Genomic DNA, 72,089 nt, shown 5'->3' with positions numbered 1-72,089 from the left:
ACCACATGTGTGAGAATCATTACTGTAGGTTTATAATATTTCTAGCAGCACACCTGTCATGAGTGAATCAATCTAAATACTTCATTCATACTTGTGTTTACATTTATAAAATGTGTGTGTGTGTGTGTGTGTGTGTGTGTGTACAATACTGTGAGATGAGCATAGCTGCAAGGTTTCTTCCTCTTTGAGGCTAAACCATTGAAATAGGGGAATAATATTACACATTCAACTCTGCAGGTGCCAGTATTTGGCCAAGGACTATGTTGGCCCTTACTCTCTGAATCAGTGACAAATCAAGAATTAAGTTTACGTCTTCAGTGCAGTGATCCTACTCATCCTGGACCCTTCTTTACTCTTTGTTCACATAGTAATTTTAACTGTGGACATCTTCTACACCTAGAAGGACTTAGCTGGAATCAGGAGGTGGATGTGTGGGTAAACCGTGTGTGTTTGCTCAAGTTGAATTACATACCTAAAGAGGCATTGCCAAGTAAACCGTCACTTAGGTTGAAAAAAGTAAATCCAGGAGAATGCAACAGATGTATTAAAAGTGTCTGAGCACGTCTAAGCAATTTGCAGATGGAAGAACACTCCGTATATCACAAGTTCATAGGAAAGAAGCTTCCCTAGGTATACTCAATGTACGACAATTGGTGGCCTCCTGAAGGCAGAACAACTTGGCTTCTAGCTTCAGTTCCCCCTTTCAGGAGGTTGCATGGTTTTTGTCTCCTCTTATCATTAACTAACAAAACATCTTAATTGCCCCTGGACCTTCACAAAGTAAGGCCCAGGAGTGGCTTTAGGGGTCTGACTTGAAAATTAAATCATAATAGAGTCAGAAGAATGGGGGAGTCCATTCAGAGGGAAATCGGGCCTTCTTTTTGCTTCATTCTAACATCTCTGTCTGTGTATAAATACTTCTACTTAGAGATCCCCCGTGTTCCCTTCTCATCATGCCCAGCTTTAACATAGGACCATGCCTTCTTCCTTACTCGCTTTCTCCTATGTTGACAGCTTTAGGTCTTTTGAGATAAAACCAGCAGGAAATTCAAAAATTGGTAGGGAAATGTTCATACATATTTGCATCTAGAGCCAGGAAGTAAATACATTTTTAGCTTTGCTGGCCGTTATAGCCCCTATCAGAGCTACTCAGCTCTGCCAGTGCAGACTGAAAATAGCCATAAACAATGTCAGTGAATGAACATGGCTGTGTTCCAAGAAAACCTAACTGACAAAAACAGTCAGTGGGCCAGAGTTGGCCTATGGGCCATGGGTTGCCAACTCCTGAGCAAGTAGGTTTTGGAAACCAAGAAATTTACCTTAGTAAATTACCTTAGTAGGTAGGTAGGTAAGTAGGTAGACATATAATTATGAAAATATGTAAAATATGTATGGGAGGATTGCACCCTATAATAAACTGACATAGCCAGTATAGTAAAGGTCAGGAGCTGTGTTTGGTTACAGGAAATGAGGTTTCCTGCCCCTTGCTCACATCCCCTCTCTGAGATTATAATGAAAGTAGGTCCCTAACTGAATTCTGTGACACTTAGATTTACTAGCAAGTAGACACAAAATGTTGTGCAACCTGAATAAAGTGGTGATCTCTATGTCCTTTCTGGTACTGAGGGAAAAAAAAAAAAAAAACCACAAACCTAAAACAAATGCGATCATTTTATAGCTAGAGGATGCTGGTGATCGTATGTTAGAGTCTAGAGATCAAATTTTTCTAAATCCCTGGTGACAAACAGGATTAACTGACAATCAAGCTTGAGGTACCAACTGAATTTTTAACTTGTATTCATGCTTGCATTAGGAAAGAGAGGGGAATGTAAAGGTGTTTCTACAACATCTTGGGTTCCACTAAATTTGCCAAAGAGAGCTTATTTCAGTGATCTCTTTTTGCTAATTAACAACCCACTAACTTCACCATTGATAAGCAGTTCTTAACTTTTATTAAAACAAATTTCTAAAACTCCAGTACAAATCAGTTCTGAAGAGATCTGAGGCTCTTAGAAAAGGCACCTGTCCACAGTGAACCTTTTGGTTAAATGCCCTCTGACCACCCAGATGGAAATTAACACACATATACCAGCAATAGTCACCATAACTATCCCCCCCTCTTTTTTTTTTTAAGTGGCTTGTTCTGTATAGGGTACCACTAGTTGGGTTCTGTTGGAGTTTACCCCCTGGCAAGAAGTGAAAGTATTCCTGAAAGGGCAGGCTGGAGTATGACAGTGCTTCAGGGAGAAGCGTAGCAAAAACTGCCGGGGGTCAGGCAGGTTTGGGAAGGGGACAAAGGGGGAATTCCAATCTAGAAGACAGGATCATGGGTTCAGATACACAGAATGAAGATGGTGAGATGCCTGGTTATTCCCGGAAGTCTTTCTCAATAAGATGGATTTGAGAGGAACAAAGTGGGCCAGTGGGCCCAGCAAATCAGGTGCCTGCTGAAGAGATTCAGTGAGACAAGGCATAATGATCCTGTGTGTTAAGAAATAGAAGGAGGGGGGCGCCTGGGTGGCTCAGTGGGTTAAGGCCTCTGCCTTTGGCTCGGGTCATGATCCCGGGGTCCTGGGATCGAGCTCCGCATTGGGCTCTCTGCTCAGCGGGGAGCCTGCTTCCCCCTCTCTCTCTGCCTGCCTCTCTGCCTACTAGTGATCTCTGTCTGTCAAATAAATAAATAAAATCTTAAAAAAAAAACAACCAGAAATTATGCCAGGTGAAATAGGGGTTTCAGTAGCTTTTCCTAGTTTATGAAGACATCTTCAAATCTCCTTTCCTCCAAGATTCCTTCAAATCCGTCTGTTGGTTTACTATTCTGCACAGCTCACAGTCAAGGTGAGTCCATGTCCGTAGTATTCTAAGGCTCCTTTCAAAGCACGTTGACAGCTTCATGTCATTTTGCCACTCTCAGAAGAAGGGACTCAGTTGGTCATTCAGGGATGGGAGTCCAACAAGGTATTTTTCCTCGAGTAGGCTGTCACGGAAACAAAGGGAACCCCGGTGCTCCAAAAATATTGCAGTTATAGAAAGATCCCCGAAGCATTATACAATGCAGTAAAACTCAAGTACAATGAAAAATTGGGAAAGTTCTGTTAAAAGTATTTGTAGCTCTCTTTGAAGTGGCCGTGCCCAAACACATATGAAGTGAAGAGATCATCACACAATGCGTTCTTGAAGTGATGACTTTTTAAAATAAACCATATCATTAAAAATCTCAAAAACAGACAACAGAATTAATAGTATAATAAACTCCAATGTTCCCAGAACCCAGATCCAATCATTATTCTAGGGTTTGTCACATTTACTCTGTCCAGCTTTTTTTTTTTTCTTTTGCAGCAGCTGGTGACACATTTGTGACTCCACAAGGGAAGTCCATGTTTGTCATTATTTAGAGTTACTTTTCTGTTTTTCTGAAGGCTTCTTCTAAGAAAGTACGTCAGTATTTTGATTTGTTCACCTACCTTGAATCTCTAGCAACAAGTGTTGAATACCCTCTGGGCACCGGGCTCCATGTACTTGAACTTCTGCCTTCAGCTCTTACACATGTCAAAGCGGTTCTGGAAATGTCAGACATCTTTCTACATTTCTTTATCTCCCTGCATACAGGGCTTCCCCGCAGCAGAGATACAAAAAGTAACCTAGCCAAATTGTGTAGATAATAATATGCCAGTATATTGGTACTTAATTTCTGTTTAAGAACATTTGCCTTCTACCACTTTCTTCCAAAGCAATATTGTGTTGTTTTAATATTGTTAAATTAGAACAATAAAAGATATTGCTAATTATTTTTTATTTTGTTTGCATATCATTATAACTGTGCCCTGTGCCTATAAAAAAGGAGCTAACAAATAGTTGGAAACCGCAAATGTAACCACAGTTTGGAATAAAATAATCCCTAGCTCCTTTTAGCTGCTTAGGACCCAGTCCAAGATACGTGTCACTGTCTCTGGTAGTCTGCGGCATTTTGACAGTCATGGCTGCTGGTAGTGCTGGAGTTAAGAATCTGTCAGCATCTTCAGTCTGAACTCTTGATTCATGGGTTTATAACTCAGCTGTTTAAATTTGCCCTGAGCCAAAACTTAATATAAAGTTTTAACCTGAGGAACATACACATATCTTTGCATGTATACGAATGTCCTGTGTTTATTTTTCCTCTTTACAGTAAGTTCATAAAAAATACATGTGCGTGACAACTTAGCCATTTCAGGGTTGTGGCAAATAACTGAAGACTTTGTTTTCAAGCTGACTGACTTTTACCTTCATGAATAATAGAATTTAAGAAAACCTTTCCTTTATAAGGGAGACTCTGCAATTCCTAAGGCCAGGAAATTGGAGACTTTTAAAAATAAAAAACAAACTGGAAAAAAGAGAGAGAAAATAAAGCACTGGCTTCTTAGAACTGGAAAATGAGCTCTTACCCGTCTAGTCTTTCCCCGTGTCTGTTTACCGTAGGAACATTTTGAAATTTGGTATAATGACATTAAATAACCACAATTGAGACAAACATTCTATAAGGGACTGTTATGGGTTGCCTCTAATGTGGTAATAGATGTCATTTTAGAAATGCAACTGTACTGTCTGGATGAAAGACGGTGACTCCTAACACATTGGTTACAGACAATTGAATATTACAGCTGTCTTCCTCCTGACTTGATGCTATCATTTTATGGAATGTAACCAGTGTTGGATTGGCATGGAATTCTTATGGGATCAAAGAAAGCTACCATTCAGAAAACTCTCATGTTCACTATGAAACAGGCAATAAATCTACAAGACTAAAGATGTGCTTGCCTTCAGTACCCTAATGAAAGAACACTTATACACTCCTTTCTGTAATCTGGTGAGTGTTCCGAGTTCAAGAATGCGTTCAACTTCTCTAAGTCCCAGTGTTCTTTTCTGTGCAGTGGGGATTCTGATATCTCACAGAGTGATTATAAAAGGCACAATTGTAGAAACATACAAGATGTACCTACTTTATTGTTTATTTCCTGCCTCCCAGAAATAGAACTTATTTGCCCTGAATTAAGTTCTCCATTTGTACCCTGCACTGTTCTGGGTACTGTAGAAGTAATGTAAATTTTACCTTGCAATATCCTGAATGTAAATTATATTCAACCTGCATGTTAGTGTAAGATGAGTGAATGTATTTCCATCATTTAACAACATCACTCGTCTAGTCTTGAGCTAACATTTGGCTCCTCATCTATCCAGGTTTTTTAAAGTATTATTATTATTTCTTGGAGTAGTTTTGTTACTTTCTGTATAGACATTGCACATACTTCCAGGCAATTCCTGGAAGATCTATAGGTTTTATTTTTATGATCAATGAAATTTCTTTTTTTTTGTCACTCTCTGTGTAACTACATAATGTTTGGAATTATCTAGATATTTGTATATTCATCTTGTATTCAGGTGCTTTGCTGAATCTTACAAAGTATGAAGATTTTTCAGCAAATTATTTTGACATTTTTAGATAATAATTCTTTTTGGCCGCAATTACAGCAGTTATTTTTGTTTCATGTCTTATTGTGTAGGTCATAACTTCCACAACATAGCAAGGAACAAGGATAATGGTCAGTGTTATTATACTCCAGCTTCAAGAGATGCTTCAGGTGCTTAATATCTAAGTATTGTGTTAGCTATTGGTTACAAATAGATTCTCCCATTAAAGACAAACTCTGCTATTCTGTTACTTAAATTTGTGCCCAGACATCACCATGGTATAAAACAAGGTATTCTTGAACCTCAGAATGCAGACCCCTAAGTGAATGCACCACTGAAAGAAAAGTGCCCTACCTCCCCCCACCCCCGCAAAAAGGCCTTCCCATTTCCTGATTAAAGTAAGAATTTCAAATCTTTTTATTTTTTTTTAAAGATTTTATTTATTTATTTGACAGAGAGAGACAGTGAGAGAGGGAACACAAGCAGGGGGAGTGGGTGAGGGAGAAGCAGGTTCCCCACTGAGCAGGAGGCTTGATGCAGGGCTCGATCCCAGGCCCCTGAGATCATAACCTGAGCCAAAGGCAGTCACTTACCGACTGAGTCACTCAGGTAGCCAAGAACTTTTCATCCTTCTAGAGAAAAGTCTAATGTCTACTTCCACAGAGAGGATGAGATAGGCTTCCAAAGTCCCACGTTCTCGAGTGCTGGGGTCTTGTATGCAGAATCACAGCAGACATGGCACCCTGTCCAAGCAGGACCCTACCAAACCCATCCAGGGGTCTTCTCACCTGTCTCTCCTCCAGGTGAGGGAAGAGCTCACATTCTTCACTGGACTGCTGGATCCTCACACATATGTCCCAAAAAAGGTCTATCATTTTTAGGGCAAGTCCAATTTAAATATGTATCATAAAATAAAACAGTCCCTAAATTTGAAGATACGTATACTTTGCAATACTAAAAATAACATTTCAAGGTTCATCTCTACTTCCAGGGTGATGGGCATGTCAAAACTTCTGTTTAAGAACAGTACAGGAAACTACATACCCATATCTACACGATGCGATACACCTCCCTCAACCTCTCTCCCATTTACATATCCTTCTTCTCTTGGCAGGTATCACCTTCTAACGTACCACATCATTTCCATATTTATTCTAGCATCGTCTCTCTCCCCCATCAAGATGTGATCTCCCCTGGGACAGGAATCCTTTTCAATAATCCCAAAATCTGGAACAATGCTCACCATAAAATAGTCATTCAATATTTTAAATTGGTGAGTGGAAAAAAAAACAACAACAACAGATGCTGACACTTTTGATAAAACAAAGAAAAGCTTTTATGAAAGGGAGCGGATGTTGTCATTTTTAGCAGCAGAAAATTAATAACACTTTTAAAATTATTCCTCTCCAAATTGAAAAGGAAAAATTTTATCTCTTCAGGCACCATTTAAAAAAAATACTGTAGATGTTTGATGAGAAATACACAATAAGGAAAGTAGTGTTTAATAATAATAATTTAAGGGATGCCTCGGTGGCTCAGTGGGTTAAAGCCTCTGCCTTCGGCTCAGGTCATGATCCCAGGGCCCTGGGATTGAGCCCCGCATCGGGCTCTTTGCTCAGCAAGGAGCTGCTTCCCCCTCTCTCTCTGCCTGCCTCTCTGCCTACTTGTGATCTCTGTCAAATAAATAAAATCTTTAAAATAATAATAATAATTTTTTTTAAAAAGGAATATAAATAAAAAGACAAGTATCAACACTAACCACCACATATGGTGATGAGATGACCCGGAGGCAGAAATCATTCTCATTGGCCCAGAATGATGGCAGAAATGTAATGAGTGTTTCACAAATGTTTACTGAATACATGAGTGAGCAAATAAATGAAAAATTAAGTAGCATTCTAATGATGTAAAAAAGTCATGTGTGAGAATGTTCATGGGAATCCTAGAAAGTCAATGTCTTCCCACAAAGAAGTAAACCTTTCAAAGGTTGTTTAGGATCAGAGATCAGGGGAAGACTTGGGATAATGAAATCGTTCTAGGAAATTCAAATTACCCTCGAGACCTACTAATCACACTCTGAGCCTGAATCTTAATCATGCCTCATGGAAGAAAGAGGCAAAACAGAACCCAGAGTTTCAAACCCATTAAACATACCGGCCATTCTAACTGTGCTAACTTTTCCTTCTTCACCTCCCACCTCAGCAATCTTGAATTTGAGTGTGATTTGTGTATAAGTCAAGGAAAAAAAAAAAAAAAGTATTAACTATGTACTGAGACATACCCATTAAATGCAAGAGCCTCTATTTTTCTATACAAAGAATCCCATGTCTTCTGCTCAGTGACCATCACTGCCCCCCTCCCGTATATTAGGGTGCCAAATGAAGGCTACTTTGTGATTGTGATTTAGAATTCCTGGCGTTTACTACGCGACTAATTGTAGCTTCCAATTAGTCTTTCCCGATAAGGAGATGCAGCGTTTCCTCACTGATGTGATCTTGTGCTCTACAAATTGGTATGCGGAAACAGATTACAGCTTTGTGCTGCAGCAGTGTTTTATTAAACGAAATCTGAAATTCAGAAGGGGGTTTTCAGCCCTCGTTTTCCTAGTATTGCTTCCACCTTAATTTTGCAATTACTACAAATCGGTGCTTGTCTGGAAGGAGTATGAGTCTTCAGTGGGGTGCCCTCTGGTTAATTTTCCTGGGACTGCCCTAATGGCTTTGGTATTTCACAGGAATGCACATTTCATCAGATGTAGTCTTTGTGTCCTACACACAGATATATGGACTCCACAACAATTTTATAGCTCTTTCAAAACACAATTTCCAGGGCATTTACAGTGGGAATCTTTGGGGCACTCAGCTGACTCAGTCTGGAGAACATGTCACTCTCAATTTCAGGGTGGTGAGTTCAAGTCATACATTGGGCTTGAAGCCTACTTAAAAAAGGAGGGGCTGTGATCTTTGTTAACAGAAGAGGAGCTTCATGAGAGGTTTCCTCTTGTTATGAGACAGCAGAACTGTGGTTCTTGGAGTATGGCCCCCAGAAGAGAAGCTTCAGGATCAGTTGAGAACTTATTAATAAATGTAGATTGTCTGGCTACACACCAGGAGTCCTGAATCAGAAACTCAAAAAACGGACCTAATAATCAGTGTGTTATAAACCCTGTAAGTGATTCTGATGCAAGGTCAAGTTTAAAAACCAAATGTTCAGGGGTGCCTGGGTGGCTCCATTGAATGAGCTTCCAACTCGGTTTAGGCTCAGGTCATGATCTCAGGGTCCTAAGATGGAGCCCTACACCAGGCTCCATGACCAGGGCAGAGTCTGCTTGAGATTCTCTCTTCCTTTCCCTCTGCCCCTCTCCCACCTCTAAAATAAACAAATAAATCCTTAAAAAATAAAAAAATGTTCAAAGAGATTATTGAGGAGATGTTGTCAAAGACTAATGGTTCTCACACTTCAGTGCATGATAATTTGCACACTTTGAGAAACCCTGCAGAAAATTCAATCTTTTATTTCCATGTAATCTGTTGTAGTGTTACTTCATAGTCTACTTTCTATATAAAACAAACAAAGCCTAACAGAATCTTTGAACTCAGTAGGGTTCCATGGTCTCAGAAATTTTTAAATTATAGAACTAAATGGAAAACACCAAGAGGTCAGAGGGAGACTTGCTTCTGATGCTCTAACGTTGAAAGAAATCTTGGGTAAATTGGGTAATCTGGAAATGCACTAGACGTTTCTATAGCACAGGACATAGATACTTAACTTGGTTTTCTGTGAGGCAGTTTGGACTGAAGAGATACATCTTTCCCCTATGAAGAATAACCATAGCACTAAGGAACTACACAGAATAAAGAATCAGATTAAAAAGATGACCCTCACTGCCATCCTGTGACTAACATTCAATGGTGGACACATTTTTAACCTCCCAGAAATCTGTTTCTCCTTTGTAAAAGCAGTTTAATAAGTATGCATTGGATCGTCTGTGCAAAACACCAAAATTTATGTTGCTGAAAAGACAGAGATGAATTAGACATTTTCCTGATGAAAGACATGCACACAAATAGTTAAAGTAGATGGTAGAAAGTGACAGTGTCACTGAGGAACGCACCATAAATACTAGGAAGTGATGGTTCCTGTCACTACATCTTAATGATTCTTCCATTATCTGGACCCTGGGCTTGATCATTAGACTCATGTTCTCCTTCCTCCTCGATTTCCACTAGTGCCTCAGAGATTTATTGATCGTCCCCTTGACATTTCTCTCAGCATGGTCTCTCCTCCTCCACAGCCTCGGGTCCTTCTCAGAACTTGTCACTTCCGTCCACAATTTCTGCAGTAGCCACACATCACTCTTGTTGCCCACCTTTTTCTTTCTGTCTAGGACATTCCCCGGCCCTTTACCAGAATCATCTTCCAGACATGCTTTTATTCTCCTGTCTCAACTCTGCCTTTCTTCACCAGTTCTCGCTGAAACTACTCTAGGGCATTCAGGCAGCCTCCAGGAGTCACCTTTTTCTCCCGCTTGCCTCCATCTGCCTTTCCTCCCCAGCACTGCTCCTCAGTGCTGCTAGACCCGGTTCTCGCCTATCTCACAAACACACTGCGTGCATCAAAGCTGTGAGCCTTTATCAACGCTTCCCTAGCCTCTTGCAAGATCCTGCCCTGCCTTCCACATTTGGTCCATCCTTTTAGACCACCCCCACCCGAAGGGCTTTCTCAGTTCTCCAATCACACGGTTTTCTCCTACTCTGGATTTCTGCCACCTGTATCAACAAATTCATCACAGAGTCCTTGTTCCTCACTGTTTTTAGAGCCTACAGACATCTCTCTTTGGAGGGGGAAAATTAGGTCTTTTAGTTTTGGATTTCTTCCTTCCTGCTGTGCCCATGGCTCTGCTGTTAGTCACGCACACACTCTGTTGCTCACACACAGAGTCAGTGCGGGGAGCACAGCCGAAACTCGGGAAATATTTGGTGGATGAATTAAGTAAAGCAATAGACATCTGTTGCTTTCTTTTTGCCAGGCTGGCATGTATTCACCCTCCTGATTTCCAAGCTCTCTTTCCTTATGGTTCTAGTGTTGCCAAGAAATGTGGCCCAGGTCTAGCTAACTGGAATTCCAGATTCACTGGTCAGCCGTGCTCATGCATTGATATTGAAGTGGCTCACGTCAGGCCAAGGAGACTCAACAGACCAATGAGACTCAACTTGGAGCCTTGGTGGTAACTGTAGGATTAAAGAAATTCTAACTGCTATTCTTGAAGATAATTGGATACTTACCTGGAAACCCTAGCAGACATCTTTGTAGAGAAAGCCAGCCTCTGAAAAATGTCAACCCGGAGGAAAGAGGAATGGAGAGACGGGAAAAGACTGTTTCCTAACACCACTGCTCACCTGAACTCAACTGTGCCGAAAGCCGGTGCCCTCAACTTTTCAGAAGCCAGTTAAAAAAACTTGTTTTCCTTAAGCTAGTTTGATTTGGTTTCTATCGTTTACTGTCCAGAGAAACTGACAAATTTGAATAAAAATAATGAGAGTTGGCACACTGTGCTGAGAACTTAGAGTAAAAAATGAACTTAATCTTTTAGTACAAGACCTTTTCTAAATAATTGTGATGAGTCGATAATGTGGGTGATTTTTTTTTCTGATAAGATATTGATGGTAAACTTCGTATACCAGACAATATTACCGATCTCTCATGATAGATTTTTCTAATCCTAAAATATGTGGGAAAGTGTTGGAGAAAATGCCATAAACTACATCCGCAGCTACTGAGCTGGAACTGTTTTAGAGCCCTTGCTTCTGCCAATCACATCTTTACTCCATGTAATAAAACCATTGAATTCATTAAGGAGTTGTATGAGTATTCCTTATGGAATATGGGAGTATTTCCACAACTCAGTTTTTTCTGAATATAATTAATTCATTAAGTATGTGACAGTTAATATATATTATCTTTTTTCAAAAAAGCAATAGAAATGGGACACCTGGGTGGCTCAGTCAGCTTAGTGTCTGTCTTCAGCACAGGTCACAATACCAGAGTCCTATTATCAAGTCCCACATCAGGCTCCCCGCTCAGTGGGAGCCTGCTTCTCCCTCTGCCTGCAGCTCTGCCTGCTTGTGTTCCGCCTCACTCTCTCTCTCTGAAAAAATCTTTTAAAAAGGCGGGGGGGGGGCGCACTGGAAATATTTGACAAAAAATAGAATGACAAAAGTTGTTACAAAATTTCTTTTTGAGGATACCTGGGTGGCTCAGTGGGTTAAGCCTCTGCCTTCTGCTCAGGTCATGATCCCAGGGTCTTGGGATCAAGCCCCGCATTGGGCTCTCTGCTCGGCAGGGAGCCTGCTTCCCTCTCTCTCTCTGCCTGCCTCTCTGCCTATTTGTGATCTCTTCTGTCAAATAAACTCTTAAAAAAATTTTCTTTTTCAAAATGTAGTGGAACTAAAATAAGGTTTTAGATATAAATATGATTTAGGAACTTCTGATCTAAAAGCCAGAGGCAAGCATGTTTATAAGAGATTGACACCTAGAACCAGTACATACACACAGATACAAATTTACAAGATTTATAAGGAGTGTTTTGGCTCACTGGAAGCCTTGGGTTCCTGCTACATTTATCGTTATAATTACTTTTGGACTTGGGTTCTATGTGTAGTCTCTTTAAATGTGATTGCTTTATGCACGTGGACATGTGGTGTAAATGGGAACAAAGAAGGGCCATGGCTGGGATTTTAAGGTCATAAAGTACTTTCGCAGAAAAGAAAAATATTGGTAAAATGTCTTTACGTCATGCTCAGGGAACTCCCAGAGTTTTGTTTTTCAGCTCTTTTTGATGATGGCTTGCTAACTGAAAAAGCCCCATGTTTGTCTTATTAAAACTGTTTGGTTTGCCTACTGTCATCTTTTAGCCTACTGCAGACTTTTGTTTGCCTACTATCACCTATACCATTAACTTTGAAACTTCGGGTCAATTCACTTGTCCTTACTCAAGGAAAAAAATGTATTAGGACACAGTTTCTGATTCTTGAGGAAGTCTACACCTGGGGAGCCCCAAATCAGCATGATGAGAGAAGCCCTCTTCGGTCATCAACAGGTACCCATGCCCAGACTTGCAAAAAGAACAAGAAAATAGAAACCAAAGAAGGGAGGGAAGAAAGGGGGAAGAGAGAGATAAGGAATGGAGAGCAGTTCACTGTGATACGATAGGGAGGGGACCCTGGTTCGCACAACATTCCTTCCATGGGCTGGTGATGGGCTTGCACACCCTCGTCCCTCTGCGTTTCTCCCCTTCTTCCCTGCGACCAGTAGATGCATCATTGTGTTCAGAACAAAGACCTCTGAAAACCCAGCTGTTATACAGCTGATATTAACAAACCCGAGACCGAACATAACTTTAAATTCCTTTACCTTTATAAAAGGCAAAGAACCTTGTGATCATGATATAAAGTCATACTAGGGAAATCTGAAAAATGATTGATTCCCAAATGCTTTCAAATGCGCCAGATTTCTTAACTGTAGGCGGCAGGCCGAGAAGAAAAAATGGAATCTTTTCTGAATCAGGATCAGGCGCTGGCTGTGAATGTAATATTAGAGCAAGCTAGTTACAAAGAAATAATCAGGGACCTGGTTGTAGTAAGGAGCAGTCACTGGAAACTCTCAAAGACTCAAAATGCGAAATGCCATTACCTCGCGTGCTGTTCCAGCCATGGCAGATCACTCCATGGTGTGGAAGCCACAGAGTCTGGTGATCCACTAGCTGAGCCATGCAGAGGTCCGAAAGGATGGCTGTCTTTTGTCTCAGCCAGAGGTCAGAGAATAGCAGCTTAAGGAAGCAGACACCTGGGAGTCAGAGCCAGAGAGACATTACCTGTCCCAAAGAAGGTCCACCTCTGAAAGGTGAATGCACAGAGCCTGGCAGGTGTTTGAACCTCAAGAATACGCAGTGAGGGGTATCTTGGTATTTTGTTTGGAGGTCCCCTAGCTGAAGACGGGTGTCTTTCCTGAGATCAATCGTTAGAATGGAAATAAAGAGGTTGTGCTAGAACTCGACTCAAGAAAAAAAATGTTGTAATCTCTGAGTCCAACTAGAACTTACAAATATTTATTTGTATTGTATCATGTCTCAAATTATCATTGTGCTGGAATAGAATAAAGGGTAGAATGCTGGGCATAACCAGCCCCTGCAGTGTGCACAGGGTTGATAGCAGCAGCAAACGGCGCAAGGTCTGGCTAAGGCAAGACTAAAATTTCATTTATTTTTCACATTAAAAAAAAAATTCTGAATTAAAAATGTCAAGGGATCTGATGGCGGTAAAAAGACTTGCCAAACAGGCTCACTTAAATTTTACTGAGCATGTTTTGCATTGTGCTAGAAAACCACGAGAACAAAAGGAAATCAAAGAGCTTGATTTTTCTGGGGATACAAGATACACCAGGTAACAGTTACGCAGTCATTCAAAGCCACAATTCAAGTGATGTCACGACACTGAAATTGGTGCTAAGGGACAGCAGGTCACTTTTGGAGAGTTCCTGTCCCTTTGCTGTTACTGTACCATACTGGGTCCCCGCTTTCCTTGAATATGTGACCTTTTGTCAGCCATGAAACTCTCGTGATTCTCAAGGTTTGCATCTAAACAATGGGTGTTGGACTTGAGACTCCGCTACTTTAAAATTTCTGGGGATCTTGGGTGATTTTCAAGAACCTCTAAGGATACTTTCTTCTTTTCCAAACTTTCTTTTTTTCTTTCTTCTTTCCCAAATAGGAAACCAACTAAAGTTGAAATATTGAAGATCAAAGAGGAAACCGGGGGTGGTAAAATTAAAGGAGCAAAATGAAGCTTCCTTTAACACAGTGCCTATTTATGCCTGATCAACCAGTGTCCCTAGCCTTACGAGTGAGAATTAAATGTTTAGAATCTCGTCAGTCCACCTCTGGCCTTTTAACCTTAGAATCTCTATGTCATTAAGGGATTAATACTTGAACTGGAAGGAAGAATGAAAAAATATAATTCCTGATTAAATAAAAGAGAAAATATAGGAATTGTTTCAAATTTAAAAAGATGTAATATAAAAAATGAAAACTCTTCACTTATTTAATATAGTCTTTGCTTACACCCCTTTAATCTGAAATGGTGTGAAACATTATTGTCAATGGCAACTGATATATATTTCAAACAATACTCTGTCATTTAGGGATACAAACTAGAGCACTGTTATTCAACAGTTGTAATCCTGTTAGACTAGTTTTGGGGGTTTCATTTAGGACTGTTTCCATGACATTTAATATTGAGCTAATACCTTCAAATTATCATACTGACTCTACTAGAGTAAGATCTCTTTCCTATATTGATGGCTTCTTTTATTGTTCACTTTAACTAATAGATTTGCTAAAGTTGGGATATCTATTTCCTTTATCCCACTTGTGTTTACAAGAGTAGTAATAATTCATGTATTTTTATATTGCACTATCTCTCTTAGTTGTCACTGTGCTAGGCAAGAGCCCATGGTTGAATGGTAGGTATAACCAGCCCATGAAATCTGCACAAAGAGTTTTTTATCTTAGTACATACATGAGAAAACTAGGGTGCAAGAAAATTAAGGAGACTTAACAAAGTGACTCTGTCCATCTTGTTTTCTAGGCTGTTGCTCTAAATATAGGAACACGTGAATTTTGGAATAACATAGCATACCATCAGAATCCAATATCATACTGTAACTTTGTATACACCAGCAATTTGGCAAATAATTTACAAAACAGGCACACAATTATTTGTAAAATAATTTACAAAACAGTTCTAAGGTATAGAATTCTCTTTTTTCATACCAATCATTCACTTCTTAGTATAAACTCTCTTTTATAATTGGAGCATTTTCAGCTGTAGTACTTCCATTGATGAGGCTAATCCCTAAGTGCATTTATATCTCAGAAATTCACACTGGCATTTTGATGTGATGTTGAAGAATAGAATTCTTCTTATGTGCTTATAAAGTAATTGAGCACAACTTTCACTTTAAGAGTTTCATAGAAAAGAAGGGAGGAAGGGAGGAAGAATTTGTAGCCGAGTAAAAAAAAATTGAAATATCTTCTTCACTTTAACCATAGCTAACTATTTTCTCAATGTTAATAGATTATGTTAGAACATTTTTCAAAGTCAGCTGATTGTATCTTCTTACTCATCTTTGTGACTTTATATAATACCCATAGGCATCTCTGGGTAATTTTAGGTAGCACATGTGAAATGCTTTGAGAATTTATGGGTGCTATTTACTGGAATCACTGGGTTGTCTCCGTGAGATTTCCAACAACTATAAGCTCACAAATGATCTTCAAAAATCTCAGCTGCTAGAATTCTGAAAGTTACAGTGAAACTAAACTATTCAAAATCAGGAAGGTTAGGTGGATATTTGGTGGATATTTGGCTATAGAGAGGTAATGGTTAATTTTTTTGTCAACTTGACAGGGCCATGGGATGCCCAGATATCTCTTTAAACACGATTTCTAGGTGTATCCATATGAGATTAGTGTTTAAGTTGGTAAACTGAGTAAAGCAGATGGCTCTCTCCAGTGAGGGTGGTGTATCATCCAAGCCTGAAGAAAACAAAAAGGTAGAGCAAGGTTGACTCCATTCTGAGCCTGACTGTTTGACCTGGACTTTGAGTTTATCCTGCCCTCTGTGTTTCTGGTTCTCAGGCTTTCACACTGGAACTGGAATATATACCACTGGCTCTCTGGTTCTCAGCCCTTTGAACCTCACCAACAGCTTCCCCGCACCACAGGTTTGAAGCCAGCAGGTCATGGGACATCTCAACCTCCAAAATTATGTGAGTCAATTTTATATATATATATATATACACATATATATATCCTATTTGTTCAATTTCTTTGGAGAACCCTGGTTAATACAAGAGGAAAAAGGAATCTAGAATATTCAAAGGTATGTCATAGAGCACCCTGATTTGCCTAGGAGGTGAAACACTTGGGTCTTCTATGGCGGAAGAGTATTCTGCTTCCTAATAGATAGGAAGATCCTTATACAAATTAAATGCATTGTAGTTTGTACGTTCAGTAAGCTCAGTGTTGAAAAGGTACTGGGCATCGTGATAACAAGAAGAAGAGATTGGTGGCTGATATTTGGAACCTACTGTCAGAGTTCTAAGAGGACTCATTCTCTTCCTTAATTGCAGGTGGTAGAGGAAGTATTCATCCATTCGGTCATTTGAGAAGGATGAATTAGCTACCTAATATCTTAGAGGCTCTGTGCTATGTGATATGTATGGACTAGTGCACAAGGCAGATTTGACTTTTCTCTCCTAGTTTTTGCTCAGAGAAGATAGACAAGCAGATGTGTCATCACTATTATTACATGTGTGCAAAGGGAAAGGGGTGCTGAGAGAGGATGTGCAGAAAGCCTACACTTGGAAGATTGGGGAGCATGGGGAGGTAAATGAATGCTGAACCATCTAAATGATAAGTTTAAAGGTCACTCAGGAAAGAGGAGAGGGATTTGCAAGGGCCAGCCATGAGATAGAAACAGAAAGGTCAAGGTGATGATGAGGTATAGAGAGGAAGAGGGGAGTTCTATGAGGTGAAGACAGAGAAATGAGGCCCTCTACCACAGGACCCCACAGACCATGTGCAGGATTTCTGACTTGGTCCTAACAGTCTTAAATCTGAAGCAGGAGATCGATGGGATCCAATGTTTACATTACTAACAAATGTTCCTGCCCAGTCTGTGAAGAATGGATTAGAGGTCAGAGGTACAAAACTACTGTTAGAAGGCCAGGTAATAGTGATAAGATGGAGGAGGTGCCCAAGAAAAAAGGAAAGAAAGAAAGAAAAAAGAAAAAAAGAAAGAAAGAAAGAAAGAAAGAGAAAGAAAGAAAGAAAGAAAGAAAGAAAGAGAAAGAAAGAAAGAAAGAAAGAAAGAAAGAAAGAAAGACGAAAAGAAGCACAGATTCAGAAGCTATTTAGGAATAAAAATAGAAATGAATAAAAGATTGAACATGGGAGATAAGGAAAAGTCTGATAAACAAGGCTGACTTCCAGGCTTCTGGCTTGGGCATGGAACGGTTGGTATAACCTTGCCCTAAAATGGAAGAAAATCAAGATGGAGTCAAGGTGAGCTATGGCAGATCAGAAGGAGGATGATGTTAAGGGTGACTCAGAAGCATGCATCTGGGCAACTGTTACATGTAGTGAAATTAAAGACTCCAGGAATGTGTGTTTAAGCCTTGTGAGGGAGTGTTTGTGTTTAATCACGGTCAAGTATCACAGTACCATTTAAAAACTTGTGGCTGTTCATGACTCTCTACCACAGATCAAGGATTTAAATAACTTAATCAGTAGCTTGGCAATATTTGTCACTCGGTTATAATACAGCATTGTTTATTTAATCTCTCGTCCCTCTTCTCCCTGGTTTGTTTCCCCACAATCTGTGTCTTCTGTTGATCTAGATGATGATATTGAAAGACATTGTCAGTGGGGTCAGATTCCATAATTCAAATCCTGATGTTCCTCCTTGCTAGTTGTAGGATTCTGGCAAATTGGCCAAACTCTCTGTATATATTATACTATATTATATTATATTGCATTATATTATATAAATTACTTATATATGATATTTTCCACCTATAATACTACTGCAGGGGTTTTGTGACATTTTAATAGGTAAATCTATCTAAAAGTCTGATACACTAGTAAGTCTATGGTCAGGTACTCAAAAAGATAAAATGACTACTGCCCTATAGTATCAAAATGTCCTTGTTCTATCCGGACACTCTCTCATCTGGCAAACCAAGGTGGTAAATAGATTCTCCTACTCTACCCTTTGGTGAGAATAGAAGATGGTATCATTCTCATTTTAACTTAATACGTATGTCACCATCACAGGGAAGCCTTCTCACTTCCCTTTCTTACTTCTTGGCTTGACCCTCTCCAAAGAACAAGAGAGCCTACCCCTCCAGACCATCACTGAGGCCGAAAATTTCATCCTCAGGTCTCTGCTATTTCCACTTACTCACCTTAAAAACCAAAGATGAGGAGCTCTTTTTGTATATATAGAGGCACATTAAATTTTCCTCAGGTTCCATCTGTGTGGGTTGGAGGTAGGCTCCTGCCTACACAACTTTCCCTTTTAGAAGTATGCAGACCCAGAAATAGTGCCCTGGCCTTGGGTGCCCAACATGCTTTTGACGGAAACATTTGAGTAGTTGTTTATGTGGACATGGTGTTAGTTTCAGCTGCCAATTTTAGAATTAAATGGCTTACATTACTACAAAATGTTAGCAGAACATGTTTTCCAAAATAAATGTCATTAAATCTACACTCCCACCAACTGATTAGAGACTTGAACTCAGAAAATATGGCAAAAACAGCAGAGCAGCAAAAGCAAGAAAAACACATGCTCACTTCATATGGTAAAAATGACTCTTCTCTTCGTCTCTGGAAAGCACATGCACTTGGTGAATGAGAACAGTGAATTCTGCTTCCTCCGAACATAGGGAAATCCCACAAAGTGCCTATCTATCTTTTTCTAGCTCATAGTGCATTGGATGTTACTGAATTTACATTTTCGTGACTTAAGTTTACCCTTTTAAATTAACACCAACTCTTTTTTATTTATAATTTAAAAATAAACCTGATCAGAAACCCTGAAGAATACACTTTTGGTTAGTCAGAGGAGCAATACACCTGAGGAAAGTTTCACTAAGAGTCTCGAATATATTTAAGTATTGTCTTCTGGAGCTCAGGATCCCACCTATCTTCAGAGAGGTTATCTTTATAGTTCTGAGAGTTAATGAGCCATGAAGGGATCATTTAAGGGCTGAAGTCACAGCAGTGGGCATATGAGTTTGTCACTGTGATGACACTTTTTGAAAATCATCTCAATTTGTACCACGTACTTTGAGAAGAGGGGAAAAAAATTATACCTTATTTCTACCCATTACCTCCATCTGGGATATAAGCAATGTCAGATTAAACATATGGCATATAAACAGTAATTTAATTAAATGTGAACAAAGCCCTTTCATACACCATATTTAAATTTTGAAATGTAGCCCAGTTTTCTTTCTATTTGAAATATATGAACCAACAGTGAAAGAAAGAAAGGAAAGGGAAGGGAAGGGAAGGGAAGCAAAGGGTCACATATTTAATGACAGATGTGATGTTGACATGTAAAGTACTCTTGATATGTGATAGGGCCCGACTCTGTCAATAACGTTAAGCTATTTTAAGTATGCTCCACTTTGGCACACAATAGAGTCGAGTGTTTTTGTCCCATCTAACCTATCATTTTAAAAAAATTGCTAGCATAACTTCCTTGTGATTTCATCCAATTGTAGCACTATAAATAGTTTGATTTAAATCATGCGGTGTGTTTTAAAGAAATTCCAATCACAAGCTAACCAGGAAGCGCTTATATAAACTTAGAGGTTGTCTTAGAAGTTTCTGGGCACATCAAAAAATAAATATGTTTGAAAAAAGATGAGTTTGTGAACACTGCCAGTACAGAAGATTTGAAATTTGTTTAGCTGTCGGTGCCTAGGTGGCTCAGTTGGTTAAGTGCCTGACATAGGGTCAGGTCATGATTCCAGGGTCCTGGGATCAAGCCCCCTGTTGGGCCCCCTGCTCAGTGGGAAGCCTGCTTCTCCCTCTCCCCCTCCCCCTGCTTGTGTTCTCTCTCTTGCTATCTCCCTCTGTCTCTGTCAAATGCTCTTGCTCATGCTTTCTCTTTCTCTCTCAAATAAGTAAATTAAAAATCTTTTTAAAAAATTTATTTAGCTAATTATGGAGTGATTCTTACAACAAAACTGAAGAATTTGACTAAAGACTCCCATAATATTAGTAGAATAATTACCAAATATCCTCAATGATATTAATAGAATAATTATTAATAGACTAGTGAGTAGAATAATAGGACAGAATCCATCAACTTGGCCAAAAAGGCAAAAATGGAAACAGATTACGAGAATCCTCAACTATTTTTTTTTTCTTGATGGAAACCATCAGAATTCTGCAAAGATCCTACCCCTACTGCACAAAGTAAAATGTCTGAGGCAGATAAAATGGTATATAGGAAAGATCATCCAATAGATTGTTTTATTTTTTTGGAAAGCCTTCACATTTTAAACAAAGTCATTTATTATCTCTTGTATTCTGATTGCCCAATTACAACCTTTATTCAAGCATTATACTACTTATGATGAAATGGATTCTTCACAGCCCCGTCCCTGATTCTCGTACAATAAGTTCAGATAAAACCCTTCCTGGAAACTTGTGTTAGTAACATAATTAGGTCAACCAGTGGAAGTGTAACAAGGCTTTCAGAAAGAGGTCTCAGCCTGGTTGTTCCTGCTACTCTGTCTGACAGTGTCGCGTACTATATATACATTTAAAACTCATGATGGCTTTTGGTTCGGTTGTCTTCAGCTTCCATCTTCTAGAGAAAAAGACCAATAAAATTCAAAACGTGTTTTGCCGAGCACTTTTTTCCATTAATTTTTAAAACCAGGCATCTGGTGAGGAAATAAAATCCGTGTGTTGCTGACTCATTTATACTTAACTTACCAGAATGTTCCTTTTGAAAAGAGAAGTGACATCCAACAAGTCTTCTGAGCCTTTTTTTCTTTTAGATATTAGTCCCATCTTGTCGACTCCCACCTCCCAAGGTTCAAGGTTGGTTCACAGCTTTGAACCCATATGCTGAGAATGAGAATGGAACCTCGCAAAACAAACATGCGTTACTGGGACCCTTTGAGTTTTGGGTGTGTGGGTGTGACATTTTGTCACCGCTACTTCAACCTCGAGTTACACTGGGAATGAATGAGGCAAGTGGGGAAAAAAACGGAAACTTTAAAAAGAAGAAAGGAAACGAGAAATGACTAACTCACTTGGGATGTGGTGCAGGACAGAACGCTGGGCGGGAAGTAGAGAGAGGCCCCATGGTCGCTCTGCCCAGCTCTGACACTAGCTGGGCCATAGCCAGGGCCAACCGTCATCCATCCAGTCTGAGCAACGAAATCCACAATTATAAAAATAAGAGTGTTAGAATTTATAAAGTTGAATGAGGTGATTATTGTGTTTCCTTCTGCCCTTGATACTTGTATTATTTTATGAATTTATCCCTGAACAAGGAAGCAAGCCAAACCACTCTGGGAGCTCATGATCATGATGGTGCCCCAGACTGGCCCTTCCCCTCCTGCTGTGTCAGTCTTTCCCTTCCCCAAAGTGCCCCCAGAACATTCCCCAGTCCCTTGGCCACTTCCGTCCCTCCAGCATCAGGCTCCTGTTGATCCACTTCTGTATCATATTCCTGTTGATTCCTTTCTAGTTCATGTTCCCTTGGATCTACTTCTCTGAATCTTGAATCTTGAATCTTCTGCTTCCTTCTGAGGCCATTCTTGGACATGAGTTGGTTCCTGTCATGTTTACCTGGGATTTGCCCTCAGAACACCTTCGATGCTTTGCAGTCGGTCTCTGAACCTCTTGCTGTCTTCAGTCACAAAAGGCCAGCTTCCTGCCTCACACAGCTCTCAGAATATGCGTGTATCATGAGAATTGTTCTAGATTTGACTGTGGCTTTCATCAAGTGCAAGAGCAGACAATCAAACATTAATCTGTGATAACTTTTGCTCAAGTGCTCTGGTCTAGAAACATATTCAAGTTGGAGGGAAAGAAAAATTCTTTCCAGCCGACCTCTGAACATAGAGGAGCTGTTGGATGGATACGTGTTTAATACATTTTTCTGAAAAGGAAAGAAGGTCACTGGGTCATCAGGAGTTCCAAAAATTTCCTTTGTCTTTTTTCATAGAAAAATTAACCTATTGGCTTCTACACAGTGTTTAGTACACATGGACTATTGTGGGGCTCTTTGTGCTGACCTCAAAGTTCTTTTATTTAACGAACATTAAACAAATAAATTATGATCTATATTATTGTGATATATATTGCGAGTCCCTTAATTAAACATCTTCATATTCTAAAAACTCCCATTACACTTGTGATGATTTTGATGTTTTCTGGTCACTTCTCATGTTTTTCCTTTTAAAAAATCTTGCCACCATGTGTGTGGAAAGTACTTTGCCAAGTTTTAAACTCTGGAATCTCCTCAGTTGTCCGTTCAGAATCAGGCTTAAGCTCTTCCAGGTTCTACTTACTGCTAGCTGATGATGACTTCCTTATCCAAATGGGGGAAAGACTTTTGAACATATATTAAAATGTGTGTATGATTTCTGAGACATCAGATAGCTGGAATAACAAGTCAACATTTTGATGAGTTAAGTGTAAATTAACTAAAAACACATGTGGTAAATTCTCCTTGAAGCACAGATGGTTTGAGAAACCTAGAAGTGCTTGGAAAAAATATGGCTTTTATTTTCATGAACCACCCCCCAAGTTTGAAAAAGTAATTGAAGATTAATTTCCATATCTTTCCAGTTGTTGCTTTAGATTTTTAATAGATTATATCCTTTTCTTTTGTTTTTAACCTGGATCATCTAAGGAATGAAAGTCCTTTCTTCTTCCCTCTTCTCTTTCCTACTTGAGGATGAATGGTCATCAGAGGCAAGAAACCAATCTTCTATGGGCAGAGAGTGCTAATCTGATAAATATCAAGACACCGGTCAGCCATGTTTTCTTATGGAGGACACCCTGGAAGTAGAGATAAAGCTATCTGAGGCTCTGTTTTAACCCTATTTCCTTTGTTTTGGTAGTGGTATCTTTTTTACTATCACACTGCGAAGTGTGGATCCTCTACGGTAGACATAGACATGTAGCATGACCTATCCTCAGCCTACTTCAATTCTGGCCTCTGGGCTTCGATTGGATCAAGCATAAAGAAGGCCATGGGTTGTGAGGCGAGTTCAGGGTTTCCTCACTGGCGTTGAGGCTGATGCCCAGTAAATAATAAAGTGATATTTTCCTTAGCCTTCTTTGAACATATCTCTTTTGCATAAATCTTCTAGAAAGAAAGAATAGTGAAACCAAAGCAAGATGCCAGCTCTCTAGTCCAAAGAAAATGAAATAAAGGCAGTATGTTATGGAGCATCATCTAACACCACTACATTATTACTACTTCTGATGTTTAGAATACTGATACTGTACCAGTATTCAAAGTACCTCCTCCTAATGTCATTAAACTTTATCTGACAATAGTAAGATATTTTCTATAAAACTTGTTCATCCAATCATTAATTTTTCCATTTTAGTGTTTTTTATTCACTTTCTTGAATTATAAAAGTAATATGTACATGTTTACCATGCTGTATAAATTCTAAAGGAAAACATGATCATATCATACCAAATCATGTCACTACTAATAATCATATCCCTATTCATGGAAGCATTTCTACTAGGCTGATGTATTATTTCAAGCTCGTTCTCATGTTGGTGCATGTGTATGAGTAGTTTTTGATGTTTTTCGCAGAAAAAACATAGTTCACACTATACCACATTATTTTTCAACTCAGTATCTTCATTCAAAAGCCCATTCTGAAAGTTTGCTGGTTCAAACACATCTCTTTAAATAAGAGGTTTAAATAAGAGCTTAATCTTCAGGGCACCTGGGTGGCTTAGTCGTTAAGCATCTAGCTTTGGCTCAGGTCATGATTCCAGGGTCCTGGGATCGAGTCCTGTATCAGGCTCCCTGTCCAGTGGGGAGTCTGCTTCTCCGTCTCCCTCTGCCCCTCCCTCTGCTTGTGCTCTCTCTGACAAATGAGTAAATTTTTAAAATCTTTTTTAAAAAAGAGCTTAATCTTCTATATCATTGTTACCTGTGATATGTTCAACCATTACATAACTGATAGACTTCTGCATCATTTCCAGTTTCTCACCACACTGAAGAGTTTTGCTGTACAAATCCTTGCACATATGTCCTTGTACTCTGGGGTTTTGATCTATGCAGTATTGGTGCTCAAAAAAGGGATTGGTCAGCCAACTAGTGTGGATATATTTGATTCCTAAAAGGCATAACTACATTATTTTCCAGAAAGAAATGTAGAAATGTTTAGAACATCCACTTCTCTGTATTCTCTTTTTATTTTTGTATATTTGATGAATGAAAATAGTTTTTTGTTTTTATGAGTTATTTTCTAATCCATTAATTTCAGTTTTGTATTGCTGAATTTTTTATCAGAATTTATTTCTATTATTTAAAATAATAATGATAATAAATTCCATAAAGAGAACATTGCTAATGCAAAAATTTAACACAAATCAAAAAAGAATGAGTTAGGCCACGTGTTGACATGGGAAGAGGTCCACCACAAACTAAGTAATTAAATCAAGATGCAAAACAAAATGAGTAATACAGATTTTACTATATGAAGCGAAACAAAACAAAACATCCCTCTTAGATTAATTTTGAAAACAGTGCTCACCAAAATGATAACTGGACTGCTTCTGGGTATTTGGAGAGAAAAACTTCCAAGTTTTACTCTGAAGACTTATTTCTACTGTGTACATTTGTATGAGTGTATATTATTTTGTACCTAAAAAACAATATAAAACCTTTAATTGATAAAAAGTAGCTGATTACAGTATGGCTTATAATGATAAACTCCTTTCTCTGGACCATAATACCTCCATTTTCTCCCCAGGGTTGGTATTAATATGTTGTACTGAATTTGACCTTGTTTCCTAAAAACTGTCAAGCTTGAGCTGGTATGCTCCAGATAGGATTAATGTCAGTGTGAAATTGTTCTGGCTCTGTAGTCCCAACACAATCTCATTAAGAGCAGGGAGTTTAGGTCACATTATTCAGGTAAGAAAATCAACATCAAGGTCACACTTCCAAGTGGAAAGGTTGTACCTGTTAAAACACCATCTCAACTGCTAAGTTGCTGTTCTCTTAAACTTCACTGTAGGTGTTGATATTTGTCAGACCCCTCTGACAAATTTTGACATGAGCCATGCTCAATATTTAGCAGTGACATATATATGAAACTAATTTCCAGTTGGTTCTGTGGCATAATTTTATTCTTTCAGGATATTACTGTCATTTGTAATTTTTCATTCTGGGTGAAGTATGACCTGCTCTAGTTAATTAGGTGTTTTAATCACTTAAGTTCAAAATGCAGTAACATGAACAAAAAGCCAATTCTGTTCTTTCTTTAGTTAATCACTGAAATATTTAAAGTTGTATTGTGCTGGTAAGTGAATACACAAAATGATCAGTAAAATGAATAGAAAGTCCAGAAATAAACATTATATTATATATTGTATGTTACTTTATCATATATTTCCATGTGATATTGTATAATATCATAAAGTTCACACCTCAAATAAGTGGAAAAAATGGTTTATTCAGTAAGTGGTCACAATACAACTAGGTAACCATCTGGAAAAAAATTCAGTATCTACATTATACATTGTTCTAAAACAAATTCCAAATGGCTCAATCATTTCAACACAAAAGAATGAGACCATAGAATTACTAATAACTTGGGAGAATTATTTTTATAATCTCAGAGTAGAGTAGGCTTTGCAAATATGCCATGAAACTAAAAATTAAGAAATGATTAATTAGATAACAATAAGAAATTTCTCCATATCAAAATACACCATACACAGGCTAAAAGACAAATAACAAAATATAATATCAAAATGGCATATCCCAAATTAAGAGCTGATACTTTTAATTGATGAAAAGCTCCTGAAAACCGGTATGACCAACAAGCTGGTAGAAGAATGGGAAAAAAGGATAAAAACATTTGAAAATTTAAAAGACTCTTAGAATCTTACACAACATTCAATTTCACTTGTAAGAAGAGAAATGCAAATTAAAACTTCAAAACACTATTTTTTACTTCCCAATGTCAAAGATCAAGTTCATACACCCTGCTGGTAAAGGCAATGGGAGGCAGACATTCCTATTTATGTTGATAAGACTAAAAGAGCAATTCTCTTGCAAAGAATTTGGCTATATCTATCTTAATGAATAATTATATGTGGTACAGCAATTGCCCTTCTAGGAATTTATTCTTCAGATTAACCTGGGCATGTCCAAATATGGAAAGAAATTTCATCAAATTACATCATTGTTTGCAAGGCAAAAAAAAATACTGAAACAACCAAAAGAGGTCAGGAGGGCCTGGTTTAATGAATTGTGTTACTTTGTTATATTTGAATAGTATGCAGCCATCAGGAAAAGTAAGCCAACTGTCTGGGTAGATATGAACTGATAAAGGGATATTAAGTTAAAAAAAAAAAAAGAAAAGAAAGTAAAAAAAGAAAAGAAAGAAATAGAACAGTGTGCCTGGTATGCTACAAATGGTTTTTAAAAGAAAAAAAAAAACTATATGTACATACATGGTTAGCCATAGAAAACTTTTGGAAAGATGATAGATAGATAGATAGATAGAGATAGGATTATCTCTGTAGCTGAGTGGCCAAGGACACTTAGGGTAGAAAAGAGATTTTTCTTTTACCATTTACCTTCTTACATTTTCAACTGCATCCGTTCCCTGGTATTCCAAATGTTGAAAGTATTCCAAGAAGCATTCTTTTTCCAATTTAAGGGTACCACCTCCCCCTCCTTCTTCCTGAGTTACTGACTAGATGCAGAGGAATGAGCTTTTCAAAGTACTAAAATATTCCCTCCACTTATTCAGGGCCAAACCTGGGAAACTGAGATCATTAAGTTTTACTGACATCCACAGCATAGAGGTAATGGGAGACTGTGAAGTAGGAGGAATTCCTATAAGATAGGAAGCAAAAAGAGAAACACATTCTGGGGCTTGGGGAAGAGCCAAGGAGAAAAGAATGAAGAATGAGAGTGTGGTTGTGGGGCCAAAACCCAAGAGAATGGGTAGAAACATCCAGATGCTATCACAGAAATTCTGGATTAGATTTCCTTGGTTCTGGTGGGTTTTTGTTTTGGTTCAGTTTGGTTCATTGGGCTTGGTCTGAGAAATTTCTATGCCTCTTAAAGAGATTCCATGGTCATTATATATAGTTCCTCAACCAGAGAGACCTATCTGAGTTTAACATAGCAGCACCAGCTTCCTCTAGCACATTTGTGGCAAGTTGAGGATCCACAACTTCCTCTATTCTCCAGTGGGAGGACAGAAAAGTCAAGAGTAAACTCATAAACCTGAAGATGACTGAGGTAGTGCCAAGGAGGGTATGGGGATCTTAGGACCAAACTCAAGGAAGGGACCATGAACTCAGAAGTCAAAGCCAGTACCATGCCAGAGGGACCCAGCAGGACCAGTCATTTGCAGGGAGCACCAGCTCAGGACACCCTGAACAAGACCTGATCAACCATTCTGCCATGGGGGGCATTAGGGAGCCAGCTAACACTTCGTAGCATAGACTTTCCTCCTGCGTTCATGAGAACCCTTGCAAAGCCCAACCTTTAAGACTATTATTTTTCCGTGGACTGAAAAGTTTATCTTGATACTCTGTGCTAAACTGTGACTAATATGTTTTAGGTGGGATCTGTCCCCACCATAAAAGAAAGAATGCCTTGATACAATGGGTAAGGAGTCTCCAGGCATGTAGGGATTGTAAAATATGCTGATTTAGTGCATCATTCCTCTTACATCACTGTATTATTGGTTTATTTGTTTGTCTGCTATAAATCACCTAAAGTTCTGTTAGGCGTAAGGAAATATATGGATATATTCTGAATGTAATGTTATAAAAATCAATAATTTTTGTCAAGAGCTAATAAATATTGCGTATTTGCAAATGAGAATTTTATTTTCCCCGAAATATTTATTTGATAGGTGAAAATGGCATAGGAAATATCTATTTTTATTCTTTGTTGGGATCCCCTTCTCTGTGACCTTGAACATGCAGCCAAGACTCTAGTAAAATTTCCATTTTTAGCTTGAACTGCTCTGAAAGCATCAACAGGTCATTTATCCAAAGCAGGGAAAAAATTGTGTGTGTGTGTGTGTGTGTGTGTGTGCGCGCGCGCACACGTGCGTGTGTGTGTTAAAGTTATATATCTAATAGCCACCAAAAAAAAGTCTTCAGGAAAAGCAGCAATCAACTATTTATAACCTTTCAAATCTATTTCCAAATATACTATGAATATTCTTGGAAGCCCCCAAAGTATTTCTTGACTTGTATATTCATCAAAGTGCTGGAAAATTACACAAGAGCAATCAGATAAGGCAGTTAATATGGCTGGCACCAATGTGACTGCTTTACTCCTCCCTCTATGATTAATTACAACTAAATTGATGTTACCAGCAATGATTAATTTACATCTTAGGTGCAAAGTAAATGAACTAAGCAAATTGGAATTGGCACTAACAATTTCTTGAGCTTCAGCAAAGCACCCAAATCATGGTAAGCTATTATGCAGAGAATAATTTCTCCCTCCAAAATGGTTAAAAGGCATAGGTGCAGACTTTATTTTTGTATGTAGGTGTATTTTCATGTGTCTTTTTGAAGCAAAGTTTAAATATAAAAAATAACCTTAGATTTTAATTTGGCTTGGATATACTGCATATATATGCATGGTGAGGCAACTGTCTGAAGTCTCATTTACTCAAAATCAATGCAAAATGTTTTCTTCCATCCTGATCTTTTAGTATTCAGTTTTCAGAACTTAGACTGGGTTATGTGCAGACACAAACCAACACCTGGCCCAGTTGTGTGTATCCAGTTTTCTCTTACTAAATATGAAGAGAATTATAACTATACAAAGCTGTTAAATGGAATAATAGCTGAGATGCCCTGGTACATAGCAGACTTCTTAAAAGATGGCCCAGTAGTTTCCAGTATGTTCTCCTGAACAGAGGAAGGGGAGTCTCCTAGAGGCTTCCCACACCCTGCCAATGCACCTGCATATTTACTTACAGATCCAAGTGTGGAGGAGAAGAAAAGCCTAAGGGACGCTGTTGTTTCCTCCAAACGAACTGAGAGAACAGGAACATGTACGGAAGATGACTTTGTACCAAAATGACGTTGAGACACAACATGCAAATACCTAATCTCTTCTCAGAGGGAGGATCAAGTTCCAATCAATCGGATATTTTGAAGAAACAGAGCAACATAGTTATTAGAGTCATTAACATTCATCTGGGTATAACACATGGTTTAACTGTAAGAGCCCTGGGAGAAATTGACTGAAACATAGAGAGTCAGACTACGAGCCAGAGCTAGGCTTGGTTTGGAAAGTACTCTCTGGTTTTATAAAATCAATAACGTACATTCTCAGCCTGCAGAATTTACAAAATTCCCAGATAATACCACTTAACCCAGTTGAATACCTTTTTTGTTTCAAGCAAGATTTCTCCCAAAGACATGTAACTCAACTGAATTAAATGGGATAATCAGATAAGCTTCCCAAAGCTTTTCGCTTGTCATTCCTTAGAGCACAGACCATATTTTAGTAATTTATTCATATCAGGTACTTAGAATAGTGCCACCTGGCATGGAGGAATTGCTTGATAATTCTTTGTGAAATCAATACACGTTTTATTCTTTCAAGATTCAGAATTATTGGACAATTGATGGTTGGAAATGGTGAATTTTTAAAAAGACACTATGACAACTATCTTTATCATTTTTAATTAACCTTTGGCCAAATTTTTTTCACTACAGAGTCACATGTACATCTTAATTAAGGGACATAAAATATTGTTAATGTCTATTATCGTTCCTTTAGGCACTTAACAATTCTTACGGGTTCTTTTTAGGCGGCACCTTTTATTCGCTGGAAAAGATATATTTTGATAATTTTAAAGAAAATTACTAGGTTGGCTCTAAACCTTAAGCTTGATCCTGAAACACTAGAAATGAGCCAACGAGAGGTGAGGTTAATCAACTAAAACTTCTTTTAAAAATTTTATTGCAGTCGGCAGGGGTGGGAGGATTACTCAGAGGAAAGTTGAGCAAAGATCATAGAAAAGCAGATGAGCCACAAAATGTAAAAATATTAATACATTAAATATCTTATCACTTCACTGAAACAAATCCAGTCGTGACAAGGATGGAATGATAACAAACCTGACCTTAATGTTTGCACTATACAGAGGAGTCTCTTGTCTCTGTTTCTCACTCTGCATTTCGCCTTTCTCAGGGGTCTTCTCTTGCCTTCCGCCTCACATTCAGTGTACTAGGGACTTGGAGTACTCTTCACCAGATCTTTCTGGAAACTTTCTTTTTTTTTTAAACTCAAAGCAAATATAGGACCTTTACTTCAGTAGTTGGGCTATACCTTCATTAGAGTCTCTTGCTTCAGTTTAAGAAAAAACTCTCTGAACAAAATAGGTCTTATTGCTTTTATCTTGTACCACTGAGACTGGTCCCTTTTTTTTTTTTTTTTTGAGACTTGCTCCTAATTTAATTCCCTACGTGATTACATATATGTGGCTCTGTCCTCAAGAAATACAAAATTGAACAAGAGTTACCGAGCACCTTCAGGAAATTAAAAATCTGATAAAGAACCATACACACACACACACACACACACACACACACATATACATGTATGTATATATACACACACATATATATATATTGTAGGTGGATATATTCATATATATCATATATATTTTGGTACAAATATGGGTATATTCATATGGCTAAGATGATATAACAAGTCCCATGTTAGATGCACAAACAATGACTTGGTTCTCTGTGCCATTCAGGTGGTAAGCCAAGTAAGTCACAGATCCAAAAGTTGAAAATCTAGCTCCTAATCTAGTATTTAATTCTGAAATGGGTTGAGAGCATCCTTTATTTATCATGTTTTTGTTTTTACACAGCATGGTGGGTAACACATTTTTAAGGATATTGAGAAAGGATTAAAGAGGGAGAATAGCACAGAAATACCATAAGTCAATGGTACATCTTAGACCTTTTAAGCTATATAATTGAGGAGAGACTGGGTTTTATGTTTTAAATCTGTTTTATGGTGTGTGTGTGTGTGTGTGTGTGTGTGTGTGTGTAGCTGTACTTATGCAAAACCCCTATCTTGGGATGCTTAGTTTTTTCTAAGTTACTCATATAATTTTGGGAATCAGGTGAAGCTGAAAAGCAAATGAACCAGCTGAAAACTTCTTTCCCCTTTTGTGGATACTGGTATGATAATATTATCCTTTGACATGAAATTCATTAAGGTTTAACAATTTTTACAATTCAGTGGTAAATGCATCATGTTGGGAAAAGGTCAAAGTTCTTAGTCTTGTCAAAGCAATGAGACTGACACCATTCTTTCCTTTAAGTCTCTCATAACATATGCATCTCTTACATCACTGCCAAGCTTAGGTGGATGTTTTCGCAGGTGAACTTGAACTTTCCGACATTTTACACCCCCAGGCTAGTGTGAACTTTCAGAGTAAATTTCCATATGTTTACCAAAATATTTCCTACAATCAAAATATAAAACTGTGCACACAGGTTAATTTACTCATTGTATTTACTCACCAGTTATCTAGAAAACTTCAAACTGTTACATTATTTATAAATATGTGTTGGGTTTTTTTCTTATAGTTCTAGGATCTGTTCTTTCTTTACTTGCAGTTCATTTTTATATAATCAACCTGTTTTTTATCACAAATTTAATATTTTCTTAAATGGAATTGAGAGCCAGGATTTTAGATATAAGAAAGAAAGAAGTGGGGTGCCTGGGTGGCTCAGTGGGTTAAGCCTCTGCCTTCAGCTCAGGTCATGATCCCAGGGTCCTGGGATCGAGCCCCGCATCGGGCTCTCTGCTCTGTGGAGAGCCTGCTTCCTCCTCTCTCTCTGCCTGCCTCTCTGCCTACTTGCGATCTGTCAAATAAATAAATAAAATCTTTTAAAAAAAAGAAAGAAAGAAAGAAAGAAAGAAAGAAAGAAAGAAAGAAAGAAAGAAAGAAAGAAGTGTCTACGCTCTCCTTCCTTCTCTTAATAATCTGCAAAAGAGTCTGTAGTTAGGATCCTGGGAGAGTATCTTGGTTTGAACTATAGAAAGATTTGATGTTTAAGTTGCTGTTGTCCTTACTGCCTCATCTAGGCTTTCACCTATAACAGTAAATTGGCCCCACTTCCACCCATTCATGATTCACAAGTGGATCTGACTTATTTCTTCAAGGAGTATCGTCAGTAAATAATTATATTTTCCCTCGGCAAGGAAGAAACAATCCTGTCTTCTTATTCAGTCCAGAAGCTTTCACTCTTCCATCCAGTAAAAACACTTTCATGGATAAGTTTGTCTTGAATATCAAACTCCTTCTGTCCCAGAGACCACGAAATAGTTACACCAGCTTTCTGGGCCTGAACTTCTGAAGTAGAGTAACTTACTTGCACATTCTCTGCCTTGTTATGTTCTCTTTCAACTCCTGCTCACAGCTCTCACAGAGAAGGAACAGCAATTTCAAAACCCCTAGTGCTAGAAAAAACTTGATGGACTCTTGCCGGACTGATTCTTGGATTGGGAAGTGATATAATACCAGGTTTAAGGAAGTCATTTTTGGAGCAGACAAAGCTAGCCTTCAAAGAGGGAAAGAAGACTCAACTTCATAAAGAGAGATGGTATTGTCATTTCCTGGGTGTCTGACAGATTTTATGCTTCCCAACTCTAGTGCCTCATGTGGCTCAGTTTTATTTATTTCCTTTGGATTGAGTGAGACACCATGTTGGTATACCCCTCTTCTCTGAGGAGGAGCCCTATAAGCACCATACAGTCTTTGTGTTCCAGGAACATTCTGTTCCTTTTTGGGGGAGAGAAGACAGAAGCCATAATGATGTGTTCAGGGAACCCAAGCATAGTCTAGTCCTTAATCTTAAGAAAAAAATCTCTGCCCCCTTACCTCCTCTGTCTTCACTCTCTCCTCGTTGGCAGCAACCTGCCCTTTCCTTCCTACCCTAGGTCACCCTAGCCTAAGAATTTAGGCTCTCTAAACAAATAGAAGAAACTGGGAAGAGAACTGATGCAGACTCTCTCTGCTTTGAACTTGCCACTCAACCATCCCAAGGCACAAGACGGCACAAGCCCAACTATCTTGTTTTAGAATTGGCAAGGGACAAATGCAAAGAAGACATGATGTGAATTAATATAGGAGCAAATTGTATCACCTTGATAGTTTGAGTATATGTTTGTGACTTGCAAATAAAAAATTATTGACTAAGGAAAAGATTATTGAAAATAACAAATGGCTCTTATCACCACATCATTACCAGAGCCAAGTCTGATGAATAAGGTGGTGTTCAAGATGGGTAATTCAGTTTGAGATCCAAAATGAGCTGTAACTATAGAGTAATTAAATTGACATTATTAATGACTTGCAAGCTGCTTCTTAAATCAATTCCAAACCATGGAAGAAAACTATATAGTTACCCAAAACTACTATGATTGACAGCTTTTATTTGCATATAAAATTGCTAGTGATATATTTCTTTACTTTTCAATAATATCAATGTGTCACAATTCATTTTTCAGCAAATATTTCGTGAATCCCGATGTGCCAGGAACTGTTCTAGGCACTAGGGATACTTTGGTGAATAGAATTAAATAGAATTAAAAGCCATGCTTGCCTGCATGCAACTTTGGTTCTCATCAATGGAACACACAGTAAGTAAAATAAGTCAGTTATATATCATGTTACATGGTGATAAGCGTTGTAGAGAAAAACAATTCAGATGGAGTTGTTGGAGTTCTCAGTATGGTGGTCAGAGGATGTCTCACCGAGGGGACATGTTAGCAAAGACTTAAAAGCAGTAAGGATACATGCCATGAAAAAAGAGTGTTTTAGGAAGCGATCAGGAAGAGAGAACACAAGGCGTATTCAGGATCCAAAAAAAGGCCAAGTGGCTGGTGTGAAGAGAGCAAGACACAGAATAGCAGTGAAGGAAGGTAGAAAGCCAACAAAGTAAGGTGGTAAGGATTGGGGCTTTCGCTCTGGTGAGACAGGAAGCATTTGTAGGGTTAGGCATGATCTCATTTTTGTTTTCAGAGGACCCTTATGACTGCTGTGTTGAAAACAGACTAAAGGATGTGAGAAGCAGAAATCAGGGAGACCACCCGGAAGTGTGATGCAATAATCTGGAAAAGTGCATTATACCAACACGTTAGCAAGGATACCAATGGGAACTGGCCAAATTCAGGATGAAATTAAGAGACAGAACCCAGTAGGATTTGCTGTCACAGTGGGTGTGAAATGGAAGAGAAGGAGAGAAGCCACAGATGAACAATGGAAAGGATCATTAGGCCACTTAAAGCTGGGTACAAGTACAGCTCAAACATGTTTGGAGCAAGAAGTTGGAATTTCCATTCTGGATGTGTTGTGTTTTCTTGCTTATTAGACAGCCAAGTAGTACTAATCTACAGATAAGGGCTGAGATACAGGCTGGACATCAGATGTTGGGAGCCTTGATTCTAGGGTGTGTTAAGATTTTAACTTTGATTTAAGGCCCCAGATATTATGTGCTACTTTATAGAATTTTGTCTGGTAGCAATACACATAATTTCTGTCCAGTGGAAAACGATGGTTTTTTGGTTTTGTTTCTATCCTGTGAGACATTGGTCTACAGTCCTGAAACCTTGTATTAGCAGGGCAGTTCTGACTCTACTTGAGTTACTGCAGACTTCATAGGCTGAGGGCTCAGTCATCCACAAGACTCCCCTCACTTCAGACACCTGCTGCAAGGCCCAGGATTCCCACACTCACAACCAAGTGGCTACTAACTGGGAGGTTCCCACTATGTCCTCATGTATGGCAATTTGCCAGAGCAATTCACAAAACGTAGGGTAGCCTTCTATTTACATTTATAGTTTTATTATGAAGAATATAAACCAGACTAGCCAGATGCAGAGATGCATAGGGTGTCCTAAATGCAAAGCTCCTCCATCCTGCTGTCAGATCCATGTACATCACCAACCAGAAAAGCTTCCCCAAGTTTGGGTTTTCAGAGTTTTTATTACACAGATGTGATTAATCAAATCATTGGTCATAAACTCCGTCTTCAGCTGCCTCCCTTGCTCTGGAGGTCAGACTGTTATCATCCAGCTCAAACCCCAGCATTCAGAAATGACCAGCCTCCATCTTAGAATTACCGGGCAGCCCATCTGGAGTCACTTCATTAGCATAAACCCAGGTGTGGTTCCACGGGCTCACCATCAATAACAAAGGGCTCTCCTGTAACTCAGAAGATTCCAAGGGTTAAAAGCTTTTTCTCTGGACCCAGAACTGAAGACCAGATGAATTCTTCATTATACAGCACATTCCTTTCCTAAATTGCCAGTAGTTACTCAAATGTTCTTTGAACTAGTTTTACTATCTTACTGGCTCCCTCATTAATTAATGAGTAGAATAAAACATTAGACGTATGTCTTATATATTTGCATGGAAGTCATGATTTTCTGTTTTTGAAAATTAAACATTAGTAATGGTATTAAATGAGATAACCAACAAGTAAATCCAGAAAGAAGGTCCATGAAAGAACCCCCACTAAGTATTCCCCGTTAAGGTTTAGGAGCTAGAAAGCAACCCGTAAAGGATTCACAGAAATGCCTAGAGACCCAAGAAGCAATCCAGGAAAGTGTGTTTGGTCTCCTAGAGCCCCAGCAAAGATTTTAGTTCAAGGCCCAGAATGTCAACTATGTTGAAGTTACAGATAAATCTATTTAAATAAACAGAAACTTCCAGGTGCCGGGCTGGCTCAGTCGGAAGAATATGTGACTCTTGGCCTTGGGGTCATGAGTTTGAACCCCATGTTGGGTGTAGAGATTACTTAAATAAATAAAACCTAAAAAAAAGAAAAAAGACAAACTTCATCATTGGATTTAACAACCTAGTGGTCACTGGTGGCCTTGACAAGAGCACTTTTGAAAATGGTGAGATAAAAGTGTTTAGAATGAGTTTAAGAGAATGACGGAACAACGGAATACTATTCGACCATAAAAAGGAATGAAGTACTGATTCATGCTACAAAATAGATAAGCCTGGAAAACCTTATGCTGAGTGTGAGAAGTCAGACATATTTTTAAAAATCACATTTTATGTGATTCCATTTATGTGAAATAACCAGACTAGGTAAATGCATAGAACCAGAAATGAACACCAGGGGCTAGGAGAACGGGAGAAATGGGGACCGGCTTCTTCATGGGTTCAGGGTTTCCTTTGGGACTGATGAAAGGTTTCTGAAACTAGGTAGAGGTGGTAGCTGCACAAATTCTGAGTGTACCCAACACCACTGAATTATTCACCTTAGAGTGGTTCGTTTTGTTATGTGGAGTTTGCCTTAATGATAAAGAGAGGAAGAGAATTGGTGATGAGAAGTTTCAGAGAGTGAGTATAGATACATCTCCTACTAGGGACTTTCTGGGAAGGAAAACAAAAAAATAGAACATAGCTAGAGGAGGCTGTGTGACCAAATGAAGCTTTTGCTTACTTTATAATATGGATAGATAGATCGATCGATAGATTTTGTGTATATGTTTCTTATATTTATATTATAAATATAGCATATTTATATTTTACATATATATGTCTTTTAATGGATTTAAGTAGGAATATATTTGTAAGCTGATGGAAATGGCCCCATAGAAGGGGGAAAATGGACAGTGCCGAAGAGAGAGAGAACATAAAAAAGCTATTTACTCTTCATACATTTTTTTTGCTTTCATCAAAATGCAAAGAAAAGAGAAACAAAAAAACGCCTTTCCCAATCCACTTACATCATTCTAACCCAGAAACTCCTGGTGTCTAACGCCAGCTTGGCTGCTATCTTGTTCTGTCTTCGTGAAATCTCCTAAATCCTTGCAACTTAAGTTTTCCCATCCATACAATGAAAGAACTGAACCATATTATCCCCGAGCATCCTCTCCGTCCCAGAGTCCTCTGATTCTCTGATACTCGTGTATTTGTTTTATTAGGAGCCCTAAGAATATCTTTACGATGTCTGTACTCTCTGCACATTCATATCATTGGATCTCCTCAGACTTCCTTTAAAAAAAAAATTCAAAGCTGCACTGATTTATAGCAGATTACATGAGGGGAACACACAAGATGAGCAAAGAACGTAAGATGAGCGGATTGCAATCAGAGACATCTGGGTAGATTTAACACCACAGCTTTAAAACATCTGGGTGATGTTAGGACTCCAGTTCTGGAAATCATACTTTCCGAAGCCTGACAGTACTTTGGATGAGCGACTTGTATCCTTAAGCTGCAGATGCCTCATTTTGGCAAGAAGACCTGATAAGCGGAGGAAAGTGCACAAAGGAAATAACATCAGGACATTTCTAGCGTGCGATGATGCACTATCTAAAGGCAAAAAGGCTAAAATCTAAATATAAATAATGTGTTTTTAAGTACGGATCCTAGGTATTTGATAACACCCTAACACATCAAATTCAATGTGCCCGAACCCAAGATACAGCATTTCTCGCAGTTCTGTCCCGTGGATTGACCAGCGGGCACTGTTGCTTACGCCAGTAGCCGGGTTCACATTTGAGGGGTCAGTTTTGACTCCTTCCTCTTTGGGCCCCTTTCGTACATCTAGTCACTTGCTGAGGTCTGTAGGTGTCTATGTCGTCTTGTTCCAGGCCCACTTCTCACAGTTTTGCCACCATTCTCCTCATTTTTCTCTGAGATTATTACGGACTGCATGTAACTGGGGGCCTAGACTCCACAAAGCTTGCCTAGCATCTCTGTGTGCTCCCCCACGTTCCAGTTCATGCCACATAGGCAGTTAGTCCTTTCAGGAGGCAAGACTAACCTTTGTTAGACTGATGGAGCTCAACAAGCCCCAGTATTTGCTCCCAGCAGATGAATGGACTACCAGCACACAGGCCTAGACGACAAGTCTCTCAGCGTGGTCCTATCCTTCCTTCTAGTACTATGGAGCTCCCTAACCTCCTTCCAGGGACACTTCTCCTATCTCAGCGTATTTGATGATAGTAGTTCTGTAAGACACCTTTCTTTTTCATACGTCGATGTCTTTATTTATGGAGGCAGAAATGCCAAGAGAGTCTCTGCTCAGTTTTGAAGTCAGAAGAAGGCCACAAAGTGTGGAGACCTGGAACGGGAAGGTCTGGCAGGTCCTTGCTGTGTGTCCTTAGCACATAGGACCAACACGACATCACTCTCTCCCTCCAGAGTCCCCACCACTCGCATAGTAAATAAAACTGAAGAGCCAGATTCCATTTTGGCAAGTGATGATCTTGGAGCATTTTGGCTTTTTAAAAGGCATTTAAGAAGGTAGTAAAGGCAGTGTCCACACAGAGAAATCAGCTCTATTTTCTGGACGTTGATATGATTTATTGGGTTTCTGGAATCTGTCCTTGAAAGAAAGGAAATGGCAGACTTCTAGAAGATCACATTGGTATATACAAATTGTGTTTCATTGTTTAGTTAGCTAGAAAATAGTTTAATTAGCTAGAAAAATGGCCTATTCTGAGTGAAATGCTGTGATTTGATAAATACTAATTGTTAGAAACATTTTAAAAAACTGTAGTTCTCAAGAAAAAGAAAAAGAAAAAAAAAAACAACGGTAGGTCTCGTTAGTCAGACTGGCTGGAAAGTCCTGAATTGTCCAAATGTCAATAAAACACATTCGGGGGCGGGGGGGGTGGGGGACAGTGAGACCCATACACAAGACCAGAAAAACAAAATGTATCATTCATAAAATACCATCATGTTAAGCATTGTTACACTCTTAGTTGAGTAGGTGTTAAAATTCTCAAAATAACAAAAGAGCCTAGATCCAAAACTACAAAAGTCACTGGTATTTAGCAACTGGCTATAGTCCTATTGGCCTAGTACTAGTAATTCAAAAACAATTGAGCTAATCCAAGCTTAAAGAAAATAATTTGGGAAAAAAAAAAAAGTGAAGTCTAAGTTATGTTACAGACTCCTCCTACCAACGTAATACTTATTAAATGAGAGTTTTACAATATATTTGATCCTTAAGCTCCTCCAATATATTTGATCCTTTATAATATATTAAGATCCTTACGTTTTACAATATATTTGGTCCTTAGCTCCATGAACTAAGACATCATCGGCCTCATTTGATAAATGAAACAGAAAGCAGGAGGAGGAACTGGTGTCCCTCTGAAGGGGACCACAAACCATGAGCACGGAGCTGGGAATGTGGACACAGGCCACCTGCTCCATTCCCAGGTATGAATGATTGGATTTGCTTATCTAGGAGGATTAAATTAATCAAATAATTTCTTTCTTATCACTGCTCTCCTATTGAGAGCCAAGAAGACAAAATTTGAGAGAGATGTTTTTCAAGAGATTTTTATTTTCAGTGTAATCTGGTAAATGATAAAACATCTGCAAGAATTACTGACCATGTCAAGGCTGCTGACGGCTAACATGACAGGAAGCATCATTCAGGATCATTTGGTGGTGTTTTGTTTTTTTTTTTTTCCCTTAGCTCAAAATTGCGGTGATAAGATGGATAAGGTCATTTAAAGATGGTGACATGTGGTATCCGCTAACAAATGCTGGGTCGTATTTAAAACATGCTGAGAGCAGCACAGAGGCAGGGACAAAATGTTCTCCGTGTTTCCAGCCTAATATCTCTTCCACTGTATAGATTTCCATCAACTGGTTCTATTAGGTAAATTACATCTGACCTTTATATCCCAGTAAAGGTAAATGTAATTTAAGAGTTTATGAGCATGGGAGTAGGGAAAATGGAAAGAGTCCACTGGGCAAAGGAGAAATTTTGAAATAATAATGCAGAAGACGCCAAATAGATAACCCCTGTGTGTACTTCTGGTCCGTTTTCACTGGGGCAGCCCAAGAGAGTAATGGTTGCTGAGAGCAATAGTTGCTATGCTTGGTTTTTTTATTTTTTTGTGTTTTTTGTGTTTTTGTGGGGGGTTTTGTTGTTGTTTTTCCACCCTTCAGCCTGAATCTCAGAGCTGGTACCTAATGCCTTCCTCTGACCCGAGTTGTCCTTAGTGAATCATCCACTTTCTAATCAATATGTATTGATAACAGCATACATTGATTACGCGGCACTGTAATTGCTGGCACAGGTTTCAGGAGGGATATTTCCTGTGTTGTTGTTGTTTTTTAAAGGCCTTGGAAATACTCATCAGCTTCATCACAGTGTTTCTACTTTTAGGAATTTACCCAACAGGGATGCCTTGGTGGCTCAGTTGTTAAGCATTTGTCTTTGGCTCAGGCTTTCTGCTCAGCGGGAGGCCTGCTTCTCCCTCTCCCCCTGCTTGTGTTCCTTCTCTCACTGTATCTCTCTCTGTTAAATAAATAAATAAAATCTTTAAAAAAAAAAAAAAAGAATCTATGCAACAGAAATAAGAGATGTACACCATGATTGCTATGAAGCCCCTCTTATAATAACAATTGGAAACAGTTAATGTCCCATAACAGGAGAATAGATAAATTATGATCGACCTTTATAATGAAATAAAATAAGCCATTACAGTCACGTTTTGCAGAGGGCTCCCACTTTAAAGAAGATATATATCTGGACTGAGAGAGAGAAAAAGAGTGTAAGATACTCTCTAGAAAATTAGCAGGTCTAGCTGAATGATGGGACTATGGGTGATTTTCTAAACGTTGCAAAGTAAATATATATCATTACTGTACTGCCTATAAAAGCAGCATTTTAAAAATCATCTTTAGAGAATGAAATTTAGTGTTTGGTTTATTTATGTTTATTATATATATGCTTTAATATGAAAAAAACAAGGAATGAAAAGAAACAAAATGTGAACAATGTCGGGATTCATTATTGGTAATATTTATTATTTCATATTTTTTATTTTCAAAAATTCTTAGAAGTAATTTTAATCAAACAAATAATGTACATAGAGAAAAAAATAATCAACTAGTACAAAAACTTCTTTTAACCATTTCTATGTTTTGTACTTTTTTTTTAAAGATTTTATTTGTCAGAGAGAGAGAGAGCAAAAGCAGGGAACCCAATGTAGGACTCAATCCCAGGACCCTGGAAGGGAGTTGGAGAGGAAGAAGCAGACTCCCCACTGAGCAGGGAGCCTCATGTGGGAGTTGGTTCCACGACCCTGGGATCATGACCTGAGCCGAAGGCAGATGCTTAACCGACTGATCCACACAGGCGCCCTGTTTTATACTTATGATACTTATTCCATACCCTTTAAATAACAGGCTCATACCTCTTATGGCAGCCAGCTCCCAAGGTGGCCCCCAGTCATCCTCACTTCCTGATATTCATGCGCTGGTGAAGTCCACGTCTAGAAAGAATAAACTATGTGACCAGTGGCATATTGCAAAAGTGACAGCATGTGATTTTGGTAATACAGCCGACCCTTGAACAGTGTGGAGGTTAGAGACACTGACTCCCTGCATAGTAGAAAATCCACATATAATTGTTGACTCCCCCAAAACTTACTACTAATAGCCTACTGTGGACCAGAAGCCTTACAGATAACATAAACAGTCAATTAAATCATATTCAGTATGTTATATGTATTCTACACTGTGTTCTTACAAGGAAGTAAGTGAGAGAAAAGAAAAGGTTATTAAGAAAATCATATGGAAGAGCAAACACATTCACAGTCATGTACAGTATTTTTTTTTTTTCAAATCCGCATAGAAGTAGACTCGCACAATTCAAACCCATGTTGTTTAAGTGTCCCCTTTTATTGGTTTCTTGGATTGCTCGGTCAGGAGGAAGCAGCTGTCGTGTCATAAGGACACTGAAGCAATCCTCTGGAGAGAAGCTGAGGCCTCCTTCCTTCTTGGGAGTGAGTTTTACAGCCCAGTCAAGTCTTAGTATGACAGCAACCTCATAAGCAGAGCGGTCCAGCCAAGCCGTTCAAACTCCTGATGCACAGAGATAATAAATGTTTATTGTTTTAAGCTGCTGAGTTATGGGGTAATTCCTTAGGCAGTCATTAATAGCAAACACAATTCTATTTCCCCATGTATCAATTTGGAACATTTGCTATGAATGCTCTACCACAACACATGAGAATTTGCTCACTTTCACAACCCCATCTGCAATCCCCTCCTCTTCTTCCCAATTTTTGGTAATTGGGTCTTTTGGTGGGTGAGGGGATTCTGTCCATTATAGTGGGGAATATAAAAGATATGCCTAAAAATTGATATCGCTTCCCATGAAACTGCAATGGCACCTCTTAATCTCATATATAAGGTGCAAGTTCTGTGACTCTCCCGTCCTACCTTGCATGACCATCTGCTGTCCTTTGTCAGCTAGAACTTTGCCTTAAGGTTAAGTAATACCTGATTACGTTTAGGCTCTGTTCCACATTGCAAGTAGTTCCTTGATACTCTGTTAATAACTTGATATTGATATTGGAAAATATGGTTAGTATTATGACAGTGTAAAAGTATTTTGCTCCAGAAAAGCCATGTCCTGTGGTAGGATTTTGTTTCCACTTCTCTGGATTTAATGTGATGAATTCTAGGGGACCTCAAGGAACCTGTTTTTGTGATAAGATCAAAAGGATCCTTCTTTTAGGTTCCATTAATATCTCATAATGGTGCCGCATCTCCATTTGCATGGCATTTGGCCATGTCTTTCCTTGACACCTTTTTCCCTACATTAGTATTGCCATATATCTTCCTCAGTTTTTTTCAGTAAGATCTTTGCTATTTGCAACAATTGAGTGAATCCATTTCCTTCTTTCTGATGTCAGTCTTGGAGTCAATGTTGTTCTAGTTAGGATTTTCTGTTTTCCATGCTCCCCAGCTAACATTCTGGTATTTCTTTCCCTCTGTGCTTAGGTTAATTCCACCATGTCTTTTATTTAATGCCTTTCTATTTCTTGGTTTCTTTCTGCCACTCTTTTCTCTAGAGCATACTGTCAAGTATAGTTTTCAGGTTGGCTTTGTGACCTTGAGGAAGCTTTCTGTGACCTTGCCTAAAATGTCTTCATTTATATCTCCTACTAAATCAAAATGTTAGCTAGATATATAGTTCAGCTTTAAAACTATACTCATTCTTATTAAAGAGAAATTTGATACCAATATGTTTAGCATCAAACTTCACAAGACATTTTTCTTCTTTGGAAGCTTTTAGAGTCTTGTCACTGAGTTGGTTTACTGAAATTTCATGACATAATGTCTAGATCATTTGGCCACACTGGAATCCATTTGTAATGAAGACTCTTATCTTTTTGCAACTATAATAAACTTTCTTCAATCATGTTTTGACAATTTTCTCTTGGCCTTTTTCCCTTATCCTCCAATAAACAAATATTGAACCTAAATTTATTTTCAAAGTCTCACCTTTTGTTTCATGTTTTCTTTCTCTTTGAATTTTGCCATATGTTCTCTTCCCTCAACTCATTTTTAAATAAATCATTTATAGTGTTCTCAACTTGAATTTGCTATTGTGCATTACTGTATATAGTGAGATGTGATGATGACAAGCTAATTACCTCACAGCACAAGGAACAGCTTCAAACCGAAAATCAGAAATCAATGTTAACTGACCATTCTCTACTACAGTAAATCTCTGTCTTGGGGCCTCAGGTCACTTGACTTTCTCAAGTGCAATTAGACGGGACGGAGATGTGGTGGGTCACATACTGAGAACATGTATAGGCAAATCCTAGGCTTCCATAGGTGAAAAAAAGACTAGGGCCAAGAATACACACTAGGAACTCTTTTTCCCAATCTTCTCTTCCCTGAATCTAGTCTTCTCATTCTTCTCTTACTCTCTGGAACTGACAGAAGAAAACTAAAATTTTCCTGTTACCTAAATATTCAGAGCTGTTTAAATCTCCTTGTTCCAAACTTCTCACTCAGGAACATTCTCAAAGCTTTGCTTTTCATAACCTAAACATAAATCTCTAATTTATTAACCATTCAACAAACCTTAACACCCAAGTGCTCAATGTGCACAAATGTTCCTGTTCTGGAAGCCAGAGATTTCCAGGGGAAAAAAAAAAAAAAGAAAGGCAAAAATGTCTATCTTCACGGGGCTTGCTGTTGAGTGGGAGAAACAAAGAATATGTAAAATAAGTAAATAGGTAGAATGTTATGGAGGAAAAGAGGAAAGGAAAATGGGGTTTGTGAATTATTTTTAAATTCCAGTATAATTAATGTACAGTGATATATTAGTTTCAGGATAGTAATTCAACAATTCTATACATTAACCAGTTCTGATCACAATGTGTATATTCTTAATCCCCTCCATTTCTTTCACCAGTCCCCATACCAGCCTCCCCTCTGCAATCATTAGTTGGTTCTATAATTTAAAGTCTACTAGACAAGAAAAAATAAATGATAGTTTTTTGTCTCTTTTTTCTTTGTTCATTGTTTTTCTTTCTCATATTCCACATATAAGTGAAATCATATGGTAGTTGTCTTTCTCTGACTTGTTTCCCTTAGTATTATACCCTCTAGATCCATCCATGTTGCAGATGGCAAGATTCTATTCTCGATGGCTGAGTAATATTCTATTGTGTATATGTATATCACTTACCTTTACCCATTCATGTATCAGTGGATAGGGGTTGTTTCCATAAGTCGACTTGCAAATAATGCTGCAATAAACATAGGGCGTGCATATATGCCTTTGCATTAGTGCTTTTGTACTCTTTGGGTAAATACCCAGTAGCGAAATTACTGGGCTATACAGTAATTCTATTTGTAATGTTTTAAGGAATTTCCATACCATTTGCCACAGTGGCTGCAATAGTTTATCCTCCCACCAACAGTGAACAGGGGTTCCTTTTTCTCCACATCCTCACCCACACTTGTTTAAGTTTTCTGTTTTAGCTATTCTGACAGGTGTGTGATGATGTCTCATTGTGGTTTTGATTTGCATTTCCCTGATTATGAGTGATGTTGAGCATTTTTTCATGTGGCTGTTGGCCATCTGTCTTCTTTGAGAAATGTCTTTTCATGTCTGCTGCCCATTTTTATTTATTTTTTTTTAAAGATGTATTTTAAGATTATTTATTTATTTATTTATTTGACAGAGATCACAAGTAGGCAGACAGACAGGTGTAGAGAGAGAGAGAGAGAGAAAGAGGAGGAAGCAGGCTCTTCGCCGACCAGAGAGCCCGATGTGGGGCTCGATCCCAGGACCCCGGGATCATGACCCGAGCTGAAGGCAGAGGCTTCAACCCACTGAGCCACCCAGGCGCCCCTGCTGCCCATTTTTAATTGGATTATTTGGTTTTGGGTGTTGAGTTGTATAAGTTCTTTATATATTTTGGATGCTAACCTCTTATCAGATCTACCATTTGCAAATATCTTCTCCCATTCAGTAGGTTCTTTTAGTTTCATTGATTGTTTTCTGTGCAGAAGCTTTTTATTTTGATGTAGTTTATTTTTGCTTTTGTTTTCCTTGCCTCAGGAGACATATCTAGAAAAATGTTGCTATGGCTGATGTCGGAGAGATTAGTGCCTGTGATCTCTTCTAGGATCCTTATGGTTTCAGATCTCTCATTCTGGTCTTTAATCCATGTTGAGTTTTTTGGGGTGTATGTTTGGTGTAGGAAAGTAGTCTAGTTTCATTCTTTTACAGTTACTGACCAGTTTTCCTACTGCCATTTGTTGAAGAGACTATCTTTTTCCATTGCATATTCTTTCCTCCTTTGTCATAGATTAATTGATCATATAATCGTGGATTTATCTCTAGCTTTTCTATTCTGTTCTCTTGATCTTTGTGTCTGTTTTTGTACCAGTATCATACTTTTTTTATTACTACAGGTTTGTAGTATATCTTGAAATCCAAGATTGTGATACCTCCAGTTTTGTTCTTCTTTTTCAAGATTGCCTTGGCTATTTGCAGTCTTTTGTGGTTTCATACAATTTTTAGGATTTCTTTTTTCCCCTCATTCTGTGAAAAATGCTGTTGGTATATTGATAGACATTGCCTTAAACCTATAGATTGCTTTGGGTAGAATAGACATCTAAACAATGTATTTCTCCCCATTTATGAACATGGAATATCTTTCCAACAATTATCTTTGTTTGTGTCATTTTTAATTTCTTTTTCTAATATTTTATAGTTTTCAAAGTACAGGTCTTTCATCCCCTTGGTTAAGTTTATTTCTAGGTATTGTATTATTTTTGGTGTAATTGTAAATGGAATCGTTTTCTTAATTTTCCTTGCTGCTCCTTCTTTATTAATGTGTAGAAATACAACACATTTCTGTATATTAAATTTGTATCCTGTAACCTTGCTGAAGTCATTTATTAGTTTTAGTAGTTTTTTGGTGGAATTTTTAGGGTTTTATGTATACATATGGTGTCATCTGCAAATAGTGAAAGTTATACTTCTTCTTTACCAATCTGGATGCCTCTATTAGTTTGTTTTGTCTGACTGCTGTAGCTAGGACTTCTAGTACTATGTTGAATGGGTTTGAAATTTTTAATAAAGGGATCAAAGAAAATCTCAATGAGAAAGAGACTGTCTAGCAAAAGACCCCAAAATATCAAACCAGAAATTTAAACTTTACTTCTAATCATCCACCCAGATCACTTTGGCCCAATTTAAACAAGTCTTTGTAGCAAGGGTCAGGGGTATATAATGATCAAATGTTCTTACGGCGATAATCAGAATTAGAAGATAGCTGGGCCATCCCAGGCCCTTAGGGATATCAAGTCAAGTATAATATTTGTTAAAAGGGCAGGAACCTTTAATGTTTTGATGACCACATGTACTTTTCTGAGAATCTTCAGTCCCCTCCTTCTAGAGCTTTTATTGAATCATAGCAATTAGACTCTTTACTTTCTTACAAGGAATGCTAACATCAACTCAATTTTCACATGAGTGAAAAACAAGGACACCTATACTTTCTTCCACATATAGTCATAGAAAAGAACCATGTAGGTGAATATAAACTAAACACAAGTCAAAGTGAGAGGATTCTTTTTTTATGTACCTTTTCATTCCATATCTGTGAATAGTGAACCACAAGGTAAACTGTGGACTGTGAGTGATTATGATGTGTCAATGTTGGTTCATCATCTGTAACAAATGTATCCTTCTGCTGGAGGATGTTGATAATGGGAGAGGCTGAGCACAGCCCCGGGGAAGGCAGTATATGGAAAATAGCTGTACTCCTTTCCTCTCTCTTTTGCTGTGAACCTGATGCTGCTCTAAAACAATAAAATCTTGATTTTAAAAATAAATAAATTAATTAAATGGAGGGGGAAAGATCCAGTCAATCAGTCCTCCTCATTAGCTAAAATCTGATCTGTGGGGAACCGTCCTTTTTAAGACTGTTGAATTGAAGAAGTTCTGCATGAAAATCGTTTTCCACTATAGGAGTCAGAGAACAAGGCCATATTCACCTGCCCTGCCAGGATGCAGGATCTATCTTGATGATGGCACTCTCCGCTTTTGATAGAAATCACATGCATCCTTGCCTACTTTCCTAACAAGGCTGTGAGATCCTGTCAGTCAATGACCATATCTCAGCCTTTGCACAGTACCCAGCAGCGAATCGGTCCTTAACAAATGTTGACCACATGGTACTTTTCCCACCTGAACTGATCACAAGAAGCATACCATCAGCTAGCATTTTTTGAGCGCCGTTGTCCTGTGATCCTCATAGCAACCAGAAAAATGAGGTCCTGGGCCAGCTTTACAGATGAGAAAACTGAGCCTCAAAAGATCTAAGTAACTAGACTAACGACACAATCAGCAAACATGGAGAAGACGAGGAAACTTCCCCAGTCAGGTATGACCCCAGCTACACTTTTGGTTACATCCTCTGCATATCTTGAAGATAAATGGATGAGACATCTCAGAAGGAACAAGGAGTGGGGTGGCCATTTGTCTCAACTTACTGTTGCCAGCAAGTCCAAAAGAACACGTTGGCGACATCTCACACACAGTCACGCAGGCTTTGCCCACCGCCACAGCTCTCCCTTTGTGAACTGTGATGCATCAGAGACACAGTGGTCACTGCCCTTTCATCTCCATTCCAGCCCACATTTAGAAAGAGGTGAAATGTAGATTGAGGTTAAGTGGGTTCTCATAATAGGACCCACAAACTCTTACTATTAGAGCAATGAAAGACCCTATTCTTTCTCTATGGCCCTTTTAGAGAATTACCCCCCCCCAAAAAAAAGACCCACAAACCACATGGTCAGAGTAATGAGAATAGTGGATAAAGGAAATATTTTGTCGTGTTGCAGGCCCTGGTGCTGCTTGTACTTACAGACATCTTACCAAGAGAGCAGGTCCTGCAGAGCATGCCGGAATTGGGGACGTTGGATTTTCAGTGAGTCTTGGCTGTGGCCAGCTGTGCTTTGAGTTTGACCGGGGCAGATCTCACAGAGTGCTGACGTGTGGCTTCCCTTACTTCGTTCAAGCTCTGGCCTGTTATCTCTCAGCTAGCAGAACGATCTTATGGTTTATTTGGCTTGGGGTACGTAAGGGCCCGAGTTATGTAAGGCTCTTAAATCACAACCTGCCCGGGTGTCTCTGGAAGGCTGTTTGCCTAGTTCATTCTGGGCAAATACAATTAAGGTCCCAGCTATTATTTACAGCAAATACCAGTGAAAATAACCTCCAGTTCCTGGGTTGATTAACACTGATGCTGAGGGGAAGAGGGGGAGGAGCAGCGTGGGTTCAGTGTTGCAGCTTGCGCTGATTAAAACCCTACTTGTCATATTCTATATCGTCATACTGTAGTTATAGTAAATGTTCCTTGTAATACATTTTCAAGTACAAAAATTGCTTCAGAAAAGAGCATTTAGGAAACTAACTCTATTGAAACCAATGAAGTGTTGACACATTGCCTGATGCAGATTTGTTTAAAGAGGCTTGTTTTAAGTTATAAAAGTACAGTCCTCGAGGCAAAAATCAGTGACTCCTCAGTCCAGCCACTGAGAGAAGAGTAGAGCACTGTGTTCAGCCGGCGCCCCCTCATTAATCCTTTCCCGTAATTCTACCCTAGTCACCTTCCCCCTTGCGTGACTCTATAGAATTTCAAACCTGCTGCCAGCCCGGGAACTCACGCAGAAACCATTCATTACTCAGGCAAGGCGTTTATAATGTTTGCTGATGTGTCGGTGAATAGGAACACAGTGTAAATCAGGACTGAAGGGCGCTCTTTTTGTCATCTAAATGGCTCCTATGCAGTGTGTTCTACAAGCGTTAGAAATCACCGGGGGTTTTGACACGCTCATCTTTCTGAAAGTAGCATTTCACTGTGCCCAACCCTAGGAAATAGAAAGGATGCAGGCTGTTTGCAGCTGAAAAGAGAGATATGGCATTAAGTAAAAAGCTTATTATTTACCTCAAACTAGGCCACTGGCTCCCACAGAAACCCTTCCATGCCTGCAGCCCCTGCTAAAATCAGACATAAAGGTCGGCGTCTCTCGTATTCTGAATAGGTCCCTCATGTAACCTGATTAAGTCACTGAGTGATGAGACAATGTCAGGGAATGAAGGGAGTGGTTGGTAAAAAAAAAAAAAAGCTGGTCCAGTCTTTAGGGGAGAAACGTGCCATAGTCATTGTTCAGTGTTAACTTCAAATTTCGTAGCTGCTTTACACTGGGATGATATTTCAGGGTATCTGTAAAGAAACACGTGGACACAGGGCTTCTGGTAGGGTAGACGGGGATAGTCTTTCTTTTGTTCACCTGGGTCATGAATTCATCAATCTGTTATGGCTGCTGGTATCCATGGATGTCTGTATAGAAACCTGAGTCCCCGTTTCTTCCAAATTAGCTTTCTGGTATACCCAGGACGTTCCACAGATCTTAGATTTTTTTTTTTTTTTTAATTGAGGTGAGATCTATGGAACATAAAATTAATCTTCCAGGAGCATTTAGTGCATCCAAAGTGATTTGTGGACAACCACCTCTGTCTGGTACCAAAATTTCCATCACCCCAAAAAAGAAAATCCCATACCCGCTAAGCAGCTATTCCCCCATTCTTCCCTCTTCCTAACCCCCCCCCCAACCAACCACATGCATTCCATCTCTGTGGATTCACCTACTGCAGATAGTTCTTAAAAATGGAAGCATAGAAGATCAGGCCTTTTGTGTCTGGCTCCTTGCACTTAGCATAATGTTTCCAAGATTCATATGCATTAAAGTATTCCTTTTTTACGGCTAAATCGTGTTTCATTGTATGGACATACCACAGTCCATTTATATGTTAATGGACTTTAGAGATGTTTCCACCTTTTGGGTATGATGAATAGTGCTGCTAAAAATATGTGTGTGCACGTATTTGTTTGAGTACCTGTTTTTGATTCTTATAGGTTAATGCTTAGAGGTAGAATTTTTCAGTCATATGGTAACTGTACACTTACCATTTTGGGGAAACTCCAGACTGTTTAGCACAAAGGTGGTTCATGTTACATTCCTATCTGCCATGTGCAAGGCTTTCAATTTCCCTCCATCCCTACCAACACTCGGGATTTTCTTTTTGATTTATTATATTCATCATAGTGGACACTAAATGGTATCTCACTATGGTTCTGGTTTGCATTTCCTTGGGGACTAAGGATGTTGAACATATTTTTATGTACTTGTTGACCATTCCTATATCTTATTTAGAGAAGTACCTATTCAAGTCCTTGTCCACTTTTTAATTGGGTTATTTGCCTTTTGGTTGTTGAATTGTATGCCATTGTATGCCATGTATGCCATCTAAAGCTACTGAAGGCTTTAGATCTTCAAATTGCATAGATAACTATATCTACCTCTTCTAAGGAATAAAGGGAAAACATAATTAGAACCTGCAATCGTTAGGGGTATAAATGGTAAAATGAGAAAAAGCCTAAGTTTTGGAGACAGAAAGTTGTGCTCCAAGTTGTGCCTGTGTGACCATAAATATCACTTACCCTCTCTCAACCTCAACTTGGAAAGCAAGTCTAAAAATACCTACTTCATAAGGCAGTTATGAACAATAAATTAAGTAAACATAAAACATGTGACCCCTAGAAATCCGATTTTTGTTCCTCTTAACGTAATTAATATGGCCACATGGAAATCGCAAGTCACATTTTAAATCTCTAAGACATTTGCTTCTTCTTTTTTTTTTTTAAAGAGTTGATTTTATTTATTTGAGATATAGAGATGTGGGGGAGGGGCAGAGGGAGAAGGAGACTCAACTCCCTGCTGAACAGGGCCCCACACCAGGCTCTTTTCCAGGACCCTGAGATCACACCCTGAGCCCAAGGCAGACCCTTAAGTGACTGAGCCACAGACACCCCTAAGATGTTTGCTTCTTAAGAGGATTTTAATGGTGAAGTCAATCCTGCAGAGAAGTGTCCTTTTGTAATTAACCTTTTGGTTTTTCTGTTACATAAACTCTTATTTGCATATACTATATTATTACGTATTATATTATGAATATACATGTATATTATATATATAATATATAATTATATTATTATACTATACATTAAGCTATTTTTTTCAAAACTTATAATTCAATATTGAACTTAGAATTTGTTTTCTGTTGGAGTAACTGAAACATAGTGGCTTGATTCCCAGCGTGGCCCACAGCACCTCTGTAACATGTAATAGTGTGAGTCATAGACATATCTGTATTGGCCTCATTCTGGATCCTGGTCCCATGGCTTATGTACAGCTGGGAGGAAGAAGAGAGCACAGACTGGTCCTGGGCAGAATTTTGAAATAAAGTGTGGTTTTGTCATTCCCCATGTTCTTCCTGTAGGCCTTTCCCACTATTTCATACCTTCACTTCCTGCCATCATGCCCACCATAACCTGGTTGTTAAGCCCCCAACCTCCTCTTTCCCCTTATCCATCCCAGCCAACCCTCTATTAAGGCCTTCCCCATGTTGGATGAGTGTTTTCAGCTTTACTCACCATCCATGATGTCTTTCAAGTCTTTAGTATCCTCTGAAGATACTACATCTCCAGGGTGCCTGGGTGGCTCAGTGGGTTAGGCCTCTGCCTTCAGCTCAGGTCATGGTCTCAGGATCCTGGGATCCAGCCCCACGTCGGGCTCTCTGCTCAGGGGGAGCCTGCTTCCTCCTCTCTCCTTCTCTCTCTTCCTGCCTCTCTGCCTACTTGTGATCTCTCTCTCTGTGTGTGTCAAATAAATAAATGAAATCTTTAAAAAAAAAAAAAAAAAAAAAAGATACTACATGTCCCAGACAAAACTGCCAATCCCTCAATGCCCTCCGATAAGCAAATTCCAAAAAGTCCCTTCAACTTAAAAGAAATATCTTCATTATGGAAATATGAAATTTGTTAACCTAAATAAATGATATGAAATATCAGTGAAGAATTCTTGAGGCCACAAGGACGCCATTTTGAGCAGGCCAGTCTTCTCAGAATGTTTCCTATATCTGTGTCCTTGAGCCGCATGTCTTGTCTGGATTTCCCTACTTTCTTCTACCCTGAGCCCAGATACTCTATGAAACCCGTGGTTTTTTCATGAAGATTCCCACAATAGCCTCAGCGCTAGTCGTGGGAGGATATAGTGAGACAAGCCCAGTGGAACCATTGCCCTGAGAGGATTTTGTAACTTCCCAGGTTCCTGTAAATTCAAGATAATCTCTGCTGCATTTGGATGACCTGAAATTTAAAACCAAACCTCCTTCCACTAGGAAATTGGGAGTATCATTTGTGGTTTATACCTCTCTGCTCGTTTTTTAATCATTTCTTAAATCTTTGTTCAGAAAGCCCAGGTATGTATTACTGTTCCATGTTACAAATAAGGAAACTGAGACCTAAAAATCCTCCAGAATGTGTGCAAAGTGGCATAGCGAGTCAGTGGCTGAGCCAAAATTCCAACCTAGATGTCTTGCCAGAGCCAGTGCCCTTAACCACTAGATCAGCTTAACCCCAGTCAATCAGCCATCCCAGAATCTGAGCCCTAGAGCAGATCTTTGAGACCATTGAGTCCCGCTGATTCATTTCTCGAATACAAAAGTGTTGTGAGCTTTCCTTATTTTTGTACCTCTCTGTATAATACAGGGCTTTCCACAGAAACAGAACTAATAAGATGTATTAGCAAGCGAGAGAGATTTATTTTAAGGAATTGGCTCCTGCAATTGTAGAAGTTTAGCAAGTCCAAAAGTCTGATGGGTTAGATCAGTAGACTAGAGACCCCATGAAGGAGTTGCATACAGTTCTGTCCAAAGGGCATCTGCAGGCAGAATTCCTTCTTCCTCGGGGAGGTCAGTCTGTGTTCTATTAAGGCTTTCCTCATGTTGGATGAATGTTTTCAGCTGTATTCACCATCCATGCATTTAAGTTCTAATCTCACCCAAAAATCACCTTCAAAGAAAGATCCAGAATAATGTTTGGCTAAATCTCTGGCCACTGTGGCCCAGCCAAGTTGACACCTAAAACCAGTCATCACACTTGACTTCCATACCATCATCCCCACACTCAATCACATGTGCACTTATTTCCCAGAAGAGAATTCAGGCTTCTCTACCCAGCACCACGGGTCCCTCCTCATGGAGCAGCAGCTCGGGGGCTCCTTCTGTGCTGGACAGTTACATCATTTTGCTCACGAACCCAATAATCCAAGCGATGTTGCAGGAATCCCAGACCTGTCCCAGGCCACACCATGGCCTGACCGGTGAAAGCCTCTCAGGTTTCCACTGAGGCAGGAAGGCAAATGCTTTGGTTAATTGGTGTGGTTAAGGCTCTGTTTGAGAAAGACACGTTTCCTTGGCCCACAGTTTAGGGTCTCGTGCTGCTCTGGTTGACACAGTTCAGATCAGTTTGACCCCCCACAGCAGTAGTTATACTTTGATCTGGAGTCTCATTTGTAATGTGACCCATTCAGATGGCTTTCCTAGAACAGTCAGGTCAGACAAAACCAAATCAGCCCATTTATCTTAATCGGCTCTTTCTTTCTTTTTCCTTCTTCTTTTCTTTTTCCTTCTTCTTTCCTTTTTCTTTTTTAATTTTTTAGACAAGACACCTTGCCCATCTTTTGCTGAGAAAAAAGAGGAATCTCCATATCCCCTAGGCTTTGAAACCACCATCCGATGTTTAATGTTATTGTGCTCTATTCTCACAGTGATGTGCTGAATTATATCTTAAAAGTTCAACAGCCATTCGGTAACCATTCAATATACGGGGTCATTATCAACAATTTAAATGTACAAAATGCTACCTAGAAACAAAACCCATTTAACGGGCTGTTATCCCTGTGCCCAGGTCTGTAGCTTAAGACAGGTCTTCTAGTGTGAAATCTGTTTGACACTTGTCACCGCCTGTGGGTACCCAGCAGAACTTGTAATCCTGAAAATTGCTGGTTGAATTACATAATTTTATGCGACAAAAGAAACATAACGGCATTTTTACGCTCCGATGTCACTGTGGGCTTGCATTACTTTTCTTTCATAAACACCCATATATTGGCAACGAACGTGTGAACAGATAAACTTCATTTTAATCGTTAAATACATGCCAAGAGAGTTAAATATTCACAGATACTCTCTAAGTGTTAAGTGCAATAGGAAAACCCATCAGTGAAATAAATCCCGTGATGCATGGTGTAAGGTTTGGGAGTGGGGTTGTGGTGGGGCGGGCGGGGGTGGGGGCAGTGGGTGTGGAGAAAAACATTTGTAAGAGAATTCTAGAATGCATCTGTTTGGCAGGTAAACATATTTTTTAAGGGGAACACATACCTACAGTTAGGAGAGTTTCATAAGCTTAAGCAGTGTCATTAAACGCCTGGACGTAACTTGAGCTTACTGCTTTCAGAATGACCGCGTGGCTTTCTCTCTTCCCTTCGTAATGATCAGGATTACTTGTATGAAACACAGTGGTACAGTGCTTTACGCAATAGTCATAAACAACCTCTCCTAAAATGCATTCTTGCTTTTATACCTCAGTGAACAGCTCTGTTTGAGTAAATGATCCATCCTTGAATTGTGTATACAGAGAGAAGATCAGCATTGGATTGTTGTTTTAATAAACTGGAAGTCTGCCAACATTCTCTGGGAAGAGGACGCAGACGTTAATGCTAGCATGCAATCTAGCCCGTGTTTGGATTTAAGATGGAATTTAATCTTCTTTCCTCCTTTCCCTTCCCCCTCCCCCCTTTACAGTTCTTTCTTCCCTGGATACACAGTCTCTTTTCATGGAGTTAACTCAGGCCATCTTCGACAGCATGAACTAATAAAGGATGGCAGTTTTAAAGGGGGAGGTATTCACCAACATTGGAACGTGGAACATTTAAAATTCTTTCTGTGGTGCTTAGTTTAAGAGAGTGGTGATTAATGAGTTTGTGTTATCTATCAAAATGCTTCCATCATACTGCTGATGTGACACGGGATTTATGGTAATGAAAAACCCGCAATCCATCCCGGTATCTAAATCTATCAGCCCCACATTCATACAAAAAGCCCTAAATGATATATTTGTAGCTATCTGAACGCAAGATCATTTTTAAGAGATTATGTACTGCTGAAAGGGAACGTTCTTAAAATATAGGAAAGGAAATGATTTCCTTTTTAACCTATTGCTCCATCAAGCATCATACTACTAATATCAATCTCTTACTGAAAAAAAGAAGAGAGAAAACACTGAGCGGATGGTGGTCGCATGATTAAGCAAGTAATGCTCAGTGAATTTCCTATAATTTTCTGGGAACTCTTTTGTAATACCTTTGCAGAGGGTCATACAGATTTTCCTTGGGGGAATTTGTAATCACTGTTTGGGCTGTGCGTCTTAGAAAGAGAAAAGCCACTCGTACCTAGAAAAAAACTCACTTGGTTCCGTCTGTCAGCTAAGAGTATTTCAAGTAGCCCCATAAAAAGCTTCATCCATTCTCAGCAACTGGAGGAAAAGAAGCACCATCCATCCTTTCTTCTTTGTTAGGCCGGGGTTTCTGTTTCTGCAAGGCCCTATAGAAAGAATGAAAATCCGTTTCCAAAAACGGCCTCTATCTCGATTTCCAGCGCCCTCTCAAAACGGTGCCCGAATGTGGACAGAATACGCCACGTGATCACGTGGGTTTGTGAGTGCGTATATTAGAGGGGAAGACACCAGATGGGGTTCCCGACACGAGGTCTCTCAACATAATGCCTGCTGTTGATGAGAAGTGGGGTGCAAGAACATACATTTATCTCTGCAAATAGTAAAAGTACTGAACTCTGCAGCTGATTTCCTTTTTAGAAAATGTTGACCCAACCGAGTGTACACTCACTGAAATCTCAGTCTCTGTCGAACTCTGAAACACTCTGATGCGTGGGAGAAAAGGGGGAGAAGCAACCCCGGGAAGAAGGACACAAGTTTACGGTTTAACCCTCCCGAGCACTGTCGTGTACTGTGTATGCCCTGGTGGGGGAGGCGTGTTTCGCGCCACGAGGACCCTTCCATATTCTTATTTTGGGCATAGTGATTTTAATCAGGGCCATCTCCATGTCAGGCATTTGGGTGCCTGCATTTCAAGTTAATCCATTTCTGTGTGCTTTGGAAAGCAGACAAAGGGCCCTGTAGTAGAATATTTTTCTTAAGGCTGAATTTCTACCTCCAGAGTGTGGACACAAGCTCAGTGTGTTCCAGAAACAGCACAGGCCTGTATTCCTTTGCCGTTTCCCTGCTGTTTTTGCTACTTCTGCCTTGGAGGGATGCAAAGGATTGAGAAACACAGCTAAAGAGAAAGGAATCCCAGAGGCCAGGAGGCAAGTGGTAACAAGCGAGTGTGTGTTCTGTCTACAGGGCTGGGCTTGAAGGGGGTGGGGAAGTCTTGTTAAAATCACAGAAACTGTCTGTGCAGCAAATAGATTCTACTATTCCCCCCCTCCTCCCACTACTAACACTGCAGAAAATGCCATCCATCAAAATGTTCTTAAAAGCAGTCCCTGATGGTGCAGGAATAAAAAGGGTGTTAGGACAACTGTGAGCTGGGAGGAGCCTCTTTCCTCCCAGCTGTCTGTCAGACTGGGTACCAGAGATCCTTTAGACTAATGGGTCATACAGGAACCTGGCTCTCCTAGAGACGTTCTCTTGCTGTACCCTTCCCTCCACCCACCCCCAGAGGCCCTCCAGCTTGACCCTGAGGATCAGAGGCACAGTTCACTGGCTACCAATTATGTCAGTGTCCCTGGCCTCCTTGGTCTTACTCTGGCCCAACCCCAAGCATCTTCTTCAATACTTCGATGGTCCAACTTTAGAAAAGACCATGAGGAGCTATTTGCAAGTTTTAAACCTCTTCTCTGTTATACACTGAGGGTGGTTTCAGTTTTGAAGCAGTAGTTTAATGTCAACACAGTTGTCTCCCATATATCATCTGCCTCACTGGCTCCCAGGATTAAAGTGCTAGTAATACTTTTCTTTGTTTGTTTGTTTGTCTGTTTTGGTTTTTGCCAGCTTGGGAAGAAAACCATGAAAATTTGATTCTCTTTTCAAGGGCAGGCCCTGTTACGAGGGAAAAGGAGGAGGAAAGTTATATTTGTTATGTAATAATAAGAAGGTAGAAAAGCTCTAAGAAAGCTTCTTCAATTGCTTAAGTTTCATACAACAAAGAGATTGAAGAAAACAGAAACACATCTCAAGCAGAAAACACCATCAAGCCTTTGCTCCTTAAGCAGAGTTATGAAGAATATAAATTAGTTAAGCTACAAAGATAACTGGAAAGGAAAAGATTTTATGCACTCAAAGATCAGTCTTTGGAGGCTTTCTTGTGCCACCACACACACTAAGAACTCTCTTAATGAGAAAGTGGCCTGACAATAGGAGAGAAAGAGTCTTTGAATCAGTAACAGTGCTATATCCAGCCACACTGGAGCCTGAGGCAAAAGGAAATGCCAGTGATACTGATGGTGTTTTTATTTAAAATTTTGTGCATCATGGATTTTTGCCTTATTTTTTTGATTTTTTTCAAATATTGCATTAAAATGGGATTTAGCTGAAGTAACTGAATTTTTTGGTACCTCCTAAATTTTGTATGCAAATCAAGTACTTCAATCACTTTGACCTAGTTCTGGCCCTGCTTTCAGAGAAACATGATGCAAATTTAGCAAGCTCAAATGAACATAAAAATTAAAGTCTAGATTTTCACTGTTGGAGCACCAACACTTACTGTTTTCCTTTTCTTAATTTAAAGTCAATATATTGTTTTCTAAAACACATGCCGAAGTTCTTCACTGTCAGGAACATGTTATGTATATTGGGTGACGTATTTTGAGATGCCTTCTGGGAATTTTCTTCCCAACTCTTACTTGTTGCCATTAGTACCCCCACCTAGTAGTGTGTGACAATCATTGCCTCATTGGAAGGACATGTGCCCCAGAAAAAAGAAGTGAATTCAGTGGCTGGAAAGGTTTTATAAATATATAGCGGCGAAAGACGAAAAAGCTCCTGTGTCCAAGACAAGAGTCAAGTGATTGAAGGGGGAAGATTTCTCTCAGTCCCAAAAGTTTGGGTTTTCAAATCAAGAAACAAAAGCTTAAACACTCGGTCACAGAGCAGATACCTTAAATCCCACCATGGGGAGAAGGCACAACGCCTGTAAGAAACTACAATTTTCCACCTGAAATTAAATAAGAATTCAGTCCATAGAGAGTAAAAGAAGAATGTTAGGAAATGTGATAGAAGTATGGATATCAGTAGGTGCCTAAGAAGGGACCGGTTCTTCTTCCCTTAACTGAACAAAACCTCATAAAATTGTAGAAACACCAAAATATGTACCAAAACACCAGAAAAGAAGAGGTTATTTTCTAAAAATACTATCTTCTGGCTTCCATGATGACACATACCACAACGAAAACTTCACAATTACAATTCACAAGACTCAGTGTGCAGAAATGAGAGTTCTTCTTCATCTCCAGAACCAAACTACAGCCTCCATCTGTGTGGCAGAAAAGTTAAACTTGTCAAGATCACCTCAACCACATCTAACTTAGAACATGTTTTATTGGTTGTAAATTTCTGTCGACTCCATACTCTCAAACTGGTTTCCTGACATTCCTCCCAAGTATAATAATATACTAAGCAGTTAACGTAGCACTTTTACCTGCCAAATATAAATTAACTCATTTAATCTTTACATCAACCCTCTGAGGAATACGGTATTATTATCTCTCCTTTAGAAATTGAGGCACAGAGAGCCAAAATGCTGAAGGTTATACAGCAAGTAAGTGGCAGAGCTGAGGTTTAAAGCATGTTTTTTCCATGAGCCCTGAGTCATGGAAGAGCAATCCCAGAGGGGCAGTTTTGGTGAATGGGTTTGAGGAAGACCTCACAGAGCTGCCTCCCCATACCATCACGGAGCTTCGAATCCCTGGAGAGAAGTTCTGAAGTGGGTGGGAGTTGGACGATAGTCTCAAAAGCTACTGGCAGTTGAAGTGCCAAAGCCAAAGGCTATTCCAGATGAACAGGACACAACAGGGGAAACCAGAGACAATGGGACTCGATCTGGGTGAGATGTACAGATGGTATGAAAGTCCCTGGGAGCACAGAGACCCCCAAGAACTTAGAAAGCAGGGAGGAAATATACTTTCTACAGCTTAGGAGCACAGGTTCTGGAGACCCCATGTTTGGAATCCAAGCTCTGCCACTTACTAGCTGTGCGATTTGGAGCAATGTGACTTCCCTATGCCTTCATCTCCACAGGTGAAATAGAGATCATGAATGCTACATACATGTAACATTAAAAGAATTAACTTACATGAACAGCTTAGAATATTATGTGGTGAATATAATTTTAAGTGTTGGCCACTGTATTGTTATTCCTGAAAGATATGCAGGAAAACAGTACAAGAATCTCAAATTAACTGAAATGTATAAATGGAAATACATTTTAAGCTAGAAGTAACTGAGTTTATCTTAAGAAGCTTAAGTTTTCCACATTAAAAAAGAAGATTCCAAAACTAAGTTGGGTTTAATTACAGAGACAAAAAAAGGAATTTACATTTCTGTACACTGCATCCATTGTAAGACACTTCTCACTGGTTCTCCCCTGTTTGAATGAACATCATAGGAGTAGAGTCACTGACTGCCTATTTTCAGAGTATATTTTCAAGGATGTTTGTTTGGTAAAAAGCCTTGATGTAGGCTTAGATATAGTGTTCTCCTCCAAAGAAATTAAGGCATGTTTGTTCACTGTCCAATAAAATAAAATTAGCATCTCTTTCCAAGGAAAAGTTCAGGCATGCTCACTGCCCATTATAAATGATTCCTGTTGCCTGTACCCGAGACTTGTCCTCTGTAACATAACCCACTGTAAGGGCAGGCATCACCTGTCCTTCACTGTATAGCTCTGTAGGATTTGAGTCATAGGAAACTGGGGCAAATACCATAGTCTGACTATTGCTATTGCTGTGAGTAATCACATAGCTTTGTCTTTGACCCAGGAGTCTCTTGTTTCCTCAAAATCCATGACCCGGGCAGGCTAACTTGTTATCTTGCCAGTAGGGTAAAATCTCAGAACATGCACATTGTATTCAGTATATTAGCAGGACCCTAACTAAATCAGATGATTTAATGTTATGTGATGTGATTTAATAAGAACAGATAAAGAAGATGCGGTAGCTATATACAATGAAATATTACTCATCCATCAAAAAGAGTGAAATCTTGCCACTTACAGTGATGTGGCTGGAGCCAGAGTGGATTATGCTAAGTGAAGTCAGTCAGTCAGAGAGGACAAACACCATAGGATTTGTCTCATATGTGGAACTTAAGAAACAAAACAAATGAACATAGATAAAGGGGGGGGAAAAGAGAGGGAGGCAAACCACAGAGACTTAACAGGAGAGAATGAACTGAGGGTTAATGGAGGGAGGTGGGTGGGGGTTGGCTAGATGGGTGACAGGCATTAAGGAGGGCACTTGCAATGAGCACTGGGTGTTGTATGTAAGTGACAAATCACTGAATTCTACTCCTGAAACCAATATTACCCTGTATGTTAACTAACTAGAATTTAAATAAGAACTTGAAAAAATAAAGTTATTTCCATATAATAAACCCATTATGGATCCTCCTCTATTGAAAAATTAAATAAATAAAAATAAAATATAAGAAAAAGAATACTAATATTTTCGCTTCTGTTTTTCAGTGTTTTGTTTTCAAGCCATATTTTTTTCTTTATTTTATTCTTCACCCAAATATGTCCTAAAAAAAAAAGAAAAATACTTGTCTGTATTTAAGCACTACTTAAAGGTTTATGCCAGTGACCAGAGATGTCCACATGTGGTCCCTTATGAACACACATGTAGTCCAGGGGTATATCATTACCAAAGCTAAGAACATTGCAAAGTACAGACTTTCAAGGAGTGCAAATTCTCTGTCTTCATGTGCCACATTCAGATGAAGTCATGCAATCAGAATGCGTGAACATTTCAAAATCAAGTTCAGGATAGTACCTTGAAGAAAGTAACCACAGCAAATGGTGAATTCAGGACAATTACCTATTATTTTATTATCTCTAATTGAAAACACTCAGGTCACATTTTTTTAACATTATTCAAAGAAACAGAAAACAAATCAGCTGATGGTTCTTCTAAAATCATACAATGAGATCACCAAGGCAAACATGCAAGATATGTATTCACAACACCGCAGAGATCAAAGAAGGGAGTCAGTGTTTTTCTCTAGCTCTACCCAAGTCTGGCCGTTCTGGAATAACATGTTTCTGCCATCTGCCCATTTGTGAATAACTTGTAGAAACTGACATCTAGAATAACTTGATGGGGGTAATTAAACCGAGCCAGTCTTGGCTACTTTCTCAAATGTCATAATAAAAGGGTGAAATTATATACTAGACATAGCTGTTTTCCAAAGTGGGAAACATAAAAGTTTAGGGAGCTGAATTATAATGTTATGAGAGCAGTATTTTTACAGAGTAGACTGATGAATGTGGTGTTGCTGAGATATTTCTCCCCTTGTCCCGCTCTTGGGAGTTGCCGCTCATCTCTGCTTTATTCCTCCTCCAGTGTTTCTACTCAGTCATTATCAAACACACTCATCTTGTTTAAATAACATGGTACTTAACCTCCGTTTGATGTTGGGAATGTAGGGCTGCTGAAATTACAACCAGAAGGATATGAGAGAGTGTGAGAGAAATAGGCAGCGAGGAAAATAGAAAGAAATTTCATGTCTAAGCCTCATTATGACCAGAAAGTATTTTAAGTTCAAAGTGTGACATCTATTTTCGGAAGGAGGAAACCAAACTGACCATAGATATTTTAACATGGTAAAACTGGACACAGGGATAGCTATTTAGAGGTTGACAATTTTTTTTTGGATTTTAGCATAGCTATATATTAATATAGCCTCATGGCCACCCACCAGTATCTAAACGACTGTTCTACACTCAGAGACGTTGGAAGAAAATCCAGTAAAATGAATTTTAATGAGGATGCGTTTTGTATTACCTGTGGAGTTTTCAGACCCACTTCTACCAAAATTCTGTCTTTTAAAAAGATTTATAGTACCCCTTAAGAATTTCTGGTCTTGGTTGTATTAGTTGAGTTTTTTGTAGTTGTCCAGAAGAGATATACATGGATTACTTTCAGGCTGGGGGATTATTAAAAGGCTATATAGAAAATGCCATGTACTGTGGTCTTTCTAAGCCACAAAGCTTTGAGGACTGGAATACAAATGGACTTCATGGAAAAACAGAACAATAGCTCAAAATGCTCATGCAAACAACTTGAACTAAGTTTGCCCACCTCTTTCATTTTTCTAGAATGTATTTTTTCAACAGTGTAAATAGGGCTTATATTCTGCCATTCAATAAGGAGCATTCCTCTTATTCAGAAAGTTATGCTAAGCCATTTCATGTTCCTCCCTAATTTTCAGCCCATGGGTGATTGACTTTGGCTTGAATTCCATTTCCTAGTTTAATTGGTGCTCTTTTGGTTACAAATAAAAGTAAGTTTTATCTACTTTATGCCATAAGAGGTCTTTGTCGTTGGCCTACCCCAATCTCAATAAAGGTCATATGAAGCCTGGAGCCAAAGGAACTGGAACTTGGATGAAGTAGGATTCTCTATGTTTCTCTTCTCAAAGGTTCTCTGCATGCCAAAGTTTTCTGCTAGGCTGGAACCTTAGCTCCAAATATCTGACATCTTCCAGTTCTGCCATTAGAGAGATAAGTGCTCTTTCTTCGGTAGTAAATAAAAAACAAAAGAAACAAAAATCCCAAGAAAGAGTCTTATTAGTTGGCCTGAGTCATGTGACCATTCCCATGGCTGGGAATGGTCCAGGACCTAAGAGTAGCAAGTGCAAGAAACTTGTGGTTAGCGTAAGGGGGAAAAAGAAGTTCTTCAAACTAAAAGGAGTAGTTGCTAAGCAGGTAAACAGTAGCTATCTTCCATCCTGGGGGAAAGGTTTGGTTTTACTAAATATAATATGGCCAAAACTATAGCTATCTGTGTAAGAAAGAGCCCCCCTGGGCAACTTTGCGTAATTGGTGTTGGCAACTGTGGTGAGACAGCCAACTGAGACTTACAGAATCATAACCCGCCTGTCTAGTGCTTAGTTCAAATTCCCTTCCTTTGACAAATAGGGAGACAGAATCTAGAGACATCAAGGGTAATCCACACACATGAATCTTGCAAATAATAGTGTCCATTTGAGCTGATATACTGAAAATACCATAGACTGGGTGGCTTAAACAAGAAACATTTATTTCTCATGGTCAGGGAGGCTGAGAATTCCAAAATCCAGGCACTAGCAGACTCAGTGACAGGTGAAAGCCTGCTTCCTGGCTCCTCAATGGCCTTTTTGCTAAATCCTTACATGGCAGCAAGTGCTAGAGAATGCTCTGAGGTCTCTTTCATAATGTCATCGATCCTATTCATGAGGGTTCCATCTTCATGACCTAATCACCTACAGAAGGCCCCTCCCCCTACTAACACCATCACACTGCGGATTAGCTTCCCATAAATGAATTGGGGGAGGGGCACACAAACATTCAGTTGGTAACAAACAGAATAAATCCAGTTGCTTCCAACACACATTGTAAGGTGAGCTGACATCTTAACATGAGCCCACAGGCTTCAAGGAGGCATGATCTAGAGGTGAGACCTAACCATGCCAGGTAAGAGCTTTTCCACCTTGTCAAGAGCAGAGGGAGGACCAGGGGCTTTTCAGGCTAATATCACTTCACAGTCACAATTTTTACTCATGACATTATAGTGTGCTTAATGCAAACTTATGAGGGGAGAAACAGACACCATCGTAAATGGACACCCCTCATGTTCTACCCTCTGCCTTCACAACACATTGCCCGTCCGTTCTCTTCCCCCTTCCTGGAGGGACAACTAATGGCTTAAGTAGCTTTCTGACTCCTTTCCTGTCAAACACTGAACCACTTAGTTTTTATAGAAAGATTTAAATTTACAGTCCTGGATGGACCATACTCTTAACTTCTCTGTGGCTCTGTAACTGAATTCCGTTGACTAGAATGTAACCTTATACCGGGGAGATGAAGTTTTTCTGCTAATTTGTGAAAACTCCTGAGCTCGATGTATTTCAGCTGTACAGAGAAACAGAAAACAACTTGATCTCTTCTGGGTACTAGCTGGTCAAATCCAGGCCTAGGCTCTCTCCCCCATTGCCTTCTCTTTCCCCACGCCCAGGCCAGGGTAATCTAAATTCTGGCGTCTGGGTCTCCACTGGGTGGAGGTCACCCACCTGGATGTCGGCTGCCCATTGTCCTCAGCTGTTCTCTGATGTTATGTCTGTCCCTGAGGCGTCCTCCAACCCCACAGCCCAGTCCTGTCAGCACTCACAGGCCCTGGCACCCTCCCTGCACTGCTGTGGGGCCCTAGGACTGCTGCACGGGCAAACCAGCCCTGAGGCTTCTCTATTACGTTAAAGCTCTTCCAGCTACACTTTGAGAGCTGAGATGCCAAGTCTGTCCCTCCCAGATTCCCCCAGTGTACTACGTGTTTCCTTTACACACACACACACACACACACACACACACACACACTGGGAGCTCTAACACCTCTTCTCGAGATCCCACCAGCACTCAGGCTCTGGTCTGTTCTATAGTGCTCGCCCTTCCCTCTTTCTGTGAAATTAAGGGGAAAGAAAGCTTTTTCATTTTCACTGCAGGGTCTCGTGGTACTATATTTTATTTATATTTTATATATTTTTATTTATATATGTGCTATTTATTTATTTCATTATTTTGTTGTATTTATATATATCGTGTGTGTGTGTGTGTGTGTGTGTGTGTGTGTGTGTGTGTGTAATGCTTTTCCTTCTCCAGGCTGGTTGTTTGGGCTCTCAAGCAGAGAAGTATAGAAATACTAAACAAACACTCAGTGTTTTAAGCATTCAGCATTAACATAAGAAACACTTGTTTACCCAGACTGGACAGTAAGTCACATTAGAGTCAACATTAGAGAATGCAAAGAGACCAACTCACTGTTTTTTAAAGTGGCAAATGAAGGTAAAGAATCAGTATTTATCTTGCCTTCTAGTATGATATGTGCCACAATAACCAAATAATAAATGGGGGGGGAGGCATACTTCTGCTTATAAATGAATGAGCAGTGCGGAATTACAATATCATCCATTTGTAAACACTATAACAAAAGATATCAACATCCAGAAACATTGCAGAAAGACAGATAGCCAGAGAGGTGGAAATACACCACCACAGACTATAAAATATTCTTGCCCAAACTAATTGCATGAAAGAAAGAAAGAGGGAATGAGTGTGATCAAGTTCTAGTGCCAATTTACAGGATGTAGAGGATAGAAGAACACGGAAATCCACTCCTCCAGGACAGACTCAGCAAAATCCAGATGGGGGAACAAAAAGACAACCCCATTTCCTCAACAAATAAATGACAAAGGAAAAAAGAGAGAGAGAAGAAGAAGAAGAAATCTATATTTTTTTAAAAAATGTTTTAAAGTCTCTACACCAATCCTAATAGTTGGGTCATGTTTGGATCCAGGATTAGGAAAAAAGAGAGTCCAAAAAAAAAGACATGACATTTACAAGAAAGTGATTTGATGTCAGTGGTATTAAAGAGTTGGTACTTTGGAAGTGTGACGATAGCATTGCAGTTGCATTAAAGAGTCTCTGTCTTTTAGGGATGTGCCCTAAAACATTTACAGGGGAAACTACGTGATGCTTGGGACATGCTTCAAAATAACATGGGCTAAATGCAGCATGGTGTCCTGGATTGGAATCTGGGACAGATTCCTTCTTATTAAAAAACTTACATTACCTTGGTGCAATTGTCAAAATGAAAAATTAATAACAAGAAAGAAAAGTGGGTAAAAGTATGTGGAGATTCTCAGTGCCATCTTGGCACATTTTCTGAAAACTTAAATTGATTCCAAAATGTACAGTTTATCTAAAAAGTGATGGGAAAGGAGAAGAAGGAGCTCTGGAGGGTTAGGGTTAACCATGGGCTTGTGGTTGTCGGGACTGAGTGATGAGTACTTGGGGCTTACTATAATACTATGCCTGCTGTGGAGTTAACCTGTAAACTATCCTCAGTAAAAAGTTGAGGGGCACCTGGGTGGCTCATTCGTTAAGCATCTGCCTTCGACTCAGGTCATGATCCCAGAGTCCTAGGATCGAGTCCCACATCGGGCTCCCTGCTCAGTGGGGGGCCTGCTTCTCCTTCTCCAACTCCCCCTGCTTGTGTCTCTCTCCCTGTCAAAAAAAGAAATTAAAAAAAGAAAGAAAGTTGAGTAATTTTAAAATATATATGATTGTCTCTTCCGTAGACTCTCAAACTACAGAAACCTTTAGAAGCTGGTAATATGACTTTATTCTGTGCACCATTCCTGCCATCAGGATGGTGGTGTTTCAAGGACAAAGGGCAGGAGGAGAAAGGTTGGGAAAACAGCAGAATTAAATATTGTCCAGTTACATGATTTGCTTATTCTCTTTTGTTTTGTTGTTAGACTACCTCAAATTATTTCCACTTCCTTTCTATTTTTTTTATTTTCTAAAAAATATTTTATTTATTTATTTGTCTAAGAAAGCAAGAACACAAGCAGGGGGAGGGGTAGAGGGAGAAGCAGGCTCCCTGCTGAGCAAGGACCCCCCCCCCCGCCGATGTGGGACTCCATCCCAGGACTCTAGGATCAAGACCTGAGCCAAAGGCAGATGCTTAACCAACTAAGCCATCCCGGCACACCTTCCCTTTTTTTTTTAAACTGCTTTTTAGACCTCTGGCACCATGTGCCTATCCATGTGTCACTTGGCAGAGGGTTCCACTGCGTGCAACAAAACAGTCAAATAATCATGGCTTCAACAAGGTAGAACCTTATGTCTCTCACACATAAAGTAAGTCTGAAAGTCAGATACCAAGGTTGTCATCGCTGTTCCTCAGAGTTTTAGTGAGTCGGGCTCCATACTGTCCTTCACTCTTCAGTTCCTAGGATGTTGTCCCTGTCCTCAGGCTTTCAAGATAGCTTCTAGAACTCCAGCCACCACGCCCCACCCACATTCCAGGCAGCAAGAAGGAAGGTCAAACCACTGCCTTTTAAGGAAAGGAACCCAGAGTCCCACAGATGACTTTTGCTAACTTTCTGTTGACCAAAACATACTCATACAGTCACTCCTGCCTAGCTACAAGGTGGGAGTGTGGAACATGGTTTTTTCATTGTGCCGTGGCTGTCCTCTATAAAACCAGGGTTCTGTGACTAACGGAGGAAGGGTGGATGTTCGGTAGGCAATTAGCAGCCTCTGCCATAGTCAGCCGTGGGGAAAATCTGAGCATGTAGTGGCAAAACAGTCCAACCCTGACTTATGCCCAAATTCGTTACCTGCCTAGTACAATCAGCAAAGATCTGGAAATATCTGTCATCCCACATACACTGCCAACTGGTTTGCGTTGATTGGTTTGACCAAAAGTTGGAGCTTGAAAACTGCCTGTAAATTCACACCTCACAGCAAGATACCATCTCTCTACATGGAAGCCGATATATGTGTATTTCTGGTGGCATCGTGTAGAGTACAAGATATGCCTGCTGTGACTATAATGTCTTTTAAACCTAAAGTGGAAGCATTATAGATTCCTCCTGGCAGCCTTCTTGACCCTCTGGGAGACCTTCTGGCCTCCTGGCCAGTCTCCAGAGAGATTCCTGTCCGTCTTCTTGTGAGGAGACACTTTCTGGGCTCCCTGCCCGAGTTCTAACCTGCTGTGCCTGTGGGTAGAGAGCTATGTCTATTTGGGTCAGCCCTGACTGATTATCCTGTTGCCTTAAAGTAAGTTTGCTTGCATATTCCACACATACCAATCGTGTACGCCCCATGTTTGCACGCCGGGTGCTCAGTGAAAACAGTGAGGGATGGTGGAAAGAGCATCTGAAACATGACAGTGAGAATTAAGACTGACCAATTCTTGGTCCTGGTGGTGAGACCTTAGGAAATTCGATGAGGGTCGCCAAACCTACATTTCTTCATATGCAAAGCAGGGATATTGCTACTTCCCCAGCTTTCCTTGCAAGCTCAGTCACAAGATAGTGTGTGTCAAAGTACAATATTTTATCCCTCCTCCCAAAATATTATCATTTTCAATTGTTATCACTGACCTACTAAAAATGTGAATCATTGAAAAAAGAAAAGAACAATGAAAAATAACAGTTATGTGGTTCAAGCCCATTTGTGGCTAAGAAAAAGAAACATGGTAGCAAGTACAAAATCTGCAGGATAAAATGATGAGACGGGAGCGCCTGGGTGGCTCATTCTGTTAAGCGTATGATTCTTGATTTTGGCTCAGGTCCTGATCTCAGGGTTGTGAGATGGAGCCCCTCATTGGGCTCCTTGCTCCTGTGGAATCTGCTTGCGATTCTCCCTCTCCCTCTCCCTCTGCTCCTCTGCCCTAGTGCCATCACATAAATAAATAAGGAAAGAAATATTAAATGAAAAGATGAGACAGAAGGATGGGTGAAATTATGTGTCTCAGAAATGAGAGCTAACAAATGGCTTATCCCATGGCGTAAACTCAGAATATCCTAACCATCATTATTAGCTATTCCATCCATGGAACACCAGTCCAAAAAGTCAAGCTATCATTAGACTTCCTGATCTCCCCTCACTGGAAAGTTAGAAGTTTTGTTCCTTTTAACTAAGTTACCTTTAAAATAGACCTATACTCTATTCTCAACAGCAAAGACCTAAAACTCCCACTTAGCATTTCCCTGCCCAGTGCAATCAACTAGGACCCATTTCTGTTCTTAAAAAGAAGCCTTTTGTCATAGTGTGTAAGCAGTCACATACACATAAATCTAACTTGCAGCTAGGTGAGTAGGGGTAAGTGTAGACATGAATGCATGTAAAACTATAACTATATATTAAAGCCTGCTGAGAGCTACTAATGTAGAGCTACTAATGAGAAATTTTGAATACTTTTGTGTGTGTGTGTGTTTTTTTTTTTTCAGAAGAAAAACGTTATGCAACAAAATATTAAAATGTTTTTACTGGCCATCACTTGAATGATAACATTTTCATAGAGTGTTAGATTCAAAGCTAAACTTCTATGATAGACATAATAAATTATTCCCCATATGTGAAACAAAAAATCACCTGGGCTTCACTGGCCAGTTAGGGGTTTTTGCTCTGATCTAACTTTAGAGGGTAATTTCTGTTGGGAGCCTAAAGAACATTCCGTGACTTGACTGCTGAAGTCATAAAAGTCAATAAGCAGATTCACTGACCATTCATGAACTTTTCACGTGACCCACAGCTGGAGTAAAGGACCTCTTAACTGTGAGTAATTTTTCCTGATGAGATTAAAAATTTCTCACTCCAACTTTGCTAAATCTAGAACTTCCCTTGCATAGAAAACACACACACACACACACACATATCACAAGAAAGAATTCATTCCAGATGTGCGAGTGGCCTTGTGTGACAGTGTCTGGCTTTGATGGTCACAGAAGGACATTTTGGCAGGTGGCCACAACCGTATTTTGTTTCTCTCAAACTTGACACCATCAAAACACACTGTAGTACTCACCTGATTTCTGTCTGTATGATTTCTCCCTAACAAAGGAAGAAAAACAAGATGAGAGAATTAGCTAGATATTTAGATCACAAGGCCAGAATGTGTGGTTTCTAAAACACAGTTGTAGCTGAATTTGCTAGTAAGAATTTTGTCAACGTTGACTGCACTTCCAGTTCAATCCATGCTGGGTGGATAGAAGATAGGAGACATCACTCCAAGACTTGAGAACTTAAAATGCCTTATGAGCAACAAAGTTATTAAGAATGAAACTGTTCTCGTGCTCCCCTAAAACCCCGTGTAGAACATCCCTGTACAACCCACAATGGGTTATAAAGCTCTATTTGTGTAACTGATGTCACTCGCCACACTGAGGCCCTTCCAAAAGAGGAACCATGGCCTATCTTCAAGGGAGATGGAAAGCCCAGAGTGGAGCCCAAAGCATATTTGATCAACATTAACTCAAGGAATAAAGGAAACACTGTAGGACAGGTTAAGGGGGTAGAAGTGCCATAGGGGTTCCAAACGCAATCAGACACGAGCCCGTTGTGTTTCTGGGAAATAATAAGAGTTACTATCTTTCATTCCGCTAATAAGACATTCCTTCATGTTTCTCAGGACCAGTGGATTTCTGCCCTCATGTGTGCTACTCACTGAAAGACAATGGCTACCATGTTGAGAAATAGTCCTTATTCTTGGAGTCATTGATAAAAAGTAGACGTTCTACACACACAAAAAAAGGGTCATTCTGCACAAAAAAGGGAGAGGGATGTTAAGGGGCAGCTTAAGAAGAGAGGAAAGTGGTTTCACAGCTCTGTTTTGATGACAGTGTATTCCCAAGGGCAAGGCAGTATACTGCTAGAAAAACTGGGCTCAAACTCAGGCGAGGGATGGAGGTGCTTTCTTTCTTTCTTTTTTTTTTTTTTTAAGTAAATTAAGACCTATTCTGTAGATAGCAGTTAAGCAAGGCAAAGTAGCTGCTTAGCAAATTGTAAACAGAGGAAGGAGCCCTAGTCTTGCCTTCACTGAGATGTAGTTTTCCAGAGTTCCCAAAGTGTGTTCCACGGAACACTACTTATGGGAAAGCTTTAATAAACATCATTTTAAGAAGGGTATCTTCATAATCAAATAAGAAAAAATGCTGATTACCAGACCCCCTCCTTTAAATTTACAGCGTACATTTACATTGTAAAGAAAATGGTTTACGTTCATTCACTCAAGGATTTTCTCAAAATTTTTCGACTATGGGCTCTTTCTTCACAAAATACCTTCCAGAGTTAGATTTTAAAACATTAGTCCAGGAGTCCTACATTGACTGATGCTTCACTTTTCTTTCAGAGCTAACACCGTGTATCATTTGGGGCTAACATTCTGTATCACTTTTTTTTAAAAACGATAGCTAAGATTCAGCAAGAGATAACTGCTCCAGAAGGTCATGGGCAGAGATGAGCTCTGGAGATTGAGATGTAGCAAAAAACTCCTCCAAAGACCAAGGAAAAGAAACAGCAATGAGCATTATGTCCTGAAATCAGAATATTTTTTAAAACAAAAATTGAAGTTGAATCTGATCAATAGTCTCTAGAGCTTGCCACTAATTTACAGGAATGGTAACCATGGATTACAATCAACAAAATCCCAAACTGAAAAACTTTAGGAATGAATAACCTACTTCCTTCAACAAAAACATTTCAAGAAAAAAAAAAATTGAACAAAGAAAGGAAAGAGGTATCTGCAAATTAAAAGACACTTGAGAGGCCCATCAATTTTGCCATGTTTGGGTTCTATTTGGGTCCAGATTTGAGCAAGCTAACCATGAAAAAAATTCATGAAACATTCAAAAAATTCAGGGATATTTGATGAAATTTAAAAATTGTAAAACTATTTGGGTAGGATAAGTATTGTGGTTGTGATT

The sequence above is a fragment of the Lontra canadensis genome, unplaced genomic scaffold (assembly GCF_010015895.1).
Source record: "Lontra canadensis isolate GAN:19392208 unplaced genomic scaffold, GSC_riverotter_1.0 scaffold4, whole genome shotgun sequence".
In the NCBI taxonomy this organism is placed as follows: Eukaryota; Metazoa; Chordata; class Mammalia; order Carnivora; family Mustelidae; genus Lontra; species Lontra canadensis.
This window is presented reverse-complemented; position numbering follows the sequence as displayed.